The sequence below is a fragment of the Vicia villosa genome, linkage group LG3 (genome assembly GCF_029867415.1).
Source record: "Vicia villosa cultivar HV-30 ecotype Madison, WI linkage group LG3, Vvil1.0, whole genome shotgun sequence".
In the NCBI taxonomy this organism is placed as follows: Eukaryota; Viridiplantae; Streptophyta; class Magnoliopsida; order Fabales; family Fabaceae; genus Vicia; species Vicia villosa.
In genome coordinates this window covers 62,843,260-62,915,348 of record NC_081182.1, presented here as the reverse complement: position 1 = coordinate 62,915,348, position 72,089 = coordinate 62,843,260, and the positions used below count along the sequence as shown (strand labels likewise).

At 36.1% G+C, this 72,089-nt stretch overlaps 2 protein-coding genes and 1 long non-coding RNA gene across 18 annotated transcripts in view; all 3 read right to left on the bottom strand.

Moving 5' to 3' along the window:
• Nucleotides 1-1,434, bottom strand: part of LOC131655946 (endoglucanase 1-like) — a 2,957-nt gene extending 1,523 nt beyond the window's left edge. Inside the window, exons 1-6 of the mRNA XM_058925745.1 lie at nt 1,181-1,434; nt 885-1,094; nt 597-797; nt 403-495; nt 142-303; nt 1-48 (exon numbers count right to left, since the gene is read on the bottom strand). The exon at nt 1-48 is cut by the window's left edge and continues 64 nt beyond it. Coding sequence (XP_058781728.1) covers nt 1-48; nt 142-303; nt 403-495; nt 597-797; nt 885-1,094; nt 1,181-1,405 — 939 coding nt within the window. The 5' untranslated portion in view covers nt 1,406-1,434. The remainder of the gene's footprint in view (nt 49-141; nt 304-402; nt 496-596; nt 798-884; nt 1,095-1,180) is intronic.
• A 16,135-nt stretch (nt 1,435-17,569) lies between these two features.
• LOC131661660 (protein CANDIDATE G-PROTEIN COUPLED RECEPTOR 7-like) lies at nt 17,570-19,353 on the bottom strand. The gene has a single exon (XM_058931265.1). The coding sequence runs from the start codon at nt 19,176-19,178 to the stop codon at nt 17,865-17,867; it is 1,314 nt and encodes a 437-aa protein (XP_058787248.1). The 5' UTR covers nt 19,179-19,353; the 3' UTR covers nt 17,570-17,864.
• Nucleotides 19,354-38,048: 18,695 nt separating this feature from the next.
• On the bottom strand, nt 38,049-63,637 carry LOC131661658 (uncharacterized). 16 transcript variants are annotated; one of them, XR_009301206.1, is made up of 7 exons: nt 63,224-63,633; nt 56,523-56,716; nt 43,857-46,158; nt 43,382-43,419; nt 42,057-42,092; nt 38,667-38,866; nt 38,072-38,569 (listed from the first exon to the last, which is right to left on the bottom strand). It is a non-coding gene; the product is annotated as an uncharacterized LOC131661658 (long non-coding RNA). The 16 variants fall into 16 exon arrangements; XR_009301203.1 differs by having other exon boundaries at nt 38,049-38,569; nt 42,057-43,419; nt 63,224-63,637; XR_009301214.1 differs by lacking the exons at nt 38,072-38,569; nt 38,667-38,866 and having other exon boundaries at nt 38,896-43,419; nt 43,857-44,396; nt 44,483-44,596; nt 45,258-46,158; nt 63,224-63,632.
• Between the last annotated feature and the right edge of the window lie 8,452 nt (nt 63,638-72,089).

Here is a 72,089-nt window from a genome sequence, read left to right as displayed (position 1 = left end):
ATGTGCCTTGTATAGCTGAAACTCTTCAGAGTTTTTCTCCAAGAATTCCTATAAAAATACCCATAAGTTACTACAGTATTAATTATTAATGTTAATTTTATTTTTAAAGTCAAAGTAAACAGAATTTTAAGAAAAAGACACCTTTGAAAGTAAGATTTTAGTTCCTGGTCGTTTGTCATCCCAACTGAAAGTGTAACCGTCATCATCAGCGCCTAATATGTGACCGTTGGACTGTATGAACTCCATGTAGGAATTTATTCCAGAAGCTTTGTAAATCCATGATGCACCCCAAAGTAACTCATCCTATTTTATTATTTATTTATTTAAACAATTGAGATTAGTTTAATATATGATTTGTTTGGTTTCATAAAAAAAATTCAAAGATGGTTTAGGAGATTTTACATGGTATCCAGAGTAGGAGCAATAAAACGGACAGACAATAGAATTAAGAGAGTCACTGTAGGAGCCTCTGTAACGGTCTGCGAAATTGAATACCTGAAAAAGTAACACTAACTCATTAGTTAGAGCATGAAAAATTGAACATTGATAAAACAAAACGGAAATTGATTGTGTTAGATAAGTGAAACTGAACTGACATTGATGGCTGCTTGAAGCAATTTAGAGGAATAGGCTGGATCTGAATCTTTGAATACTAATGAAGAAGCTGCCAATGCAGCAGCGGTCTCGGCTGCAACATCGGACCCGGGGTTTTGAGGTGATACCTTATACACATTCCGTGGAGTGTCCATATCCTCTGGCCTTTCCCAACACCTGTGGTCTAAGTTAGGCTCTCCAACCTACATTAAACATATTGTTTGACGTGAGACTCTTAAAAGATCGAACACTATAAAGATGCTCGGTGTCCAGAGTTGCCACTAACTCACTTGGACATATAACGTGTCTGGTGTTGTAGTGGCGGCCTTAAGAAGATAATCCGCGCTCCATCGGATAGCTTCTCTAGCATTGTCAATCTGATCATGCATGGAGTTTCCAAATTCAATGACACTCCAAGCTAATAATGTTGTTGTAAATGCCATTGGAAGCCCAAACTTCACATTGTCACCAGCATCATAATAACCACCAACTAAGTCCACCTGAAACAATATTTAATACAATTAAATGCATGTTTTTAACTAACTACATTTTAATTAATGAGTTAAATTTGAGCATGTAATAGTACATGATAAGAAGAACCATCTGATAATCCAGAATCTCCTCTCCATGTTAGTCTCTGGTTAGATGGTAATCTTCCTGAACGTTGCCCTTCAAAGAAAAGAATAGATTTTTCAAGAGCTTCATGATACTCTTGTGAACTGAAACCAAAACTTAGTTGAAGATTGAATGAACAAAGCAGTAACATTAACAGAAAGTGTAAACATAACGTGTTGGTTGAAGTTGAAGCCATTTCTTCTTGGCAGTGTATGAAGTGTGATAAGATGGTTTATGACATAGGGAAAATACAACGTGGTGTGTGTTTATATAGATGAAGTTGGAAGTTGGAAGGTTAGTTGAAATGGACGTTAATGTTAACTGTTTAATCACGGGATCAACTGCGCCAACCAATCATCACGCTTCCTTCTCCTTATTATTTATTTATTGTATATACTAGTATTACTCTAGTCTCAAAAAATAAATAAATATTACAAAAGTTGAACAGCCCTATTACAAAAGTTGAACAGCCGTGACGGTGTAAATTAACTTTACACATACAACCAATCAAAATTCTTACACTTGCCGTATCATATTAGTTTTTTTAAATTAAAATCATGTTTTAATTGAATATATGGTTGTAATTGGTTGACAGTGTAAAATTATTTTAGATTGTCAGTGCATATTCTTTTTTCTCTTTTATTTATATTTAACATTGAATATACTTTTAAAGAAATGTTTTTTAAATTTAAGTTATAAAAGAAAATATTTTTTTGTTTGTAATTTCCTTTTTCAGTTTTATTCTATTTTAGAAATTAATAGAAATGCTTGATAATTAGAAGGGGGTAACGGTGATAAGTTAGGCTTGAATAATTCACCTCATTATTTGTTGTTTTGAAACACGTAACAACTGTTTTTCATATTTAATGTGTTTCTTTTCTTTTCTTGCAAATAATGAAAGAAGGCTTATTTTTGACAAATAAGTAAACCATCCAACTGAAACTTCTAATATAAGATATGATGGTTTTGTGCATCATCCTCCATATCCTATTATAAAAAATATATTTTTAAATTTATTATAATATCAATATATTTGTGGTAGGCAGTCGACAACCAACGTAAAAGTTTGTTGAATCTTTTGGACATGAATCAACTACGAAATAATGTGAATGTTAGGTCGTTGCCTATAAATAGCGTGTTGTATGATTCGAGTACAATGTCAAAAGAGCAGGGGCCGCTGCACCGCTGTCCAGATGTAGTGAAAAATAAAGGGTTAATAGTAGTTTACCCCCCCGTAATATGAGCGTGTTTTGGTTTACCCCCCTACTGTTGCAAAAGACAGGTTTTGGCAACGGTTTTTTTGAAAAAACCGTTGCCAAAGGGTAGGGAGGGGGCAAAAACAAAATTCGCTAACATTACAAGGGGGTGAATTATTATTAACCCAAAAATAAATCAGGGTTCCCACATTTTTGTGAACGGGTGAAGGTAAAGAACTTAGTTCATGAAAGTATGATTCATTTTGGATCATGGAATATAGGCACTATTTTACGAAAAAAATCTATGGAGATAGTGGACATTATGGCTAAGAGGAAGATTAATTTTATGTCCCTACAAAGAACTAAGTATACAGGTGAAAAAAAAAGAAAGAAATAGACAACTCAAAATTTAAATTTTGGTACACCGAAAAAGTTAGATCGAGAAATAGGGTGAGGATTATTGTAGACAAAGAGAGGAAGAAGGATGTTGAGGATGTGAAAAGAGTTAGAGATTGAATCATAGCCTTGAAATTGGCAGTGAAACAAGACACCTTTAATGTTATTAATGCTTTCGCATCTCCGGTTGGATCATCAGAACACCTTAATGTAAAATTTTGGGACAATTTAGAAGGCTTACTTCAAGATATACCCCAAGGAGAGAAGATTTTTCTAGGAGAGGGTCTTAATTGACATGTAGGTAGCGTATCAAGAGTTTTTTAGAGCGTACATGGAGGGTTTGGTCTAAGGGAGATTAGGGATGGCAAGAAGATCCAAACCCGCGGGGGCCACCCGCACCCGAACCCGAGTGAACGGGTAAAAACCCGAGTTGACTGGGTTTGGGTTCGGGTGCCACCCGATATTTCAGGTTTGGGTAGTGTGAAACCCGCACCCGAAATCACAGCCGCTTATATATATATATATATATATATATATATATATATATATATATATATATATATATATATATATATATATATATATATATATATATATATAGTGAAAAAACCCGAAACCCAGCGGGTGTGGGTGTGGGTGTGGGTGTTGTTTTTCCACCCGAACAGTATTTGGGTTTGGGTTTGGGTTCGGGTGCCAATTTCGGGTGCAGATTTGGGTAGTGTAAAACCCGCACCCGATCCGACCCTTTGCCATCCCTAAAGGAGATGAATGAAGAAGGTAACTCCATCTTGGACTTTTCGCCGGCTTTGGGCCTGACAATAGCAAATACATGGTTTAGGAAAAGAGATGAACATCTTATCACATATAAAAGTGGGTGACATATTCTCAAATAGGTTTCTTTCTTATCAGGAAGCCAGATAAGAAGATTTGTTTAGACTGTAAAGTTATTCTGGGAGAGAACTCTACTATCCAACATAGATTTTTTGTTATGGATGTAAGAAATAAGGAGAGAGCAAAGAGAAGAAGTCATATGGAAGGGTCACAGATAGAATGGTGGCATTTGAAGGTTGAAAACAAGGAAATTTCCAACGCAAGATCTTGGAGGGGGTTTGGAAAACCACAAGAAAGTGTAAATGATATGTGAAATAAGATGGTCTACTAGATTAGAAAAATGGCTAAAGAGACATTGGATGAATCGAGAGGTTTTGGACCTAGGGGTAAAGAATCATGGTGTTGGAATGCAAATGTCCACAATAATATCAGAGTTAAAAGGGATTGTTTTAAAGAATGCTCCAAGTGTAAAAATATTGAAACTTGGGGAAAGTACAAAAAAGTTAAGAGTGAGACCAAGAAGGTGGTGACTGAAGCAATAATCCAAACTTTTGACGGATTATACCAATCTCTAAGAACCAACAAGAAAAAAATTCTATATATATTCTTGCTAAGGGAAGAGAAAGAAAGACTAGATATTTGGATCAAGTGAAGTGTATTAAAGATGAAGAAGACGAAGTCTTGTTTTAAGAAAAATATATAAAGGATAAGCGAAAGATATATTTCTACAATTTATTTAAGAAAGGATATCATATTTCAACGGACTCTAGCAGATTCGACATTGGAGAAGAGAATCAGAACTATAATTACTACTGTCGGATTCAAAAACAAGAGGTGAAGGAATCATTGAAAAGAATGAGTAAGAGTAAGGCGGTTGGACCAAACAACATACTTAATGTAGTGTAGAAAATTTTAGGAGGTCGAGGTATTGAGTGACTCACCAAACTTTTTAATAAAATTAAGAGGTCAAAGCACATGTCGGATGAATGGAGAATAAGCACTTTAGTTTTAATGTATAAGAACAACAAAGAAATGCAAAATTGTGCCAATTATAGGGGAGTTAAGCTTATGAGTCATACAATAAAGTTGTAGAAAATAGTGATTGAACGAAGATTAAGAAAAGAGACTTAAGTCACTGGGAATCAATTTGATTTTGTGTCTAAAAGGTCGACCATTGAAGTAATCAATCTATTATAGCGTGTGATGAAGCAATATCAAATGGACCAACCAGACCTGCACTTAATTTTTATTGACTTGGAGAAGGCGTATGATAGAGTGCCTAGAGAGATTTTCTAGAAATCCCCAGAGAAGAAAGGGGTTAAAATGCATATATATACGAGTTATCAAAGATGTGTATGAAAGGATATTGACTAGTGTGCAGACACAGGTTGGAGAGACAAACGATTTTTCCATTACAATAGGTTCACATCAAGGTTCAACCCTAAGCCCTACCTTTTTACCTTAATTTTGGATGTACTCATGGAACACATCCAAGAGACTAGCACCAAGATTCATACTTTTTGCATATGATATAGTCCTTTTTAGGGAGTCGAAAAAGGATTTAAATGAGAGATTGTAGACGAGTTGTAGAAACGCATGACTTTCACCTAAGCAGAAGTAAGACAAATTATATGGAATGTAAGCACAACAAAAGAAGAAGTGTTTCTTACGTAAAGGTGAAAGTTGGAGATCATATCATCCCTCAAGTCACACGGTTTAAATATCTTGGGTCCGTAATGCAAAATGATGGAAAAATATAAGGGGTTGTAAACTATCAAATTCAAGTTGGGTGGCTGAAATGAAGAATGGTTCAAGTGTATTATTTGGCGCGAATGTACCGCTCAAACTGAAGGTAAAATTTTATTGGACTGTGGTAAAACCTGCGATGTTGTACGGACAGGATGTTGGGCAGTTAAGAATCAACACAAGAATAAAATTAGTGTCGACATGATAAGATTAGAAATGAAAATGTTAGAGGGAGTGTTGGAGTAGCGCCTATAATAGAGAATATGGTGGAAAATATACTTAGATGGTTTGAAAATGTAGAGAGAATACATGTAGATTATGTGGTAAGAAGGGTAAACCAAATAGAAAGATGTCAAACATCTAGAAAAGGAGAAAGACTAAAAAAATATTTGAGAAAAATCTTTAGATTAACGATCTGGATAGAAGTATGATTCTTAATAAAACGTTATAACAAAAGTTGATTCATGTAACGACGTCACCAATAAAATTTGGTTATTGTTTTAACCAAATCATTTACCGATTTTTTAATTTTTTTTCACTATATGCCAACTATTTGTGGAACCTCTTTATTGAAAAAAATTGTCATTTTATAATAGTTTAGAAATGTATATGATCTTACGCTCACAAATTTAAATCTCCATCTCTGTATAATCATTGACATATCTAAAATAGACATAGAGAAAGGGATACATATCTATACACTTTATATCAACCGATGTTCCATGTCTTATAGTAGCAACGGGATGATGTGATGTTAGAAGTAATCCCATCCATATCACCCCCTCAACTCACTCCTAGCCACAATTAATTTATTGTTTGGATTTTCAACGAATTTGATGATATCTATAGATATGTTACTAGTAGTTGTTGCAGTTTACGGTACCCAAAATCGTAACTAACTTATCTTCCCAAAAAAAATCTGGAATAGTGTTAAACATTTTCATTGACTACTGCATGATTTCTAGCAATGAAATGCACGTTTTCACTGTGACCAATTACCGTAATTTACGCCAAGAAATTGTACTCGTGAAACTTGTTAAAAATTGACCTATATGAGGTGCCAAAATTTAAGGCGAAAAGCTTGGTTTGAGAATTGTGAGGAGGAGTATGGAGAAGTGTAATTTGTCCGTAGCAACAATGTCACGGGAGCACAAGGAAGTCACATGAAGAGTCAATTAACCAAGTTGAAAGGCACGAGTGAGAAGCAAGAGGCAGCAAAACAAAAAGAACAGTGAAAGGAGTGACGTAAAATATTTGCAGGTCAAAATTTTCAATGGATTCTATAGGGTCATGCCATAGAGCCAATCAGAAAGAACTGTAGATATATCATGTGATAAGGATGTTCACGTGAATTCATGGATTTCTTTCGGTGGGAAATGGGAGAAGAGTAATGCATCTTGAAATTAATTTGCAATGCGTGGAAGAGAAGGGAATTTCTTTTGTGTGCCTTTATTTAGGGCTACCAATATCATATTTTGAACATTCTTTTTTCATAATCTATTTACATTTAGTTGAACTACATGTTAACAAGAATCATTCCTCTAGAAGTCATAGGATTAGTATCATGAGATTAGACTATTTTTTTTTGTAATTTTAGCAAACAAAAAATACAACGCAATTCAATGGATAAGCATGTGCACGCTCTTATGCGCTTCTTGTGTTACATTAAGGATACATGTCAGCATCAGATACAACTTTACCCTTCTTCTACTATATCGTCCATAGCTTACATTGGTGCACATTAGGACGGTTGTCTAGATACCAGGAGATTTACATCTAGTTAGTGACTCTTTTTTTGTGACAATTTGCTCTCATGGTCTTGCAAACGCTAGCCACGTTATTTCACTCTACTGTTTAAGTTGAATATTGAGGTGTTGCTAATAAAGTTTATGAGTCTTGTTGGCTACGTAATATACTTTTAAAGTTGCATTGTCTTATTCCCAACGATATCATAGTCTATTGTGATAATATTAGTGTGATATACCTCTTTGGGATTCCAATCCAACACCAGTGCACAGAGTATATCGAAATGGACATTCATTTTATTCATGAAAAAATGGCTTGGGGACACGTTCGTGTTCTACATGTCTCATCCATCTATGAAATTGGTGACATCTTCATCAAAAGCTACTCACAATTATGATTAATTATGTTATGAATACCTAAATTTCCATTGATTAAGGTTTCTTAGATGAATTTGTATAAATCTGTTGGATCATATGTTTGAGTTTTGTACTATTTGCATATTTTGATTAACCAGTATTTATTATTCAATTAATCTTGTGTTCATTGCTTTGTATGTGTTGGCGAGCTCATATATCGAACCTAGAATTGTAGGTATCATTGGCATTAATTATGTGATTTTGTAGTTAACTGTTCAACTTAGTAATTGATAATAAGAAATTACAAGTTCTCCAAGTTGTATGTTTTAACTTCGAAGAGATTAGGGAGTTGTAGTGTAGAATAGTAAGTTAAATATCAAGGGATTAGGTATAATGACTTTGTTAAACTATTTTCATTTCTGATAAATCAACTTAGGACAAATAGACGCCATCATCAAAATGATATATAGGAGATTTGAAACAAATCCTAATAGTCTTTAATCTAATAAATTTTACATCATTTTATTTACGCATTTTATATCAATTCAATCCTTGAAACACACCCCCCACCCCCAACCTCACCACCATTTTATTATCATAGAAAGTTAATTATTTTTTTAAAATAAAATAATCTCTGTAGATAAAACATTTTTTATTACTTCCAACAAGATTATATATATATATATATATATATATAGAGAGAGAGAGGCATATCTTAAGGTTGAAATAACTAAAGATATTTGATTAATCCTTTAAAATAATATTTATTAATATTATACTCATCAAATTAAAATATTTTCTAACCCATAAAGATGAGTATGTAAGTTTTTTTTAGCTAAGGGGTGCAAACAATGACAATTGGAAGTACTAAAAGAAGAAAAATCACCAAATTTGCACTAAGGAGACAAAATTACAAAAGTCCAATCGGTTAGCACATTATGATAACCGACTAAGAAGCTTGAAATGAGTATTTTCAGATCAAATCCAAGCTTACATTCCGCCTCAAGCAAATCAAATCCTACCATTAATGGAGATCTTGCAAAATCCTGGAAAAAAACACAAATCTAACCGATTAGATCCCTTAGCCAGTCGATTAGAAGGCCTAAAAACGAAAGATTATGATTTAATTTTCAATCGAAACAATCTACAATAAGCTCTTTCTTGGAATACACACTTAAATCCTCATATGGCACGCTATAAATAGGTATTACCCTCTCATTCTTTTGCATTGCATATTTTCCTTTTAAAACACATATGTGAGATTATTCTTGCAAAATCATCATGAATTCAAGAAGATTAAGTTACACCTCCAGCCCTCTCACTGGTGACTTCACCACAAAATAGCAAGAAATAAGATACTTTCAACACTTCGCCAATCGAGCCCTTTTGAGAATTCATACCCTAACTCCAAAAAAATTCAAAGAATGCAAATTCTTCAAAACCTTTGAAGCACTCAACCTTTCCACCTTTATATGTATGCCTACAAAAAAGATTTATATATCCTTTGTTAAGAAGTTCTTCTCAAACCTTCATCTCACTGATGGAATACTTCAAAGTGAAGTAAGAAATCATATGATAAATCTCTCGTTCGAAAAATTCAGAGAGATGTTAAATTTTCCTTGTGAAGATAGAGTCATTGAACTTTGAGACAAAGCCAACATATACAATCACATCATTGATGCATCCTCCCTTATGAAAGAACCATCCTCACACTTACCTTATCCTTTCGCTATCGGATACATCCACCCTGAAAGTCGGGTGACTCACTATGTGATGATTCACATCCTTTTTTTCAATAAGAGACAACTTCAGTCTCTTAACCCAAGTTGTTGTAGAAACAATATGGTTGATAGAAAACAAAGTAAATGTAAATTGGGCCCAACAAGTAATTGAATACATGATTGAGAACAAGGAAAAAGGTGAACATCTCCCATATGGAAATCTAGTTAGAAAGATTCTGAAAGAAACATGGTACGACTTTGGAGAAGAAGAATACAAAGAAGAAACAACCATAATAGAAAGCTTCGTCCTACCATCAATGAGGTACGAACTGATAAATGAAAGTATCACTAAAAGTCCTCCATTAAATGAGAAGAAAAGGAAGGCCTAGAGTCAGGAAATACCTATAGAAATAGAAAGCTCTGACAATTCCCCTCAAATACTCACAACCAAAGATCTCTATAAAATCATAAGCAAAAAAGTATATATAACAAATGACAAGATTGGGTTCATATATGTCGCATCATCCCTGACCAAACCAAACTAACACATGACCTATTCCTTGATGATGATGATCTTGATGAAGAATAAGCTTACTTATGTGTTTTACCTGTTTTATTTTTGAAGCTTTTACTTCCCTTATATATACTTTCTTTCAGCATTTTCCCTTACTTTTTACTTTCAATTATGAATTTTCCTTTCTTTTAATTTGAATTCCTTTTTAAAAATATAAATGTGTTGTTTTTCCTTTTTCTAAATGTCTTAATTGTCCTTACTGCATATTTATTTCTCGCAACGCATCTTAATCTGCCTTTTTGATTTCGACAAAAGGGGAGAAGTATATTCTCAAGGGGAGTAAGGTATACACTCTACCTAACTCAGAGAGAGTCCAAGCACTCCAAAAAAAATTGTATTATTTCCTTTTACCACCTCCCCTGAGAGATGTGTTGTCAGCATAAAAAATGGGAGAGAATGTGGAACCTTGTTTCACAAGTGATATGTTTTTAACAAGGACATTTACATTTAATAATGACAACTTATAATAAGTTAAGAATGAACAATCAAGCGGTTAAAGATGCAAACCTTGTCATGTGTCAAATAAATGGGAAAAAAACTAAAGCTTCATCTCAAGATACTCAAGCATGTGTCAACATAAAGAGAAATCATTTAGCTAAGGGGTGCAAACAATGACAATTGGGAGTACTAAAAGAAGAAAAATCAACAAAAGACCAAATTTGCACCAAGGAGGTAGAATTACAAAAGTCCAATCGGTTAGCATGTTATGATAATCGACTAAGAAGCTTGAAACGAGTATTTCCAGATTAAATCCAAGCTTACATTGCGCCTCAAGCAAATCAAATCCTACCATTAATGGAGATCTTGTAAAATCCTACAAAAAAAACACAAATCTAACTGATTAGATCCCTTTGCCAGTCGATTAGAAGACCTAAAAAGGAAAGATTATGATTTGATTTTGAATCAGCAAAATTTACAATAAAAGCTTTCTTGGAATACACAATTAAATCCTCATATGACACGCTATAAATAGGTATTCTCCTCTCATTCTTTTGCATTGCATATTTTCCATTTAAAACACATATGTGAGATTATTCTTGCAGAATCATCATGAATCCAAGAAGGTTAAGCTTCACCTCCAGCCTTCTCACTGATGACTTCACCACTAAACAACAAGAAGTAAGATACTTTCAACACTTCGCCAATCGAGCCCTCCTGAGAATTCATACCCTAACTCCAAAATATTTCAAAGAATGCAAATTCTTCAAAACCTTTGAAGCACTCAACCTCTCCACCTTTCTATGTATGCCTATAAAAAATATTTATGCATCCTTTGTTAAGATGTTCTTCTCAAACCTTCATCTCACTGATGGAATACTTCAAAGTGAAGTAAGAAAGCATAGGATAAATCTCTCGGTCAAAGAATTCAGAGAGATGTTAAATTTTCCTCATAAAGATAGAGTCATTGAGTTTTGAGACAAAGCCAACAGATACAATTACATCATTCATGCATTTTCCCTTATGAAAGAACCATCCTCACACATACCTAATCCTTTCACTGTCGGATACATTCACTTTGAAAGTCGGGTGACTCACTGTGTGAAGATTCACATCCTTTTTTCAAGAAGAGACAACTTTAGTCTCTTAACCCAAGTTGTTGTAGAAACAATATGGTTGATAGAAAACAAAGTCAATGTAAATTGGGCACAACAAGTAATTGAATACATGATTTAGAACAAGGAAAGAGGTGAACATCTCCCATATGGAAATCTAGTCAGAAAAATTCTGAAAGAAACAAGATACAACTTTGGAGAAGAAGAATACAAAGAAGAAACAACCATCATAGAAACCTTCGTCCTACCATCAATGAGGTACGAACTGATAAATGAAAGTATCACTAAAAAACCTCCATCAAATGAGAAGAAAAGGAAGGCCAAAAGTCGGAAAATAACTATAGAAATAGAAAGTTCTGACAATTCCTCTCAAATACTCACAACCAAATACTCTCGTGAGGAGTTTGTGCTCATGAATCCTCAAGGCAGTGTTAAAGCAACGGGAGATCATTAATCAAAATGTAGCTTGGTATAACTTGATCCAGCAGAATAAATTCAAACTGAAACTCTGCATCATTTGTTATTCAATTATTATGATGTTAAAGAGGTTCGAATTTTTGTGTTAAAGTGACTTCAAATCACTCATAACCCTTGGAGTGAATAGTTACCTTGGATAATTCAACATAGCAAGGCAAAGGTGCTAATGCGGTCATCATCAAGTGTGTCATTACTGCAACGATTTATGAAGTTTGGCGAATGAGAAATGAGTGTTGCTTTGGTAATACTGCTACAAACAAGAATATAGGTTCCAAGAACATTGACAATGTTGTTGTGTATAGATGTTGGTTAAAGCTAACTCTTAGGCATCATCTTAGTAGGCTCATGATGTAGTTGTTCTTTTTAGCTTTGGTTTGTTTGGTTGGTCGGATCTTTGATCGCGGTGGTTGTATTATAATAAAAAATAGGGTTAATGAACTTTTTGGTCCCTCTAAATATTGCAGATTTCGTTTTTAGTCCCTCTAAAATTTTCCTTTAAGAAATCGTCCCTTCAAAATTTTTTGTCTAAACTATTGGTCCCTAACGTCAAATTTGCTAGAGATTAGCTACGACTTTAGCCACCGATTAGCTACGAAATTTGACGTTAGGGACCAATAGTTCAGAAGAAAATTTTTGAAGGGACGATTTCTTGAAGGAAAATTTTGGAGGGACTAAAAACGAAATTTGAAATATTTAAAGGGACGAAAAAGTTCATTAACCCTAAAAAATATTATTATTATATGTCACTCCAAATCCTATATTTTTTCCAATATCAATATATCTAACCAAAAAAAAAAATTCCAATATCAATTTGCAATTATGGAGATAATTTTATTCAATTTAATTTTAATATCAATCAATTTATATTTCATTCGTTAAACATGAAGTTAATTTTTCATAATTCATTTTGTAATCATAATTTTTCATAATTCATTTTGTAATCATAATTTTTCAGATCCAGTAACGATGTATTTAACTGCAGCAGGAAGATTTTAAACAAACGTGAAATTTTATAATTTATTCGTTTATAAAGAACCAGTTTGCAATATAAAATCTACTTAAGTATGTGGTTGTATATGGGGTAGGTCAAAGTTATATGTTTTCCCATACACACCCAATGAAATATTAAACCTCTAATAAAATGGTACGTTTTGAAGTACTCCCTCTGGCCATAATTATAAGCAAATATTCTCTTTTTAGGTTCATTGAATAATGAATGTATCTGGTCTTTTATGTAGACCAGATACATTCATTACTCAATGAACCTAAAAAGAGAATATTTGCTTATAATTCAGGCCGGAGGGAGTATTAATTTTCTTAGAGCATCTCCATGCATGGTTGTTTGTTGATTGCTTAACCATAAGCTATGTTATTTATTTCAATTTGCCATTGGAGTTTGCTTAGTTGTCTCTCTAAATTGCTTAAAAATAAGAAATGTGACCCAAATAAGCAATCACAAGAATGCATTGCTTATCATTAAAATATTATTTGTCATGAAAAAGTGAATTAATCTTTACACATAAAAAATTATTTTTCTTTTAATACAAATAAAATAATATAAATTTGTGGGATCAATTTGAGATTGCTTATTTATAATCACCATTGGAGTAGTAGAATTGATAAAAATTACTTATGAATTTCTTAAATGCAATGTGGCACTTTGGACCTACAAAATATGACACAAGTAACCAAAAATATTTCTTGCATTGGAGATGCTCTAAGGATCCCCATAGATAACTATGATCTAAAATAGAAATGATAAACAATGAAGTACATACACCTCTAGAATTAAATGTCCATCAGCTCAGCACTTATACAACACAATCTTTAAAAACTTAGGAGAATCTCAAACTTTGTTTTTTCTTTGCTTTGACATTCATTAGACACATTTCCAACAAATTTATTAGACACATTCATTAGACACATTTCCAACAAATTTACGAGTTAAAGACATGTTGAACTAACGATAATCAATGAGACAACGTTCATGGCGCCTATGCTTCATAATGCCTAACACTATCTCCAGCATGGGTACAGACATTATTACAAAATTCTTTCAACTATACTTACAACCACGTACAGTACAGTAAATGCAGCAAGAAAAACAAACATAACCAAGTTAAGCAATGCCATTCAGCGTCATTAAACATAAAGACTCCTAACGTCAAATCAAAGTAGGCTTTAATAAAGGAAACTGAAAGAATCTTAACATCTCAAACATCAAGGTTCATCGCAGGAGAATCACACGATAAGTTTTATATCCGAAATAGTATTACTATGAAATTTAGGGATCCTGGGTGGTCTCAGATTCTGAGGATGAATCATGAGCACTTTGATCTCAGCTGCTTATCACTATTACTAGTCCAAAGTTTATGGAATTTGTGGAAAATAAGTCCTTGTCTAATGGGGTGAATCAAGATGGAGGTATGTAAATATTACTGACATTTGACAATTCATGGTGGCATGCTAAAATCTGCCATAAAAAATTGATACCTGGATTCTAGATCATGCCCCAGCCACCCTGTTCTCCTATTCAAGTTAATAACAGAGCTCAAATGATATCCCATTAACTTAGCTCCCCAATTCGTGTGGCTAGAGTTTTTACTCCTGTTGGAGCAAAAATAACCAGACATTTTTAATTTGTATAGACCCTAAACAGCCTTCCAAAAAGATACAGATACTTCTGTTGGATTGCAAGATCTAAATCCACGATCTGTTTCTCAGAAGCAAAGTTTGCCAGAATATGTTCGGATAAACCCTAAACAGAGTTCTGAGGTGGAGTACTTAAGTGAGTTGGTTCTTCCCCCTTGATTGCTAGCTTTTAAGGGAGAGTTCCCCAAGTGCTTGAGTACGAATCCAAATCTTGGCAGGACCCATTGAGGCTCCCTAACCAGAGATGACATATTGACATGACATGGATGATTAATCTTAAATCTTCCAAATGACATATTTAAATGTGAGTACGAAAGGTTGTCTCTTCTATATCTTCATCCATCCTTATCTAGCGATAGCACGATCGCTGATCTAGTTTTGAAAAAAAATAGGAACAATGTAGCTAATCAAACGATTCTTCTGCTATGGGAAAACTTCTTAGGGATGGTTACCTCGTTAAGGGTCTATTAGTCCACACATATTTTGTCGATAACATCCTTCTTTTTGACTAAGATAACTGGGCCTGAATAAGGACTGATACTAGGATGAATAATCCCCCAACACAACATTTCCTGTTTTCAAATTTCATTTTTGTGAAAATGAGGATATCAGAAGGGTGTCATGTTTGCAGGCTCTTGCTTCAACAATAAAGGAAAGTAATGATCAAAACCATTATTGGATGACAATGCCTGAGACTCCTTGAATACCTCTCTAAAGTCTTCTAGTAATTTCCCATCTCCTATTTGTAGCCTATGATAAGAAAAACAATGTCCCATCCCTAATGTGTGTTCTAGGTAATTCAGTTTTTTACCCACCCACAAGTTTAGTCCCCGCCAAGCTTCTTAGCAACCTTTTTAAACCACCTCTCACAACCATCCTTAAAACATTTCATGGTCGTGATCTCCCAATTACAAAAATTACACCATCTGAAGTCTATATAACCTAGCAATGTGTATGATATATGACTCACAACTAAATATCCACATTGTAGTGATTCTCTCCCATAGAAATTTAACCTCCACTGCGTTCCCCTTATGAAAGTTATCTACAACCATCACTTAATCAGATCCCTAGTGTCTCACAAAATTCTTGACATTAGAATATTACGAATACCAGCTCAGGTATAACAAGTTGTTAGTTGCTCAGTCGTTGGTCAAAATCAGATTTGTTGTTTCCCATATCTCATCCTCCCGATTCATTGTTTATAGAGAGCAGTGCAATCTGTTGATACTCAAACATCTCCATCATTTCACAAAAGGCCAACACACTACATTTCACTTCTTCCCCTTTAGAAAGTACTCTACAACCATCACTTAACCGGATCCCTAGTGTCTCACAGAATTCTTGACAATGGAATCCTATAGAATTACTAGCTCGGTGTGACAAGTTGTTAGTTAGTTGCTCAGTCCTTGACCAAAATAAGAATTGTTGCTCCCCGTATCTCATCCTCCCGATTCATTGTTTATAGAGAGCAGTGCAATATGTCGATACTCAAACATCTCCATCATTTCACAAAAGGCCAACCCACTACATTTCACTTTTTCTCCCCTTTCCTCTTCCCCAACTTTGAGTGCTAATCCTTCTTCATTCAGCACTTCATCCTCACCCAAGATTACAGAGTGGTTTGATTGATGTGAAAATACATCTATGCCTTAGTGAGCCACCCGCGGGCCTCCAAATGGACGTAGTTTCATGGTTATCTAAATCTTAAAATGTTACGATTTTACAATCTCACTCACCCTCAACGATTTAGATCTTAAGAAGAATTGTGTGTTGTAGTCAAATTATAAAAAATTAAAAACAAATGGTAAAACCATTGTTTATGTGCGATTGGCCACCATTACAGGTCGAGAAGGATCACAAGATACAAAGGCGCAACAATTTCGGTTTGGCGGCGTCCATTTTCCTACAAATACACTGCCTACGAAAATATCATGTAGAAACACTCCAAATATGTAGTATTATTTTCCGTTTTAGTAGTATGTTATGATTTTTGTTACGATCTTATGTTTTACAATTTTGCTACCTCCTCTCGATCTTATAAAAAAATTGAGTAGGACTTTCAATCTTAGTTGCGAACTAATGTTTTACGATCTTACTATCCCCTCCCGATCTTATGCAAGATCCCGATTTTGACAACCTTGGGTAGTTGCATTCTTTTAGCTACTAGGTTCTTTTAGCAACCTTGGGTAGTTTCATTCTTTTAGCAACTAGGTTCTTTTAGCAACCTTGCGTAGTTTCATTATTACTCTATGCTTTGGTCGTGGCCAGTGTGAGCTAGAAGATTTCATCCTCTCTCCTCCACCAGAAATTATCGATTCCCTTTCTCCTTCAAGTAATTTGACAAGTTGTGAAACTTATTGATATTGTTCTCCTTCTCCATTGTCTATTCTAGATACGCAAAAAATTGTAATAGATCCTAAACTTTGTTCATGGCAGTAACTAATTGAGACACATATGATGGAAAACAGGTTTCCAACATCTGATGAATCAACACACGATTTTTTTGGACATACAATTGTTATTTTAGGAAAGCAAACCAGTAATATGATTTCTAAAAGAAATACAAGAGAGAAAAAATAAATAAATTGTAGGCGTCTCTTAATCTCTTCCTCCAATCTCTTTCTTTCCACTGTTATAACCAACTTCTTTCTCATCTATGTGACCCTTGCTTCTTCATACTATAAACTTTCTACATTCTACATGCTTGCTTAACCAAGTAGCGCACATCTCTAACATAATCAACATGTCACAACAATCCTAGTCTATCAACAACAAGCATTAACTTTTTGGGTGGAACAGGGCTATGCCACAGATCCTGCTTGGGTCCAGTAATTTGTTTCAGACAATTCTCTCCCTGCTTCCCCATATGAAACTCAAGATATCCAAGATTTGAATTTCCCATTATTTGAAGAATCACAATCATTACCCTACAATTACTTCAGCATAGCAGCCGACATGGTATTCCTACATCTACCTCTAAATAAGCAGATCAATTATATGATTGGAAAGTTTACAATGACAGACTATTAATGCTTACTTCAAAATTACAACTCTAGAGCTAATGGTTGGAAAATTTAAATGCAAATTCATGAATTTGCAAATACAGAAGTACAAAGCTGAAAGATAATTAGAATAAAAGCAATTGTGGCAAGAAAAAAAGTGTTTGCAAAATATCAGTATGAATACTTAGACAGAATATATTGTTCACAGCACTACACAAGAGTCTAAAATATTTATAGCACAATGATTTATGAATACCAACTACTATACCCATAAAATGTAACATTAAAATTTGCAGTTGTCGTTGTGATGAAACCTGAACATTGCTGAGCAGCAACCAACGTCTTCAACCATCTATCTACTCTGGCAAAACCTTAATCTGTATCAATTTCTTTGCAGTGAAATTACAATTCAAATTCATCTTCAAGCTTCAACGCCTCAGCAGCAGCCTCTTCCTCTTCATCATCAATAACAAAGTAGGGATTGTGAGCCTCTGGCTTGAACTTATACCCCGTAAACATATAGAAAGCAAGCGTAGCCAACTCAGCAGCAACCACACTAGTCCAAGAGTATCGATACGAAGTAATAGTCTCCAACGCATAAACCACAACCCTCGTGAAGTAAATGTAAAAGATAACAACAACATAGTAATGCCTGAAGAGAGTCAACTTCATCAAATTAACAGCAGCTTTTCCATCAGTCCTAGCCGCCTCACGAAGATTCTTAATAGACCACACAATAGGAAACAGCACCGCACAGCAACAAACAACATCAACAAGGAGGAAAATCTGTTTCCATGTAACCCAATCATGACCATAAGGTCCACTCTCATCAATAACAACCTGGGCAATATTAGCAACAATCTGAAGCGGAATCACAATCATAAGAACCTTCTTCTCCTTATCCTGAAGGAAAGGTTTCAAAAAAGACCAACCAGTACCAATCAACACAATAAGAGTAAAAAGCGAAATCCCTTTCAGAAAACTAAACATGTAGAACAGTATATCCCAACCATGAGCACTTCCAGTTCGCTTAATATACGATTTATCTTCCGCCTCACACAAGAGATTAATAGCCTTCAAAATGATAACAGCAAGCATAAAATAATGAATCCGAAACGCTGTTAACCGTTTTTTGTAAAGAACACTAATCCAAACAGCAGCGAGAGTAAAATACAGCAAAGAGAATAGGAAATAAACCCTAGGAAGAATGGTTCTCCCAGCAGATAGATAATCACGGACGTTACTTTTTCCGTCAAGATTATACATCGCCGAATCAACATCCATAGTAACTCTAAGCTGCTGCGGATGACAATTAGCGAAAACGAGATTATACTGATCCGCATCGGTTTCATTGTAAAGCGTGTTGAACGAATCTTTACCGTTGAGAGAGTTAAACGTGTAAACCGATTTAACAAGATCCGATTGAAGAGCGCACCGAATTTCACCGTCTTCGAGCTGCTGAAGAACGTGGAGCCATGAATCGAGAGTGCAGAGGAAGAAACCGACTTTCGAGAGATCGAGATTTGAATTGGAGAGTGAGATTTTGGAGACGTTGAGTTCGAGACGGCCGTTGTGCGTGAATCCGAATTGATCGAACGGAACGATGGGACGGTCGTCGTTTCGGATCTCGGAGAAACGGATCTCGGAGAAAGAGGAAGGGAATATAGAAAGTAAGAGGAAAATTGAAAAGAGAAACTGAAAGGAAGAACGGTCCATCGATAAACCTTTCAGTTTCGGATCAGATCTGGGAATTGAGGGTGGAGTGTCGGTGAATGAAGGATGCAGCGAAGTAGTTAAGTTGGAATTGTCACCTGAACGACGCGGTTTGTTAATTTATTTGCTAGTTGTGTTGTTGTGAGGTCTATTTACAGACGAAAATTCTATGGAAAAGTTAAATTCTATGGAAGGTCATTAATTTAATCTTTTTGTCCATGCCCGTTCCGGCCCGCAACCATTACTTCGTCATTTCGTGGAAGTTATACATATTTCTTTTTTAATTTAATTTTGATTCAGAATATGAATGTTTAAATTTAAGAAAATAATATAAGTAATAAATTTGGAATAGAATTTCAAGAGACGATTTTAATAATTAAAAAAATCAATTTTTTTTAAATGATAATTTATTGTAGATTTTTTAATTTAGATTTCAAACTATGTATAATGTAGATATTTAAGATTTCAAAATGCTATAAAAATTATAAGATTTACAAAATTCAATAACTTTTTGTTAAAAAGTAGTAGGTAAAGAAATACTTTAATTTCTTTGCACGTTAGTCTAAAAAGTTCAACACACTCCATTCTTTACTACTACCATTCAATGTGTTACTTTAGGTGTAACTGAAATAAAAAAATTTTAATATTGACGTTAGGATTGGAATTAATTCATAAAATTATATTGTAAAATTTACAAATTAATTCTATAAATAAATTTTAAAATTAATACGAGTGTTAGTTTTAAATAATAAAACAATTTTTAAACAATGATATTAATTTCATATTTTATTGTAATGAAGCTTAATATTTTTTTAAATAACATTTCTTACCTATTTAAAGTTAGAAGTATTTTTCGGTTAGTTTCAACGGGGCTGCTTTAAATAACACATCTCTCCGCTTCTTTTCTGTTTGGTGGAAGATGTGTTCAGTAAAAGTATTTCTCAGTTAGTTTCTACGAGGCTGCTTGATTTGATTAAAGGTCCTAAAAATATTCTTGTTCCTTCACATACGTTATATGCAGACGACATATTCATTTTTTGCAAAGGCAAGATCTCTTACATTAAAGCTCTCACGAATCTTTTTTTGATTTATTTCGAGGCTTCGGGTCAAGTGGTTAGTTGCTCTAAATCATCGATTTTTGGAGGCTCAATGTCTTCTTCGAGGCTTAATATTTTAAAAGAGCTTACTGGTTTTAACTTTGGATCAGCCCCGTTTTCATACCTCGGAGTTCCTATCTTCAAAGGTAGACCCAAAGCGACTTATCTCCAACCAATTGCAGACAAGATCTTGTGTAAGCTTGCCTCTTGGAAAGGATCATTGTTGTCTTTGGCAGGGAGAGTTGAATTGGTTAAGTCCACAATCCAAGGTATGCTTATTCACTTTTTGTCTATTTACGCCTGGCTGGTTGCTCTGCTTAGAGATATTGAGAGGGCCTCTTGAAATTTCATTTGGAGCGGAGAAATTTCTAAATGTAAAATGGTTACTGTTGCTTGGAAAAATGTATGTAAGCCTTTGTCGGAAGGTGGTTTAGGTATTCGCTCGCTGGTTGCTCTCAACGAGGCCGCGAATCTTAAACTTTGTTGGGATATTTTCTCTCCAGACCAACCTTGGGCCCTTCTCCTGGTTTATAATTGGTGCGGCAGTCTGCAAGCGCAGGAAATGGGGGATACCATCTTAGACGACAATCTGCTTGTGAGCAATTTCATAAGGAACCAGCACTGGGATCATTGTGTTAGCTCTCTCTCGGCCTCATCACAGGTTTGAATTCTTAAAGTTCATATTACTTTTGATATCAGACCAGATAAGTGCATTTGGAAGTCTTCTGCGTCGGAAAATCTTAGTCTCAAAGGTGCTTATGATTTCAAAAGAAATTGGGGACGGAAGAACAGCTTAAGAGAAGAAACGCTTCTTTACGGTCAATGTGTGGTCTCTGTCGGCGTGAGGAAGAAACAAATATGCATTTGTTTTTCTGCTGCCATTATGCAGCTAGCTTATGGTCATGGCTGCGTTCGGCTTTCTCTATCCCTTTTGTCATCAAAGATTGGGACTATGTTTGGAAGATCTTCAATAAGTCTTGGTCTGAGCAGGGGCTGTTGGTTTTGAAGGTGGCAATTACATTCCTTTTAAATACTGTTTGGTATGTTTGTAACTGTTACAGATTTAATAACAAACTCCTCCCTGTTTCTTCTTCCATTACATCTATTTTGTTGGCTTGTTCAATGGCTGGCAATAATGTAAAGGCGGTCTCTCATCTTAACATGCATGATTTTTTACTTCTGAAATCCTTCAAAGTTGTTATTAAACTGCCTAAAGCTCCGAGGATCATTGAAGTTCTTTGGAAGCCTCCTCTGAGAAATTGGATCAAAATTAATTGTGACGGAGCTTCTCGTACCAATCCTGGTATTTCCGCTTGTGGCGGTATTATTAGAAATCATATTGGTAATTTTATGGGTGCGTTCGCTCAGTTTTTGGGTTTATCAAATTCTCTCATTGCCGAACTCTCTGATGCTATGTCGGCAATTGAGTTCGCCAATGAGAAGGGTTGGCATAACCTTTGGTTAGAGTCAGATTCAATGGCGGTGGTTAACGCGTTCAAGCCGCATTTTTCGGTCCCTTGGCAAATTCGCAATAGATGGATTAATTGTGTTAATATAACCTCGAAGATGTCGTTTATAGTTTCTCATATTTTTAAAGAAGGAAATAGTTGTGCAGATCCCCTCGCTAACTCAGGTCTTACGATTACAGACTCGATTAGATTTAACTTTATTCCCCTTTATTTGAGGGCAGATTTTGTGAAGAATAGACTAGGTTTTCCTTTCTTCAGGTTCAGTTCTGGTTGAGAGGGTTTTGGCCTAGTCCCCCCTCTCTTTTTGTACCACTTTTCTTTTATATATAACCTCATTCAAAAAAAATCCTCCATAACTTGACATATTCTTGTTCATTCTCTAGTGTTTGAACAATATATAATTGTTTTGATTTGGTTCGACGCACTATCCACCAAGGTTTAATATGAAAGATTGTGGACCTATGTTTTACATGTGTTGTTGTCTATAACAGTTAGATTATCATGATAATTTTGATGATGATAACACAGTATGTCAAACGATATTATGAGAAGTCTTTATATGTTAAGAAAAATTAATGATCAAGATATTCTATCAAGACTTAGGTGTTCTTCTTAAGATCAAGATATCAATCCAAATTCATTGATGACAACACCTAAGATCAAATAACATCTGGTAAAGTCCTTTGATTATCTCCTGTCCAACAATCACTGATGATGGCGTCTATCAGAGAAGTTATATAAAGTGTCATTGGTTAGAAGAATCAAGTCTTAGATAAAAATAAGAAATAAATGATGAAACAAGTAAGGGATCATGAAGCTTCAAAGTCATGAAATAGAAGAAGTGTGAAACCTCGCATAGTCCTTGTTTACTGGAAATTTTGGTAAACAAAGATAAGTTTGATTTCACTTAAGAGATTAAACTCGAAAAGATTCCAGGACGAATTGTACAAAAATCATAAGTTTGAAATATATTTGATAATGAATGTCAAAATTAAAAGAAAAGATTGAATGCAATAAATGAAACAAAATAAAGGAAAGTTGAATTTACAAATGGAACGCAAATGCATACATTGGTTCAAATTACTCGTTTTTCGCTAACACTTGGATACTTTGAGTATATAGACTTTGTGTAAAATTGTTGATCTCTAATCCTATAAACATGAAATACTTATATACTAGTTCTAGCGTAACCGTCATCAACAGACGATTAAACGACAATTGACACGTCTCCGTCTCCATGCAAATCTCACTCTTGACAAGCTTACATGTATCCGCTAATAATTGTTTAATATTATCTGTTTACATCTTGCTTCGGCAAAGCTTGCATCAAATAGTAATAGCATTAAACTAAAAGTTCTCTAAATTCCACTGTCTCAAAATTTGAAGACTATCTCGTCTTCGACTGACACCTTATTGAAATTCGCCTATCGACCAAAATTCCAGTTATATGATCGAATATGACCTGCTCGATTGGAGTTCAACTCAAGTCGATTTTATTATGGTTATAAGACTTTAACTCTTCTAACCATGTTGTATCGAAAAACACGAGGTAACAACCACGTGTCTGAATGGTTTGTTAAATGTAAAGGTATAAGAGTAATTATTGAATTACTAAGGCAACTCACACACATACAAACTTGAAAATATTTTAAACCTCTCCCAAACTTTCTAAAACACCTTAAAACATCTAGTAAATCTATCAAGGTTCATTTGAAATTGACCAAAAGTGTTCCTAAACATTTGGAGAACATTTGTACATTCCCTAATCAATTAAGGGATTAGTTTGGTATATTATAGTAATGAAAAAGTATCCTTAATTGATTAGAAATACTCTTAATCGGTTAAGTCACATAATTGTTGTAGGGTTTCTTTTTTAGGATGTGGGTTGTCGTTTTTCAAAGTTGTTAATCGATTAGACCATGGTAAATCAATTAAGTCATTAAAATTCTCATGGATCTTTTTTCATTTTAAGCCAATTTCTCTCCTATAAATATAGAACTTCTCCTCATTTATTTGACATACCAGAAATTAAATTTTTCATTTTTTTCTTTCTCATTTTTATTCTTTTCTACTTCAATTTTTTTTCTTTTTATCCTCTTAATTGGCTTAGTGCTTTGAGAGTGAAAAACATATGTGATAGTAGTTTTGGTGTTGTGGAATTATTGTAATTTATTAAAAAGGAATTTGATGTTTCGTTCTTGAGATTAACTAGTGGAAATATATGTTTGGTTTTTGAGATCATCTAGTTAAAATCTCTATTTGACTTATGAGTCCACCTTGTTAAAAGTTTTTTTTTGTTTGGAGATTAGCCTACTAAAATCTCTTGTTTGTTTCATGGAATTAACCAATTAAAAATCCTCATTTGGTTGTAAGAAATTTTTTGGGAATAACTTATGAAAAACTCACATCTTTAGTGGAACTCTCGAGAGAAAACTCTGGAAGACAAGAACAAGCTGAGTGGTTAAGTTGAACTATATATATCTTTGTTGCATGCTCTCTTTTCCTTATCTCCTTTTTTCCATTGCTTTATTTATTTTTCTTAATCTCTTCTTTCTTTGTTTCTTTATTCTATTTTGCTGCTCAAACTTTTTTTAATTAATAAAACTAATTTTAAAAAAATGTATAAATTTAATTTTTAAAACTGGACAGCTTTTTCCATCCAACACAATTAACGTCCCTTTTGTGTTTAGAGTCATCTAGTCAATAAGAATGACTCGGTCAAATAAAAAAAATCAAATTTCTCATGAGATTAGTCTGGCCCTTGGATAAGAGGAATCAAGATCAGTGAACATCCATTCTCTAGGACTTCGGTTTCTAAGAGAAGTTTTTAGGGGCTTAAGCTTTAGAACTATGGAATAAAAGACTAATGATAGACTCATATTCAGGGACACTTTATTCTAACCCAAAAACTTCTCACATACGATCGTTGGTGATTTGAAGGTCAGAGTGTTTGCAAGAACTTCAGACCTAAGCAGAAGGACGTTAAGGCATTCAGTTGAATTTACCTCAGACCTCAGTTAATTCCCTTTGTGTGAATAAGAAAAGTTATTACAGGATCAATAAGTAATGATTTTGTAATAGATAACGATAATGATTCATTAATAGATTCAACCTAAAATTTAACAAAACACAAGTCTCTACAAAGAAAACAACGAAATGTTGTTAATGTCAAAAATGCGTTACTTCTGTTTTAAACAAAATGGAGATGTTGGATTAAAAATTTGAATTAAACTTTAAAAATACAATAAAATTTTGTGGCAACTCTTACTTTTATGAGTTAAGTTAATCAATATTTTAAACTCTAATTTTTTCCGCCGCTACATAAAATTGGTGACTTCACTAGGGATACTACATTATCTTTAAGTGGGTTAAGCCTATTTTTGTTTATCTATGTATCTTGTATATGTATATATTATTGTGTGCTTTGTCTGTTTGTTTTTTCTTGTTGGTGCTTGGTGGTTCCTCTGTGATGAGATAAGTCTTAATCCAGACTTGAGAGCACAATGAGATATGAGGTGGTATGACCAATAGTTGCATGTCTGGAATAGTCCTAAACATGAGCAACATATGGTGGAACCCCAATCAGTGGAGGCCTTTGATAAGTGCCAAAATGTCGATATTTTGAGTATATATTTGTGGCACTTATCGATTCTGTTCTTATGGTTTTTGTAATAAAATCCTAACTTTTGTGTAAATATATGCATACTTGTGTTTTTGATTCATTTTTATACCAATTAATAGTTTTCCATTCATTTTATAGGTATTTATGCATATTTGGAGCATTGAGTAATAAAGACCAAAGGCTAAGCTTCAAGAATGCAAATTTTACCAGTTCATCAAAGAATAAGGTTCAAAATAAGGATGATAAAAATCATCAATTTGGTTACCATTTAGTCATTATTGGATAGAGCATTTAATAAGTTTTTCCAACGCTTCGAACTGGGCGCGAATCGGAGTTACGATTCTCGAGTTATGGCGAAAACAAAATCTGTTTTTTTCATGACAGCAGAGTCCGCTAAGCGGGTCTCTGTGCCGCTAAGCGAGCTGAAGATTTTCAGACTTGTTAAAAAGGGAAAAATCACATTTTTAGGTCATGGGTTGGATATTTTTGAGTCCCAACACCATTAACTTCATTCTTAGAGTAGGATTAACTTAGAAAACAACACTGAGTCATGCACTTGGAAGATCGGAGGTGGATTTCTCATCAAACGAAGCTGACAATCCGCGAGATGTTTGGTTTATCTCTTCTATTCTCTGTGTATTTATTTGTGTTGGGTTTGTTTGTATAGTTACTCGAATCTTATGTATATTTACCGATTAGAATGTTATATTTAACTTGCTTTATAAATATAACATTCTAATCGGTGTTAATGTTATTCTGGATTTTTGCTCTGTGTTGGGAATTTGGATCGCTTTAGAGATAAACTTCTTAAATATTTATCTAGGATGATAATCTGTTGGTTCTGAACTCTAGAGATAGATTTAGAGCTAGCATTCGGTGTTTGTTTCTGTACGTAATGCTTTCATGTTTGAGTGGCGTGCGAGAGATTGCCGACGCGAGAATACGGAGGTTCTCGCAGCTTCGCGTTAGAGATAGCCTTAGTTGTGAGATGATCTCGTTTGTGATCCAAAGATGGACGCTTATGTGAGAGATACGTGATAACATAGATGAGTATTGTAGGTTGAGTATAATGGGTCGGTAAGTTTACATTTGTGAAGAGTGAATAAATTTGCATGCCTGATAAGTTATTTCTCTTCTAAGAATGTGTCTATTCTTTTTATGTCCATATCTTTGTTTACTTTTCGTTCATTCAAACCCAAACTCGAAACCGTAGAAACTGTTGAATGGCATCTCTCCATCTATGAGGACGATAATTTTCGGATCAATATTTCCAAATCTTTTGTTGCTTGCCGCTATGCCTGCTTCAACAACCTTATGGAAGGTAGTACTTGTTTTTACGAGCAGTCGTAACAACGTTATTACTTTCAATTTTGAGTGTCCCGAGAAGCTGAATGGCCATTAGAATCCCTTAACCCATCTTAGCCTTTTAGGATGTAATGCAAAAATAGTTCAAGTGCAGACTTGAACCAGTTGTCATGTGATACTACACTCGGACGAGTTTCTCTTAAGAGTATTATTGATCTGTGAGCAGTCACTAAACCGGTAATATCCAAAAGATGGATCGTAGACTCTAGGAACTTTGTAGAACCCGTTGTATACGTACAATAATCCCTTAGTACATACCTTTGTGCGCGGTTCTGATCCTTGACTCCATGCTCATGGTTCCCCATGTGCCTTTGCACTCTTTACTTGTTGATCTTGTCATGCCGCATTGCATTAGACATTGCGTTTGCATTGCCTCATTTGCATACATCCAGCTGGTCCAGAAAACGTATTCCTATTTATCTTCATCTTCAGAGTTATCTTCCTATTGTCAAGCTGATTCCTTGACATTTATAGAAAATTCAAGGTAGCTCTCGGAGGATCATGGATCAGTTATAGCAAAACCAGACCATACAAGAGCATCTCTCCATCCATGATGGACATACCTAGTCTAATGACACTATTGAGTATCATCGATTTGCATATGCCAAATCCTCAAAGGGAAAGTCTGATGATGAATTTTGAGAAGCCAAAAGTTGTTGATGTTGAAATATATCGTATGCTTGATGAAAGGCTTAAAGTTGTAGAAGAGAAAAATACTTATGGGTTGGATGTTGTTAACATGTGTTTAGTTTCAGATGTGGTAATACCTCAGAAGTTCAAGATGCCTAACTTTGAGAAGTATAAAGGCCTCAGCTGCCCAATGGATCATTTGGTGATATTTTTCTGAAAATTGACCTCCCACATTCAAAATGACAAACTCATGATTCATTATTTTCAAGATAGTCTCTGTGGGGCATCGTCGAGTTGGTACATGAAGTTGGAAAAAAGTTGTATTCAGTCATGGAAAGACTTAACCAACGCCTTTTTAAAGCAATATGAGTACAACTTGGACATGGCTCCCGATCGCATACAATTACAAAACTTATCTCAAAAGAGCAATGAATCCTTGAAGGAATATGCACAACGGTGGATAGAATTGGCAGCCCGAGTACAACCACCACTCCTGGAAAAGGAACTGATCAATTTATTCATGGATACTCTGCATAACTCATTTTATGAGAAGATGATAGGTTGCGTGTCATCAAGCTTTTCTAACCTGATAATAGTTGGTGAACGCATTGAGAGTGGCCTCAGAAGTGAAAAATTCCAAGATGCTTCAAGTACTGATGAGAAGGAATCCCATAACAGTTCTCAAGGGGAAGAGGAGAGTGAAATTGATACAGCCTCAGAATATTACCAAGCTCCATCTCCAGTGCCTTACCCATATATAGTAGCAGTTCAACACCAACAACTACTTCATGGTCCTCAGGACAAGCATCCTTTACCTCGATGTCAGAATCAATAAGCTCGAAATCCAAACAATCAGCATAGGCATCAGAATCTGCATAAACCTCAGGGTAAACTGGAAAGAGAGATTCGCCAATTCGATCCCATTCCTATGACCTACAATAGGGATGACAAGCACACCCGCACCCGCGGAGCCCACCCGCACCCGAGCCCGAGTCAACGGGTGAAAACCCGAATTGATTGGGTTTGGGTTCGGGTGCCACCCAAAATTTCGGATGCGGGTTTGGGTAGTGTGAAACCCGCACCCAAAACCCGAAATCACACCCGCTTATATACATATATATATATATATATATATATATATATATATATATATATATATATATATATATATATATATATATATATATATATATATATATATATATATATATATATGAGGAGAGATATATTTACTCCAAGAGTAAGTTATTGTAACTTACTCCACATCTTGACCATTAATTCTTTTCAATTTAATGGTTAAAAATAATAAGGAATATTTTTCTCTCTCCACATTTAATTACTTATTATTTTTAACCATTAGATTGAAAAGAATTAATGGTCAAGATGTGGAGTGAGTTACAATAACTTACTCTTGGAGTAAATATATCCCTCCTCTCTCTCTCTCTCTCTCTCTCTATATATATATATATATATAATATTGTGGAAAGTTGTAAAAAAATTGTAGGAAAAATGTATTTTATGTATTTAGCTGTGGGTCCGGTTTGGGTGAAAAAACCTGAACCCAACGGGTGTGGGCGTGAGTGTTATTTTGCCACCCGAACAAGATTTGGGTTTGGGTTCGGGTTCGGGTGCCGATTTCGGGTACGGGTTTGGGTAGTGTGAAACCCGCATCCAACCCGACTCGTTGCCATCCCTAACCTACAATCAATTATGGTCTCATTTGGTCCAAACTTCGTTGATAACTCCCAAAAAGACTAGAATCATGAAGTCTTCATTTCCTGCTTGGATCTGCCTCGGGGTGTTGGGAGTATTGACTTTGTTGTTGGTATGAAGTTTGATAATCCACTTGGTAAGGGTATTGTTATTGGTATTTGGGTTGATGATGATATTGGTGTTATTCTTGGTACTGAGTTTGGTGTTGGCTTCGTTGGCGTGGTTGACGTTAACAGTGGTTGTCATGATACTTATTAATCAAACTATAGACTGTATTAACCAAATTTGTATACACTATTAACCAAAATTGATTTAGAGAGAGAGAGAGAGAGAGAGAGAGAGAGAGAGAGAAATATATAAAAAGTCAAAATTAAGTATGTCACTGTTCACCATATTTGTAAATAATAACATATAATGTAACGTAGAAATTGAGTGTCAGAAGTACCGGTGTTTAAAAATATGGTTAACTGAATTGCATTGGACCATAAAAAAATTGAACTATTTAAATGGTTAATGAACTGAACCATTTATTTTAAACAATTCAAATTCAATTTAAAACCGGTTTAGAACCAGTTTCTTTTTATAAAGTGGTTTAATTATATAAATTATTTTTTCATAAAAAAAAATTCAATAGAGAAAAAAGTTATGAACAAAAAAAAAAAAATTTTCAAAAATTTTAAAAAATAAATAAAATATTTGAAAAATAAATCTAAAATAAAAAAAATTCATTATCTCAACTGCTGCTGTATAGTCTATGTCTATGCTTATTGTGTTACTACAAAATATAACTAAACATATTATTTTTTCCCTTCTAATAAATCAAGTATTGAAAGTAGAATTTTAATTTAAAAATCAATTATTTTTATCCGATTGGAATTTTTTGTAACCCAATTATATTGCTGAACAAAACACTTCAGATAAATAATTCATGAAAGCCCAAACTATTCCCATACCAACAAAGTTTTCTATTTTGTATACTAAATATATAAAAATAATACACCTTTAAAATGGATAATATATAAAATAAAAAGTGGTAGAATGAAAGTGTCTAAGATGATTGATCTACTCATAAATCTTATCCAATTTATTTATTCCAAATCCATAATAGATTCTTTTTAAGATTTTAATAAAAGGATTTTCTTCTCTCTGATTTATGGCATGCTTTGTAATAGTTGAATAAAAAAGTAATCTTATTATAGAAATAAAGAATACTTTTCAAAAGAGATTCAAAGTTGTTTTCATTAGACCAAGCCAACTTATAGATATTTTGATTTTGATTGATGACATTTAATTTTACTTTGACTTTGGTTTTTAGAAAAAGGTTAAATAAAATTCTCATTATTTTTTTTACATGGTTGAATAATTCTTCTCACTTTATTTAAAAATTTTAAATTTTTTTAATAAAAATTAAGAAAAGTAAGAAATAATATCTTGAATAAAATAATATCAAATATTAATCATAATCTAACTTTAAAATTGTATACATAATATTATTTGACGATGTAATTGAAGAATAATTATTATTTAAACAATAAAATTGTCTTATAAGAATCGGAATTTAAATAGCCGCTATGAGAATTCCATAATATAGTGTGTGCTTATCAATTAAACATATGATATGTTATCAATTGTTAATAGGAAAAAGATATTTTTACAGTAGTTTTAAGAACTACTCTCTCCGTTTTTTTTTAAGTATAAGTCGTTTTAGACTTTTCACACAAATTAAGAAAAATAATAATTATTGTATGAAAATGAGAAATTATGAAGGTTTTTACAAAATTATCATTCATTAATGACATGTGGAAGATAAATTTATATAATTGAAAGGAGAGAGAATAATAAATATTTAAGGATATAATAAGAAAAATAACATTAATTATTCATTGGAATTGTAAAGCGACTTATATTAAAATACAATTTTTTTCCAAAACGACTTATAATAAAAAACGGAGGGAGTACACCGTATAAGTATACACAAAATATACTATTTTTAATTTTTTTATTAATTTATACTACTTTGGTTTTTGTGTAGCCAACACTTTTCTTTATTGTCACATACGGTGTGCATATGGTGTAAGAATATCACAACTCTTGTTAATAATGTGTTGTATTTTTTTTAAGGATAAATAAATGTCACCCCCTTTCATTTAAGCGAGTTTTTGGTTTCCCCCCTATTAAAATTTTGTTTAAGGTTACCCCCTTATAAAACTCAGATTACAAACCCACTAACCCCTAAACTCATGTTTCGCTGACTTGGCCCAGTATAATCCCTGTTGGCATTTTATTATTTGCTGACATGGAAATAATTTGTTTAGTTTTGTTGTCAAGTCATACAGATTTCAAAGTTTCCAATATACATTCAGATTCCACCCCCCCCCCCCCCCCCCCCCCCCCCCCCGTGAATGTTAGGGCTAATATTTTGTGGAAGAAGGCGATTTGGGTTCCGGTTTGCTGAAGACGATGCAGAAGAAGACAAAGACGATGCAGAAGAAGAAAACGAAGACGACGCAGAAGATGAAAATGAAGACGACGGACGAGAACGGCGGTGATGATGGGGAACACAGTCAGGTTAGTTTCAATATCTTGTTATACTGGATATTGATTAGTTTCGCATGTACAATATTTATTAGTTTCGCATTTTATTTCAGAATTTGCCAATGTTTAACGTTGTATTCCACCATGGAAGAGGGTTTGTAAGAACAGGTGATGGTGAAATCGTATACAGGGGTGGTTCCTCAACAACATTTTATAGGCAAGACATGAAAACGTGGAACATGAGTCAAATTCGTAATATGGTTAATGGGTGGGGATACTTAGATGGGTCCTACAAGTTGTGGACTAGAATCACTGCGATTGATAAAGATTTTTTTTCAAATCAAGAGTGATGATGATGCCTATTTGTCTGCTTATGTTGTTGGTGAGCAATTGGATGGGGTTATGTTTGTTCAACATGATGTAAGTGAGGTAACATCTAATGGGAGACCTATATGTGTGAATGAGTTTACTGAATTGAATGAAGATGTCAGTGATGAAGATGTTGTTGAAGGATTGAATGATAGTGAGGATGAAATGACTACTTCTCTTGTAGATGGTTTTGGTTTTGATGGACCTGATGTTACTATACCACTTAGGGAGGGCCCAATAATAGCTGGGTTGTTACCTTGTTCCAACAAGAAGAAATTGGAAGATAAGGATTATGTAAGTGAGGAGTTAGATAGCTCAGATCCAGATAATTCTGAGGATGAAAAAGGGCCTAAGTTTGAGAAGTTTAGAAAAGAGCAATTTAATAAGGAATTTAAATTTAAGTGGGGTATGCAGTTTAATTCCCTAGATGACTTTAGGGAGGAAATTCGTGAGTGTACAGTTTTAAATGGGAGGAGAATAAAATTTGTGAAGAATGAGGGGTACATGGTTAGGATAGAGTGCAAGGCTAATTGTGGGTTTTCCATGCTTTGCTCTAGAGTGGGCCAGAAAGAAACTTTTGCCATAAAGACTATAAATGACACCCATGCATGTGCTAGGGTTTTAGAAAATAGATCTGCAAAGTCTAGGTGGGTGGCCAAGTATGTAGTGAAGAAAATGCAAACAACAAACACAGTTAGGAACTCTGATATAATCCAAGACATGAGGCAAAATCACTCAGTGGGTATAACTATTGGAAGGGCTTGGAAAGCAAAGTTGATTGCTAAGAAGATAATTGAGGGAGATGTAGACAACCAATATGCTAACTTATGGAGGTATGGTGCTGAGCTTCAAAAGGTACATGCTGGGAATACAATGAAGATTAACATTGATAGACCAATCCCAATTATTCAGCCAAGGTATGGTTCATTTTATTTTTTGTTTTGATGGGTGTAAAAAAGGATTCATAAATGGTTGCAGACCATTTTTGGGGTGGATGGGTGCCATTTGAAGAACAAGTATGGAAGGCAATTGTTGATAGCTGTTGGCAGAGACCCCAATGACCAGTATTTTCCTTTGGCTTTTGGTGTTGTGGAAACAAAAACAAAGGAGAGCTGGAGATGGTTCATACAGTTGTTAATGGAAGATGTTGGTGTAGACAAAAGACATGTGTTTATTTCAGATCAGCAAAAGGTTAGTATGAACTTTATAAATCCTTAACTCTCTAATATTTTGTAGTTTTATAAGGTAACTGAATAGTATCATTATGACAGGGTTTGGTAGCTGTTTTCGAGGAGATGTCAAAAAAAATTGAGCATAGACTTTGCTTGAGGCATCTGTATGCAAACTTCAAGAAGAAGTTTGGAGGAGGTGCATTGATTAGAGACATCATGATGGTGTCATACCCCAAAATTTTCCCTCTTCATTTCATCTTCAATGATTCAAGGTTCAAGGGTTTATTCAAAGCAACATTCTCCTAATCGAGGACCTCCTAAATTAGGGTTTGCACTTTATCAAAAGAGTTTGAATCTCTAAGGCCTCAAATGGATCTCAAGGTGTCTCATATGTCTCAAAGCATCTCCACGTCAAAAGTCAAGCTTCAATTCCAAGGATTGCTCACTCAATGGCGCAGATGACCCACAGTCGACTACCTTGACCTAAAAGTCAACTATAGTCAAAATACAGTCAAACTTCAAGACTTTTGATCAACATCAAGTAGTGGAGGTTATATCCATAATTTGATCAAAGATTGATCATGATCCATTAATAAAAACTCAGAAATGAACAATTTCAAAAGGTTCAAATTAGGGTTTTCATAGGAGGAAGTCAATGCAACTTTGATTGGTCATAACTTTCACATGGAGTATCAAAAATTTCCCAACCAAAGCCTATTCTGAAGGAAATTGGATTCTCTATAACTTTGTCTCTCACAAGCCAAGGCCAGAAATGCTTCATTTGGGAGATATAGCGCAAAAGATTATAGGTCCTCCAAAAAGTCAACAAAAAAACACCTTTTGGGTCAAAGCTCATAACTTGAGAAGGGAAGCTTCAATTGAGATGAAACCAAAAGGGTCATTTAAAGGACTCTTTAAGCTTTCTAAAAAGTCCAAGAACACCTCAAAATGATAAAAATTGAGCGACATACAAGTCGCAGAAGTTGAACAATTTTGAAGAGGTGCATGAAGAGAAATGCTTGTCAAAATCAATTTCCCTCCAAATGGGCCCAAGTTCTTTTTACCTAAACTTATTCCTAAGCCCATCCATGGTCTCTAAACTCATTTGCACGCCCCTCCCTCTTTTATTTAATTTATTTTTGAATTAATTCGATTAAATTCAATTTTAATTAAAATAAAATGCAAAATCAAATCAACAAATGCAAGGCTTATTATTCAGCATTCTTGAGGTCCAAGATACTCATAAATAAAGGTTAAAATCAAAATATATGATTGGGAGAAGATTGATATAAAAGTGGAAGCTTTAAATGCAAATTTTGAAAGATTGAAAATCAAATATCTTCTACATTGAATGCAATATATTTGTACACAAGTTTTGACCTAATGGAGGTCCCTATATATAAAAAAATTCGTTCATGTTATTAGGGGATTTTTTTGGCCAAGAATAATAGGGTTTCAAGCTTCCAAAGAATTCTAAGAAACTAGGGCAAGCAAGAGTTCTTGTTACAGCCACGTTCATTCCATTCCAGTGGTAGCATCTCCTTCCTAAGCCTTCCATGAACTCATGCTAGCCGGTCTTGAAGTCTCAAAGTGCCCAGAATAGCGCGTCTGAGCTTGCACTGATTGTTTATGTGAGCTGTTGGATTGTTTCTGGGCGATTGAATCAGAGGTTTTACATGGGAATTGCAGTCCACCATTGTTGCACCGTATTGCATTGTGTTGCTCGTATCTCATTATCCAGGCCAAACCAGGACTAAAGGACTATGCCATTGGATTCAGAAGGTATTAAATCATTGATCTGGGTTTTTATTTCATGGAAAACGATGCGTTTTCGGGGGTTTTAGGGAGGCTGCAGGTCGGAGAAGACGACCGGAGTTCGTCTCTGGCAATTCTGTTTTCTTTTCAGGCGGCAGTGGCGTGTCGCATGATGATTCGTCCACTCCATATGGGGGACCCGTTGACTATACGTGGCGTGAGGCGTATGGACGGTCAACAATAAAGCTCTCTCTCTCCGCCAATGATTGGTAGTAGCGAAGCCAAGTAGGCCCGATTTGACCTTGTTGTTTGATTTTTCCATTTATTGCACAATATAATATTTATTTTTTCTGGGGGGATATAATTATCAGTTAAGACGCGCAGCATAGTTGGGAATTAACAAGCGGACGAAATTCCAAGGGCCTGGGTTCGAGCCAGCGCATAGCATCAACAGGGGACCATGGTGCAACCTCGCCTCACTACCACTTGATCTCCTACAATCCAAATCTAACGCTCCTCAACCTGCAGGCATACCATACTCCCTCAAAGGCTGCCACACAGGATTACTGTCTAGGTTTTTTTTTAATTCTTTTATTAGTTTTATAAACTTGTTTTATCTTTATTTTCTATTTTAGTTTTAGAATTGAATTTAGGGTTTCTTTTATAATTTTAATTTAGGATTTAAATGATAAAAATAAGATTAGGCTAATAATTGACATTAGGATTATTTCCCGATTGTTTTCCCGATTATTCAATTTATTTATTTTAATCAACCTTAATTATAAAAATCACATAAACCCTAGGAAAGTTCATTAGTGCATTAGGGTTTGCCCAATCCCACTGGCCACTTGGCCAAAGTATTAGGAGATTAATTTATTATTTGTTTCAACTAAATTAATCAGTTGCGATGGGTAATAATTGATTATTTAATCATTTAATTAAAAATAATTCAAATAAACTTATTTTGCTAAAAGGTTTTAACCAAATCTATTGGTTACGATGATCAGCATTTCCTCTGTATCAAATTCGTTATTAGTTGTAATCAAACCTATTGATTATGAGAGATAACGATGAAATTAATAAATTAAATTATTTAAAATACATTCATTTGCTATTCGTGATAATTGAATCTATCGATTAGAATGGTTAGCAATCCTTCATTCAATCCGTTAACTATGGTGATCAAACCTATTGATCATCACAACTAACAGTAACATATTAAACCAGGGTTGTACGCCATTTAAAACACTCAAACGCATCTCTTCAATACTGCGATTTTCAAAACTACGATAAGGTAATTCAAAATACCTTGCGAACTTCGCATTTCAAAACTACGATAGGGTAACTCAAAATACCTTCAAACCACCCTCATATTAAATTCTAAGGCGTACAACCCTGCCCCGAACTACGTAGACTCTGATCCTCCATAAGGAGGTACGTAGGCACTTGGTAACAAGGCGAGTCCCCTTCCTCAAAATCTCACTTTTCCCCTGTTCACTTCCTTAGCTATTAAACCTTAACTTCTAGCCATAAACCTTTACCTTAAAATGCAAACCTTAGGAAAGGGTTAAGGGTGCCTAACACCTTCCCTTGACCTGATTATAATAATCTTACCCAGATCTTTATACTGCGTAGGGTTTCCTATTTGCCCTGGTAGAATAGGTGGCGACTCTAAAAACCTTAATTTTTAGGGCAGGTTGCTACAGATGGGAGCAGCCAAAGCAACTTACTAACAAGGATGGCAGCAAAAGATGAATGAACTTAAGGGAGTAGATCCAAAGGCTTGGGTATGGTTAATGGGAGTGCCTACAAAATGTTGGTGTATGCATGCTTTTAGTTTTTACCCTAAGTGTGATGTACTAATGAATAACATTGCTGAGTCTTTCAATGCAACCATCTTAGTAGCTAGAGACAAACCCATACTAACTATGTGTGAATGGATCAGAAAATACTTGATGAATAGGTGTAGTAACTCTGCAATGAAACATGAAAAATGACCACACAATATAATGCCAATACCTAGGAAAAGATTGGATACTGAAGTGGCTATGAGTGGGCATTGGTTACCTACTTGGGCTATGGATGAAAAATTTCAAGTCACACACTCCTATAACAAACAACAGTTTATTGTAGATATAACTAGAAAGTCTTGTACTTGTAAGTTCTGGGAGTTAGTAGGCATACCTTGTAGGCATGCTGTTGCAGCACTAAGCTTTAGATAATAGAATCCAGAATTGTTTGTAGATGAATGCTACTCTAGGGATAAATATGCTCAATGTTATGGGTTTGCTGTGAGCCCTATTAATGGACAGGAAATGTGGCCTGAGGTTGATACTGAGGATCTTTTACCCCCAAACTACAAGAAAGGTCCAGGCAGACCTAGGAAGCCGAGGATTAGGGAAACCGGTGAGGAAGGGGCTAGAAGAAGATTGTCTGGTGTATCTTATAGATGCATTAAATGTGATAAGGTTGGACACAATGTGAAATCTTGCAAGAGCAAGAAACAGTATCCTAATGGTTTGAAGAGAAAGGTAATGTAAATGATGTCTGGTGATTATTATATTTCTGATGAGTTTAAATTGTTTCTAACGCTTAGTGTTTTCATTGCATGTAGCAGAAGTAGGTTAAGTCTGGTGTAAGTGCAGCTGAAACAAGTGCAAGTGTTGATGTCCCAAGTTAAACTGAAGCTGAAACTGGTGTAAGCGCAGCTGAAACAGGTGCAAGTGTTGAAGTCCCAAGTCAAACTGAACCTGTCCCAAGTCAAACTGAAGCTATCCCAAGTGAAAATCCTATAACACAGACTGCCTATTCTGCTGATGTATTTGGAGACATCACTGATGAGATGCTTTCAAGTATACCAGACATCAGTCAAAATGTGCAAACAAGCTCTGCCAAAAGTGTACCAATCAAGATCAAGAAGAGCAAAGCTAAGGTCAAGCAAGATTCCATCCCAAAGAGAGAGAGGCAAAGTGAGAGGGTCAAACTTTTCTGGTTTAAAAAACCAATCATTGGACCAGGTGCAGAGGATCAACCTATCACTTTAAGTGAAGAAGAGGATTGCAATGAAACTCAAGGTGCAAGGAAGGTTGCTAAGAAAGCTAAGAAGAAGTCTATTTATGATCTTTAGTGATTACTTGTAACTTGTTATTTATTGGCTGTTATTTTGGTGCACACTTTTGGTGCATTATTTTGTAATGACAATATCCAGCTTTTGGTGCAATATTTTGTAATGACAATTGCACACTTTTGGTGCACTAATTAATGAATATGTATAATCTTCAGCTTAATAGCAGTCATCAAATGTTTCATCAACTTTGGTTACAACATAAATCAACAATTTCATTCATCAAATTGTAACTAAACTCGTACATCAAATGTTTGACAGATGAAAGTAAATAAACTTCAACCTACATAAAATTGAGAATTACATCAACTTGTACATAAATGCAAAAAACAACCAAGAAAAAACAAGTGCCATCCTCAGCTTAACATCAGTCTTCCTCTCTACTTCAACCTTCAATTTTGCCTTTAATAACTTCTTCAAAACTGTTTATAACTCCTTTTCTGTTTTGTCACAGATTTTACAAACCCCTTGAATATTAGCATTCCATTTTAGTGAGTCTCCATATTCATCATCCCATATAAACAAATCGCAGCTATTCTCATTCTGCAAAAACAAAAAACCCAACACCCAGTGATTATCAACATTCGGGAGAAGAAAGAAACAGGTTAAAAAAAATCTGGAAATTCAAACTCAAACTTACCCCAGCATTGCGACACTTCCAAAACTTCCGATTTAGGTTTCGAGCTGTCGACGAAACCCACATCTTCATAGCTAGGTCATAGCCGCATCTGGCTGGACCCGTAAATGTATTGCTTGTGCTGCTTCCAATCAATTTTCTACAAGACATGATCCTTTGAACAACGATGGCTGCAGTTGGGACGATGGAGAAGAGCAAGAAAGCTGAAGTACAACAATGGAAGCACGCAAGAACGATGAAGAAGAAAATTTTGGGAAATCTATAACCTAATTTGCCAATTAACAAAGTTATATATTTAATTCCATGTCACCAAATAATTAAAATGCCAACAGGGATCATACTTGGCCAAGTCAGCGTAACATGAGTTTAGGGGTTAGTGATATTGAAATCTGAGTTTTATAAAGGGGCAACCTTAAAAAAAAAATTTAATAGGAGAAAATCCAAAACTCACCCAAATGGCAAGGGGTGACAACTATTTATCCTTTTTTTTATTACGTGATAGTAGTGTTAACAGTGCCAAATTGTTTTTTTTACACAAATTGTGTCCAAGGTCACACATGTTAATCGCGGCGATTAGTTTTGTTGTGGAGGATTGTATTAATTTACGTTTCTCTTTAAATTTTGTAGTTGTTAATTTTATTAGTCGTAACTTGAACTCTAATGCCCACAACTTAGTTGGGACAAAATGCTCGGGTCTAAAACCTGGCATGGGACGAATGTTGTTTCCCCTTCTTTTCGTTGAATGAATTTCTTTCCCATAAAAAAATGTTGATTGCTTTTCGTATGTTGTGAGTATTTGATAGCAAAATTATTTAGTAACCTACTTCTGTCAAACGCTAGGATTTGTCTTTAATTGTCCTATTCTCATAAACAACGTCACATATATATTAGCGGTACAGTGCCGACGAGCTATATAGTTTTGGGAAAAGCTAACATGTGCCCCAAGGGCACAAGTTAATGAGATATTTATAGAAATATTTTCTTGGAACGCGTGCATTCAATGTATCAAAACTTTAAATATGACCTTATTGCATTTAATTATATTTAACTTTTTCTAATTATAGTATCTTTAACATGTGCCCTTAGGGCACACGTTAGCATAACCCTTAATTTAAATTAAATGGAAAGATCTTAAAATTCACACAAATATTATCCACAATTATAATGTCAAAATTGTATGATTATATGGTCGCTTAATAACCAAATGATTGTTAAACTACCCTAATTATTTAAGAAAATACTCACATAATTAAAATTAAACAATAATTATGTTTATGTTATATACATATCAGTATAAAAAATTGATTGTACTTAAATATGTGAAAAAATTTAATTGCATGACATATAGGTAAAAAACTATAAGATCTTGCTAACGAGTGCCCTCAGGGCACTCTTTTAACATACTATATAAAAAAAATTCTTTATAAAAATTAATATTTCAATTTCCAATGCATTTTTAGTGCATTAAATACACATTTTTTTTTTTATAAAAAACTTACCACTTTAATCACTTAAAGAGTGCCCCAAGGGCACTGGTTAGCATTTCCCTTAAAAAAAGTCAAATGACTTTGATTTAGTTGGTTGAAGCAATAAGTTACAAAAGAAACCTCTGTTGTGTAAATATGATTAAATCATAATCACAAAAGATGTAGTGTGTAATTGTTCACGCTAATTGTTATGGTCGGTAAAAAAGAAGACATAATTTAGCCGAATAATTGCATACGTGCAACAATAAATATGTAGTCATTATAAGTTTATCCTTGTGGTTAATGATTGACGTCAAAGACGTCCTTTATCTCACAGAACTTATTACTAATATTTGATCACTGCGTGAAAGTACCACATACAGTTAATTCTTACAATTATAGATTGAGAAACAATTGTGTTTTTGGTATCTTGTTCGGATCTATAAAGAATATTGTGCATGTATATATAGTTATTTATATGCCTATTAATGTTGTTGTGTGTTTGTTGTTTTATTTCAATCGATCTAATTGTCGCTGCTACCGCTCTAAATTTTGTTGCTCAAATTAAATCTATCACTATGCTAAGTGAGGTGAACTTCATGTCTTGGAAAGAATATGTAGAGATCGTTCTTGGATGCATGGACTTATATTTATTCCTGACGAAAGAACGTCCCACCGCCACCGATGAGAACCCAAAATGAAAATAAAATACAAAAATGAGACTGCTCTAAGCGGATGTGCCTCATGGTGATCAAAAGATCCATATTTAAAATGATTAAGGGTTCCATTGCTGAGAGAGAAAGCACCAAGAGGTTCCTCGAAACTGTGGAGAAATATTTGCTAAAAATGATAAGGCTGTGGGAATTTTTTCTCAAAATAAGAACGTAAAGGAACAATCTAAGAGTCCACTTGCTTCTTTTGCAAGAAGGTTGGACACATGAAGAAGAAATGTTCCAAGTGCACCATGTGGCATAAAAGGATGGGTAATTTTCTCACACTTTTGTTTGTTCTAAAATTAATTTAATTTTTGTACGTAAGGATACTTAGTGGGTAGATTATGGTGTTACTACTCACATAATTATGTCTATGCATAGTTGCCTAGGGAGTCATCCGCCAAGTGATGCTGAAAGATTCATCTATTTGAGCGATGGCAATGAAATTGCAGTAAAGGCTGTAAGGGACTTTTAGATTATTATTAAAGACTGGTTTTCATTTAAATTTGGTTGAGATTTTTGTTGAACCATCTATTTGAAGGAATCTAATTTCTCTTTCTATTTTGGACAAATCAGGTTATGCTTGTTTGTGTAGAAATAATAAATTTAGTCTCATATGATTCAAATGTTGTTGGTTCCGGTTCTTTGAGGGTCTAGACCTCAGTATCTCAACATCTTTTGAACCACTCCCATTTGGCGATGGAAAGAGACTAGTTTGCTTATTGATTACTTTGTTTGAACTAAAAGGAAAATGAATTCCCTCAACGCCTGAAATAGATGGTTTATCACAAGCCGGACTTCCTACTATTGAAAAGCTAGGACCTAGGGAAAACGATTGACCAACAAATCTATGGTTTCTATGTAATTCTTTCATTTTTACTTCATCCATCAATTCTCTTTGTATTCAGTATTCTGTATAAGTTCAAACACCTGATGATAATACATAATTAAAATATATCAATAGTTTTACCAATTATAGGTAAACAAAAAAATTAAGTGAAACTATATCACCCATTCTAAAACTGATTAAAGTCAATATTGAACCGAACTCTTGTTGGTATCTCACTGCTAAGTATTTAAAAACTAGCTATTACATTTTTTCATATTTTGAGTCAAAACATGATAAATAATCATATCCTATATACTCGATCTTTAAGCACCCAAAACCTTTAATTTGCATAAGCCAAGAATGAAAATAAACTATAACTTCATACCTGATTGTTAAATATGGCCTCGTGCTCAAGCATCATCTGTTTCACAAAACAACATACATCTGTTGGCGCACTTAGAAGCTGGTTCTGATAATATTGTCCATTTACCAGTGCTTTATCACCATAATATTGTATACTTTTCTTCTCCTTATAAGGAGATGGAGGGTCAAACATTTTTATAAAACTCTTATTCTATTTACATCATCATTTTTATAGATACTAGTAATGTCCAATTTTTTATTCGTTTTGCTTATTTTATCTTGTTTTATTGTATAATGATTTTCAATAATAATATTATTAATTTCTTATACTATACACTAAATTTTATATATATATATATATATATATATATATATATATATATATATATATATATATATATATATATATATATATATATATATATATATATATATATATATGAGGAGGGATCAAATTACACCCGAAGAGTTACACCACGAGTTACACTCGTTCAATAACTACATCTCGAATTAATATTTTTTAAATTCAACCGTTGGATTGAAACATAATATCACATAGATCATACCTATAAAGTTTGAGCTTAATCTATAATGATTTACTAAAAATCGATGTTTTATATTTTCGTAAAAGATGTTTTTTTATCGGAAAATCGACTTGTATTTTCAACAAAAAATCAAATTTATTTATGGAAAAATCTATTTTTTATATTTTCGACAAATATCGATTTTTTTTCGAAAAAGTCAACTTTTTCGAAAAAAGCCAACTTTTTATATTGTCGACTAAAAAATTGTTTTCTTTTTCAGAAAAGTCGAGTTTTTATTGTTTCGAAAAAAATTGATTTTTTCCGGAATAGTCAACTTTTTTCCTTTTTGGAAAAAAATCGATTTTTCGATTAAAAAATCTTTTTCCAAAAAAATCATCTTTTTGTATTTTCGAAAAAAATCTATTTTTTTCCGGAAAAAGTCGACTTTTTTATTTTCGAAAATAACACGGTTATGTTTTTCGAAAAAGTCAATTTTTATATTTTCGATAAAAAATCTGTTCAAACTATTTAGTTTCAAACAAGTTATAATTTGGGGCTCTTACTTAGGCCCCATAAAAAACAAAAATACAAAGGGGCTTTGAAATATGGGGCCAAAAAATTATTTATTTAGTAAAGGGCCTAAAAAAGAGGGGCCTTATAAGGACCTAAATGATAGCACTTTACAATTTTGGGCTTTTTTGACCCCTCTAGTCCATACATTTACTGATGCTCATTTCATTTCACAATTGGAAAATATTTAATGTAAATGGATTTCAATTAATTTCAAGTTCAAGGGCAAGTAATGAGGAAATAAGAATGATACCTGAATATTCATTTATTCTCATAACTCCAATGATATCCCTGTAAATGGATATCAATTAGTTGACAATATTGAGTCATATTGCAATTGATCGCTTAATGGATCTTTAAAACTGAACACTCATATATTTGTGTGTTTCTAATAAATATCCTTCATATAGCAATGGTGAAGAATAATACCTTCTATAAGCTCCAAATTAACCACTTACCTCATCACTATATAATTAGGAAATATGATCACTCAACTAAAGGCATCCTAAAAATGTCACTGCCAGTTTTAATGAAGTCTAACCATAATTGGCCAATACTACCAAGCCTAGGGTTCCTCGATCCATGAAATAAACCATTCTCCTATAATTGATTTTACTTTGAATACTGTACTATGAAATCGTCAAAATTGAGTCCAATCCATCAAGTTTGAAGTGGAAATCATTTTCTACAACACTACAGGGATACAGTTGAATGAAGAATGAACCCACCTTATGAGATATCCAATTCAATGCATCGCGACAGTTGACCTCCATTTTGTGACTTCTAGCAGCTTCATCACGAAGTATCGAATAAAAATCAGACATAGCATCCAGACCTGATTTTGGTGACCCTGAGTTACCTTTGATCTTGCAGTGTGCATTGACACATCACTAATATTTGTGGTTAAAGAACAAAAAAAAATATAGAGTAACAGTTGTATTATAACATATAGAAGCATCACTTTTGTTATTGATATTTATAACAGAAGGGTTTATAAATTAACACATTCAATTCATGGAACATTAAAAACCGAGTAAATCGACGGTTTGTCCCGTTACACAGGTTTGACCATGTATAACATTTGAAATGGAAAAAGAAAACAATGTAATTTTCAAACTCACATGCATATCAATTTGAAAAATATTACCCGCACTTTTCATATAGATCGGCAAATTCACTAGATCAAAGTAGCCAAACTTTACGTCACTAGATCGACATAGAGATAGCACACAACACAATTGTACAGCACCTCGACTCCATTTTTTCAACTTCAACACCACAAGTTTAACAACAAAATCAATATAAACACTAACGATTGAATTAATAAAAAAACAACACATGTCATATCAATTACTTGATTGAAAGGGTTCTCGACGATTTATGGAAAGCATATAAATATATACTTTCCATATACCTCTGTAATTGCAACGTCAGCCAAGAAATAAAAGAAGTCTTCATCAATTTCAAGCTGCAGAACCAGGAGAAGATTGCTACTGTGACTAGGGGTGTTCATGGTACGGTTCATAAGAAAAACTGAACCGAACCGAACTAAACCATAATAAAAATTCACTCGAACTGAACCGAACCGTTTCAATTTACTATGAACCAAACTGAACCAAAATTATTGGTTTGATATACCATTTTGAAAATCCGAACCGTATAGAACCGTTAGAAGGCAATTTTTACCAAACCGAACTGTTTATCAAAGAACCAAACCGTTAAGCTATTTTTTATTTTTTATTTTAAAAAAATTTAAAATTATTTTAAGCATTTTTCCTTTTTAATTTTGGTTCGGTTCGGGTTTAGTTTCAATTCGGTTCGGTTTCAGTTACAGTTCGGTTTTAGAACTGTTTGTGCATAATGGTTTGGTTCACTAACCATACATAACGGTTCGGTTATTTTAATTTCAGTTCGGTTCAGTTCGGCGGTTCGGTTCAGTTCTTGGATTTTTTGAACAACCCTAACTGTGACGAGGTGTGTTGCTTTGCTTTAGACAAAATGGAAGAAATGCAAATCGCAATGAAGTGTGAGTAAATTAGAACCATGGAAGCAAGAGCGGGTCGGATTTTATTTGACATGACCCATTAAGTTCTGAAACGAGAAAGGTTTTAGAAATGCTGGAAATTTACCCAGTCCAGTCATAGTAAGGAAGCTTTGGAGTTTGACCCTGCCCTCTCTTCACGCAATATAGCCACCCTTCACCAAGTGAGTTCGAATTCTGTGTACCACCTGAAGATAGCTTTGCCTTCAGACGCACTGATTTGTGCGAACTCCATGAAGATTTAAAACATTCTTGGGAGCTGTTACAAGATATCAAAATGGATTCCAAATATATGAAAGAAAATAATACTGCGAGAAATAAAAGTTTGTGTGATTCAAATTCAACAGTTGTAAGTTGTAACAGTAAGTATTTAGTAGTAGTTCACAGTTCACTTGTTACGATATGCAACATTGCTCAATCTCACCTTCTATATTGTGCCCTTCGGAGCAACAATGTCATCCCTTTCACCATAATGCTAATCCCTAATAACTAAACCAATATGTTATAAATATTTAGTTAGATCAATCACTACTAACTTCTTTTTTTTTTACAATAACTAGAACAGTACTATTGGTCAGGATCATATCTATGTTGTATGTCGCAGATAGCAGAAAATAACGGTCTATTCGAATTCTACTATTCTACAATGTTATAGCCTCTATTTGGCAACACTTTACACTAAATTGTGTATCGCATAAAAAATAGAAGTTTTTTCATATCCGCTGTACCATAAAGCCACTACTATATCCACTATTTGACGACACTGGAGCAAATCAAGCATTATGCTGCAGTTCCAGCATACCAAACATTCCCTAAATATTCTAAAAGATCATATAGAATCTATTCTCATGGCTATTTCATTTCATAATTACCTATAAAGATTCAATAACCAAAATAACGGAACTTCAAACAACTAACAGTAGAACACAATCACATACCAGAATGCAGAACCTTCACGAGGAAGCTTCAATTCCATGCATTTCGGACACCTGACAAAACAAAAACAAAAACAAAAAACACGAAGTAAAAGTTAAAATCTATTTGATCAGAGCTATACCGTGTATTTCTAGTAGTGTGTACAGTGCTAGCAATTGCAAAGATAGTTTCCTATCGAAAAATTTAGTTTTTTCCCCATAATACATGAATTATTAAGGGAACTTAATAGAAAAAGGAAAAGAAAAGATGTGAATTAATCAGATTTCCACATCTTTTCAAATACATTTATCTTGAAGTATAATGAATGAAAGTAAATCTTAATATAAAATATTCATAACTCGAGTACAGTTGATGTGTCTTGAAGTAAACTAGTAAATTAATTTTTCCATGAGCAGATTAACATTTTAGTAGTCCATTTCAATAAGGAAAAAGCTATATAAATAAGTATTGAACCCTTGAACAAGGAGACCTACTACTTTTAGCAGTCAGCTTTACATAATGAAATAAGCATTCTAAAAGCCTTGCACTATAATGCCATTGAAAACCTTAACATATGGGTCTTCTTCACTTTTTACAAATCTTTGCACCTCAAAGTTACAAATTATAACCAAATATTTTATTCAACTTCCAAAGAAAAAATTAAGAAAACCTCACTACTAGAAAATCAATAATACTGTCATCATAACCTAGTTTTCAATTAGTCTCTCCAGCTCTTAACCCCTTTTTTAAAACAGATGCAACAAGATTTGAACAGATAAGGCTAATTCACCAGATAATAAAAAGGTGAAAGTCTTTACTGAAATGCTGAGCTAAAAGTGTATGCAAAAGAAAACAACATCCACGGAGAAGAAGAAAGAGGACGCAGCACCGAGCCCTGAGATCCTTAAAATAAGAGAGTCCTTTTGTAAAAGAACACATATCGACTACTTAGAGAAATTTTTAGCGCAACAATCAAGGGAGGGTAGAGCGAAGAACATTCTTACTTTTGCGAGACTTTCCTTTGAGTAGCGCAACAATCGGGGGAGGCTCAATCGGGAGAGGGTCGAGCGAGGAGCATTCTTACTTTTGTGGGACTTTCCTTTGAAGAACGCAACAATCGGGGGAGGGTCGAGAGAAGAGCATTCTTACTTTTGTGGAACTTTCGTTTGAGGAGCGCAACAATCGGGGGAGGGTCGAGTGAGGAGCATTCTTGTTTTTGTGGGACTTTCCTTTGAGGAGCGCAACAATCGGGGGAGGGTCGAGCAAGGAGCATTCTTACTCTTGTGGGACTTTTCTTTGAGGAGCGCAACAATCGTGGGAGGGTCGAGAGACGAGCATTATTAATTTTGTGGAACTTTCATTTGAGGAGCGCAGCAATCGGGGGAGGGTCAATCGAGGAGCATTCTTACTTTTGTGGGACTTTAACGCGAAAATCGAGGAAGGGTCAATCGGTGGTGGATCGAGCAAGGAGCATTCTTACTTTTGTGGGGCTTTCTTTTGAGGAGCGCAACAATAGAGGGAGGGTCGAGCGAGGAGCATTCTTACTTTCAATGGACTTTTTTTAAAGCATCGCAACAATCAGGAAAGGTTCGAGCGAGGAGCATTCTTACTTTTGTGGGACTTTCCTTTGAGAAGCGCAACAATCGGGTGAGGTGTCGAGCGAGAAGCATTCTTACTTTTGTAGGAATTTTCTTTGAGGAGCGCAACAATCGGGAGAGGAGCATTCTTACTTTTGTGGGGCTTTCCTTTGAGGAGCGCAACAATAGAGGGAGGGTCGAGCGAGGAGCATTCTTACTTGCGTGGGACTTTTCTTAAAGCATCGCAACAATCAAGAAAGGATCGAGCGAGGAGCATTCTTACTTTTGTGGGAATTTCCTTCGAGGAGCGCAACAATAGGGTGAGGTGTCGAGCGAGGAGCATTCTTACTTTCGTAGGAATTTTCTTGGAGGAGCGCAAGAATCGGGAGAGGGTGGAGCAAAGCACATGCTTACTTTTGTGGGACTTTCCTTTGAGGAGCACATCAATCGCGAGAGGGTCGAGCGAGAATATTCTTAATTTTGTGGGACTTCCCTTTGAGGAGCGCAACAATCGAGGAGGGGTTGAGCAAGGAGAATTTTTACTTTTGTGGGACTTTTTTTGAGGCGTGCAACAATCGGGAGAAGATTAATAAGGAGAGGGTCAATCGAGAAGCATTCATTTTTTGGTGGGATTTTCCTTTGAGGAGAGCAACAATCTGGGGAGGGTCATGTCAGCAGCATTCTTACTTTTGTGGGGCTTTCCTTTGAGCTGCGCAACAATCAATGGAGGGTCGAGCAAGGAGCATTCTTACTTTTCTGGGACTTTCCTTTAATGAAGGCAACAATCCGGAGAGGGGTCGAACGAGGAGCATTCTTAATTTGGTGGGACTTTCCTTTGAAGAGCGCAACAATTAGGGAAGGTCGAGCGAGGAGCATTCTTATTTTTGTGGGACTTTCTTTTGAAGAGCGCAATAATTGAGGGAGGGTCAATCGAAGAGGGTCGAGCGAGGAGCATTCTTACTTTTATGTGACTTTCCTTTGAGGAAACAGTTGGGGGAGGGTCAATCTGGGGAGGGTAGAGCAAGGTGCATTCTTACTTTTGTGGGACTTTTCTTTGAGGAGCGCAAAAATCGGGAGGGGGGGTGTCAAGCGGCAGGGGGTAAGGCCAGGAACATTCTTACTTTTTTGAGACTTTCTTTTGAGGAGCGCAAAAATCAGGGGAGGGTCGAGCGAATAACATTCTTACTTTTGTGGGATTTTCCTTGAAGGAGTGCAACAATCCGGGGAGGGTCGAGCGAGGTGCATGCTTACTGTTGTGGAACTTTCCTTTGAGGAGCACAACAATCGGGGGAGGGTCGAGCATGAACATTCTAACTTTTGTGGGACTTTCCTTTGAGGAGAACAACAATCTGGGGAGGGATCGAGCGAGGAGAATTCTTACTTTTGTGCACTTTCCTTTGAGGAGTGCAACAATCGGGAGAGGATTAATTAGGGTGGAGTCGATCGAGGAGCATTCTTACTTTTGTGGGATTTTCCTTTGAAGAGCGCAACAATCTGGGGAGGGTCAAGTTAGTAGCATTCTTACTTTTGTGGGACTTTCCTTTGAGCATATCAACAATCGAGGGAGGGTCGAGCCAGGAGCATTCTTACTTTTTTGGGACTTTCCTTTAATGAGCGCAACAATCCAGGGAAGGGTAAAGCGAGGAGCATTCTTAATTTTTTGGGACTTTCCTTTGAGGAGCACAACAAACAGGGAAGGACGGGCGAAATACATTTTTACTTTTGTGGGACTTTCCTTTGGAGAGCGCAATAATCGAGGGAGGGTTAATCGAAGAGGATCGAGCGAGGAGCATTCTTACTTTTATGGAATTTTACTTTGAGGAAACAATTGGGGGAGGGTCAATCAGGAGAAGGTCGACCAACGTGCATTCTTACTTTTATGGGACTTTATTTTGAGGAGCACAACAATCGGGGGAAGAGTCGATCGAGGTGCATTCTTACTCTTGTGGGACTTTCTTTTGAGTAGCACAATAATAGAGAGAGGGTTAATCGTGGGAGGGTAAAGCGAGGAGCATTATTACTTTTTGGTACTTTTCTTTGAGGAGCCCAACAATAGGGTGAGGGTCGAGTGAGAAGCATTCTTACTTTTGTGGGACATTTCATTGAGGGGCGCAATAATCTAGGGGCGGGGGGGTCCATCGGCAGAGGGTAAAGCGAGGAGCGTTTTTACTTTTCTGGGATTTTCTTTTGAGGAGCGCAACAATCATGGGAGGGTCCAGAGAAGAACATTCTTACTTTTGAGGAGCGCAACAATCGGGGGAGGGTCGAGCGAGGAGCATTTTTACTTTTGGGGGACTTCCCTTTGAGGAACGCAATAATCGGGGGAGGGTCAATCGGTGGTGGGTCAAGCGAGGAGCATTCTTACTTTTGTGGACTTTCCTTTGAGGAACGCAACAATAGAGGAAGGGTCGAGTGAGGAGCATTCTTACTTTCGTGGGACTTTTCTATGAGGAGCGCAACGATCTAAAATGGTCAAGCAAGGAGCATTCTTACTTTTGTGAGACTTTCCTTTAAGGAGCGCAACAATCGGAGGAGGGTCGAGCGAGACGCATGCTTACTTTTGTGGGACTTTCCTTTGAGGAGCACAACAGTCGAGGAGGGTCGAGCGAGAAGATTCTTATTTTTGTGGGACTTTCTTTGAGGAGCGCAACAATCGAGGGAGGGTTCGACTGAGGAGAATTCTTACTTTTGTGGGACTTTCCTTTGAGGAGGGCAACAATCGGGAGAGGATTAGTAAGGGGAGGGTCGAGCGAGGAGCATTATTACTTTTTGGGACTTTGACAAGCGCAACAATCGGGGGAAGGTCGAGCGAGGAGCATTCTTACTTTTGAGGGACTTTTCTTCGAGCAGCGCAACAATCGAGGGAGGATCGAGTGAGGAGCATTTTCTCTTTTCTAGGACATTCCTTCGATGAACGCAACAATCCGAGGAGGGGTCGAGTGAGGAGCATTCTTAATTTGGTGGGACTTTCCTTTGAGGAGCGCAACAATTAGGGAAGGTCGAGCGAGGAGCATTCTTACTTTTGTGGGACTTTCTTTGGAAGAGCGCAATAATCGAGGGAAGGTCAATCGAAGAGGGTCAAGCAAGGAGCATTCTTAATTTTATGGAAATTTCCTTTGAGGAAAGAATTTGGGAGGGTAAATCTGGGGAGGGTCGAGCAAGGTGCATTCTTACTTTTGTGGGACTTTTCTTTTAGGAGCGGAACAATCGGGGGAGAGTCGAGCGAGATACATTCTTACTCTTGTGGGACTTTCTTTTGATTAGCGCAACAATAGAAGGGGGGTTAATCATGAAGGGTCCAGCGAGGAGCATTATTATTTTTTGGGACTTTTCTTTGAGGAGCGCAACAATCGGAAGAGGGTTGAGCGAGGAGCATTCTTACTTTTGTGAGACTTTTCTTTTAAGGAGCGCAACAATCAAGGGGGGGGGGGGGGGGGGGGGGGGTCAATCGGTAAAGGGTCAAGCGAGGAACATTCTTACTTTTCTGGGACTTTCTTGTGAAGAGCGCAACAATCAGGGAAGGCTCTAGCGAAGAGCATTCTTACTTTTGCGGAACTTTCTTTTGAGGAGCGCAACAATCGGGGGAGGATCGATCGAGGAGCATTCTATCTTATGTGGGACTTTCCTTTGAGGAGCGCAACAATCGGGGGAGGGTCGAGCGAGGAGCATTTTTACTTTTGTGGGACGTTCCTTTGAGGAGCGCAACCATCGGGGGAGGATCGAGCGAAGAGCATTCTTACTTTTGTGGAACTTTCCTTTGAGGACCGCAACAATCGGGGAAGGGTCGAGCGAGGAGCATTCTTACTTTTGAGGGACATTTCTTTGAGGAGCGCAACAATCCGGTGGGGGGGGGGGGGAGGGGTCAATCGTTATAGGGTCAAGCGAGGAGCATTCATACTTTTATGGGACTTTCGTTTTAGGAGCGCAACAGTCAGGGGAGGATCGAGCGAAAAGCATTCTTGCTTTTATGGAACTTACCTTTAAAGAGCGCAACAATCGGGGGAGGGTCGACCGAGGACCATTCTCACTATTGTGGGACTTTGCATTGAACAGCGAAACAATCGGAGGAGGGCCGAGCGAGGATCATTCTTAGTTTTGTGGGAATTTTCTTTGAGGAGCGCAACAATCGGGGAAAGGGTCAAGCAAGGAGCATTCTTATTTTTAGGGTACTTCCCTTGGAGGAGTGCAACAATCGGGAGATGGTCAATCGGGGGAGGGTCGAGCGAAGAACATTCTTAGTTTTGTGGGACTTTCCTTTGAGGAGCGCAACAATCAGGGGAGAGTCTAGCGAAGAGCATTCTTACTTTTGTAAAACTTTCTTTTGAGCAGCGCAACAATCGGGAGAGGGTCGAGCGAGGAGCGTTCTTACTTTTATGGGACTTTCCTTTAAGGAGCGGAACAATCAAGGGAGGGTCGAGCGACGAGCATTCTTACTTTTGTGCGACTTTCCTTTGAGGAGCGCAACAATCGGGGGACGGTCGAGCGAAGAGCATTCTTACTTTTGTGGGACTTTCCTTTGAGGAGCGCAACAATCGAGGGAGGGTCGAGTGAGGTGCATTCTTACTTTTGTGGGACATTCCTTTGAGCAGCGCAACAATCGAGGGAGGGTCGAGCGAGGAGCTCTCTTACTTTTGTGGAACTTTCTTTTGATAAGCGCAACAATCGGGGGAGGGTCAATCGGGGGAGGGTCAGGCGAGGAGCATTCTTACTTTCGTGGGACTTTCCTTTGAGAAGTGCAACAATCGTGGGAGGATCGAGCGAGGAATATTCTTACTTTTGTTGGACCTTCCTTTTAGGAACGCAACGATTGGGGGAGGGACAATCGGGGGAGGGTCGAGCGACGAGCATTCTTACTATTGCGAACATTCCTTTGAGGAGTGCAACAATGGGGGAGGGTCGAGCGATATACTTACTTTGTGGGACTTTCCTTTGAGGAGCGCAACAATCGGAAGATGATCTATCGGGGAGGGTCGAGCGAGGAGCATTCTTACTTTTGTGGGATTTCCAATGTGGAAATATTTCCCCCACACTACTTACACTTGCTATATTCTTAACAGAAATCAATTCACTTACGTAGCTCCTAATATATGGCATATACTTTAGACTTGAAATCCATTACAATGTTTACCACTATTAGATGCATTAAGGGGTAGCTATACTAGTTGATATTGTAAGGATGACTGACACCTGTCTGTATCCCTAACCTGCTATAGCAGGTCATCTCTTTGTAATATAAAAACAAGTTAGTTATCTTTTGTAACTAACTTTTGATCAATTAGAAGTTGTTGAGACTCAATGAAGATCTCTTTCTCTCTTTCTATTATGGTATCAGTAGACTAAGTCGTAGCTTTATCGTTCTGTGGCCATGGCGTCGTCGCCTTCCACCGCTAGCTCCGCTTCCGATCGTGAAGATCCGTCACCGGCGAAGAGTGCACCGGTCGTTTCTGAGGATCTTCGCCGTTTCAATTTCGCTCTTAAGCTTTCGCAGAAGTTAGATGAGAAGAATTTCCATCTATGGAGGCAACAAGTTGAGCCATTCATCAACGCGCACGGACTCACTGAGTTCGTTGTTTGCACGCGTGTTCCGCCTCGTTTTCTCGATGATGAAGCTCGCAATTTTGGATCTGAGAATCCTACCTACTCCGCGTGGCTTCAGAAGGATCAAATGCTACTCTCGTGGTTACAATCCACGTTATCGAGTGAGATCCTTTCCCGCATGTTAGGTTGCACTCACGCACATGAACTTTGGGATCGTCTCTTTCAGTACTTTCAGAAGCAAACACGTGCTCGTGCACGTCAGTTACGAGTTGAACTTCGTGCGATGAAGCTTGAATCGCTTTCTGTTCAGGATTATCTTCTCAAGATTTGCATAATCGTTGATTCTCTTGCTTCGATTGAGAAGCATTGTTACTTTGGTCAACTATCCTTTGAGGAGAGCAATAAATCGGAGAGGGTCAATCAAGGGAGGGTCGAGCGAGGGACATTCTTACTTTTGTGGGACTTTTTTTTAGGAGCGCAACAATCGGGGGAGGGTCGAGCGAGTAGCATTCTTACTTTTTTGGGACTTTCCTTTTAGCAGTGCAACAATCAACGGAGGGTCGAGCGAGGAACATTTTGACTTTTGTGGAACTTTCCTTTGAGCAGTGCAACTATCAGGGGAGAATCAAGCGAGGAACATTCGTACTTTTGTTTTACTTTTCTTCGAGTTGCACAACAATCAGGTGAGTGTCGATCGAGGAACAATCTTATTTTTGTGTGACTTTTCTTTGCGGAGCAAAACAATCATGGGAGGGTCAATCGAGGGAGGGTCAAGCGAGGAACATTCTTACTCTTCTGGAACATTCCTTTGAGGAGCGCAACAATCGAGGGAGGGTCGGGCGAGGACCATTCTTAGTCTGTGGGACATTACATTGAGCAGCGCAACAATCGGGGGAGGGTCGAACAAGCAGTATTCTTACTTTTGTGGGACTTTCCTTTTATGAGCGCAACAATCGGGGGGATGGTCGATGGAGGAGAATTCTTACTTTTGTGGAGCTTTTCTTTTGAGGGTCGAGCGAGGAGCATTCTTACTTTTGTGGGACTTTCCTTTGGGCAGCTCAACAATCGAGGGAGGGTCGAGCGAGGAGCATTCTTACTTTTATGAGAAATTTCTTTGAGGAGTGCAACAATTGGGGGAGTGGTTGTGCGAGGAGCATTCTTACTTTTGTCGGACTTTCCTTTAAAGAGTGCAACAATCGGGAGAGGGTCGAGCTATGAACATTCTTACTTTTGTGGAACTTTCCTTTGAGGACCGCAACAATCGAGGGATGGTCAATTTGGGGAGGGTCGAGGGAGGAACATTCTTGCTTTAGTGGGACTTTCCTTAGAGGAGTTCAATAATCAGGGGAGGACCGAGCGAGGAGCATTCTTAATTTTGTGGGACTTTGCTTTGAGGAGTGCAACAATCGATGGAAGGGCAGAGCGAGGAGCATTCTTACTTTTGTGGAACTTTCCTTTGAGGAGCGCAACGATTAGGGGAGGGTCAATCGGGGGAGGGTCGAGCGAGGAACATTCTTACTTTTGTGGGACTTTCTTTTGAGAAGCGCAACAATCGGGAGAGGGTTGAGCGAGCAGCATTTTAACTTTTGTGGGACTTTCCTTTTAGAAGCGCAACAATCGAAAGAGGGTCCATCGGGAGAGGGTCGAGCGAAGAGCATTCTTAGTTTTGTGGGACTTCCAATGTGGGATTATTTCCCCCACACTACTCACACTTTCTATATTCTTAACAGAAATCAAATGCACTTATGTAGCTCCTAATATATGTCATATGCTTTAGACTTAAAATCCATTACAACGTTTTCAATTGATGAAAACTAACAACTCCTATGTTTAGAAGAATATGTGAATATTACAGTCATAATAGATGTTGCAATGTTTAGCAGTACCACAATCGAATGGGTACTACAGACTGCCAATAAGAAGAGAGTAAATCCCTAAATTAACCAAACTATAGGGTTGCAGAAGGGTTAGCTATGTAACAAGCATTTGTGATAATATGCATTCAGGTCCCAAAATACAAGCATTTATTAGTGTTCACCTACAAGTGTAATCTGACATGATTTATGTTTGCAAGAAGACAAACAAGTTTACTAGGACGAAAACCCAACCGTTCATTCACTACAATACCGTTCATTCACTACAATATAACTTGGATAACGACCATTTAACAGGAAAAAACTACTATAAATATGAAAAGCTTACACTAATGCAATGATCTGATGATACACCAATTAGGTGAAAATACTTCTGAACACCCAATATTGGAAAAAGGAAGCTTTAAAATCACTATATTCTAATCATTTTCAAGTAAGCCAATAACTCTAATCATGAATCAAATCTTGTCACATTTTCAAATTCACCCAATAAAATAGCGGCAACTATGCAAGAAAATTACCCACTCGAATTTTGGCTTAGTTGTCAAAAGTAATTTGATGGAGGACAAGGATTGGAAAAATACATCTTAATCCAACTTATCACGCCACAGGTTGAAACCACATTGCAATGTGACCACAGGTTTCAAATGCATCAAAAAAGATTCATTCTTCACCGATTAATCTCGGGCCAAGGAGTTTCAAAATCGCAGTGAAACAGTTACACATAAGCTCATAAGTGTAATGCAAAATCTACTAAAAATGTGGAGCAGCTTCAAATTTCATCCTTAGCTCCATAATTTCAAATTAAGCATCACACTTTCATCCTTAGCTCCACAATTTCATCCTTAGGAAAATACATCTGAATCCAACTTATCACACCACAGGTTGAAACCATATTACAAATTGACGACAGGTTTCAAATACATTAAAAACAATTCATTATCTACCGATTAATCTCGGGAGGAGAAATTTCAAAACCGCATTGAAATAGTTACACATAGGCTCATCAGTGTAATGAAAAATCTACTAAAAAAGTGGAGCAGCTTCAAATTAGGCATCACAATTTCATCCTTAGCTCCAAGTTTGAGTAAAAATGATCAAAAACAGAATAAAGTAACACAAAATCTTAAAAATGGTCAAGATCAGAATAAAGTAACACAAAATCTTAATCTATTCACACTGAACCAATTATATCAGTAGTTTTACCAATTATAGGTAAAAAAAGAAAATTAAGCGAAACTATATCACCCATTCTAAAACTGATTTAAGTCAATATTGAACCGAACTACTGTCGGTATCTCACTGTTAAGTACTTAAAAACCATCGATTGAAAATTTTTATATTGAGTCAAAACATGCTAAATAATCATAAACTTTATATTTGCTCTTTAAGCACCCAAAACCTTTAATGTGCATAAGCCAAGAATGAAAAGAAGCTAGAACTTCATACCTGATTCTTAAATATGGCCTCGTGCTCAAGCATCATCTGTTCCACAGCATCCTTATCATATGTTGAACATATATCTGGTGCAGCACTTGCAAGATGGTTTCGATAATATAGGTGCCAACCACAACTGCTGGATTCCTCGTTAAGATCTCTCATTGAGCAGTTTCCCGGAAGACTCTGAACTTTGGTTCCCATCCCTATAATTGATCGCAGATATATTTTAATAAGAAATTTCCTTCATAAATTAAGTAGTGATATATAGCTTCTCCTTCGACTCAATAATATCGCAATCCATGCAGTATCTTAATTTATTTCATACTCATTCCAAATACAACATGCCATCAAATAACTCAATCCTTGAAAAGTAGTCATACAATTAAATGACTCGTAACTAGATTTAATGATGTAAAGCCATATCCAAATAGTTACCCAAACGATGAAACAGTAACACTCCTATCAAAAAAATTAGTTTTTCTCCATAATACATGAATTATTAAGGAAACTTAATAGAAAAAGGAAAAGAATAGGTGTGAATTAATCAGATTTCCACATCTTTTCAAATACATTTATCTAGAAGTATAATGAATGAAAGTAAATCTTAATATAAAACAGTCATAACTCAAGTACAGTGAAGTAAACTAGTAAATTAATTTTTCCATTAGCAGATTAACATTTTAGCAGTCCTTTTCAATAAGGAAAAAGCTACATAAATAAGTATTGGACCCTTGAACAAGGAGACCTACTACTTTTAGCAGCCAGCCTTACATAATGAAATAAGCATTTTAAAAGCCTTGCACTATAATGCCATTGGAAACCTTAACATATGGGTCTTCTTCACTTTTTACAAGTCTTTGCACCTCACAGTCACAAATTAAAACCAAATATTGTATTCAACTTCCAAAGAAAAAAGTAATAAAACCTCACTAGAAAACCAATTATACTGCCATCATATCCTAGCTTTCACTAAGTCTCTCCGGCTCTTAACCCCTTATTTAAAACAGATGCAACAAGATTTGATAAGGCTAATTCACCAAAGAATAAAAAGGTGAAAGTCTTTACTGAAATGCTAAGCTAAGAGTGTATGTAAAAAAAACCAACATCCATGGAGAAGAAGAAAGAACGCGCAGAAGCACCGAGCTCGGAGACCCTTAAACTAAAAGACTCCTTATTGTAAAAGAACACATATTGACTGCTTATAGAAATTGTTAGAGCAACAATAAGGGGAGGGTCAAGCAAAGAGCATTCTAACTTTTGTGAGACTTTCCTTTAAGCAGCGCAACAATCGGGAGAGGGTCAAGCGAGGAACATTCTTACTTTGTGGGACTTTCCGTTAAGGAGCACAACAATCGGGGAAACATCGAGCGAAGTGCATTATTACATTTGTGGGACTTCCCTTTGAGGAGCGCAACAATCGGGGGAGGGGTCGAATGGGGAGCATTCTTACTTTTGTGGGACTTTCCTTTGAGGAGCGCAACAATCGGGGGAGGGTCGAGCAAAGGAGCATTGTTACTTTTGTGATACTTTCCTTTAAAGATCGTAACAATCCAGTGAAAGTCAATCGAAGAGGGTCGAGCGAGGAGCATTCTTACTTTTGTGGAATTTTCCTTTGAGGAGCGCAACAATCGAGGGAGGATCAATTGGGAGAGGGTCAATCGAGGAGCATTCTTACTTTTGGGGGACTTTTCTTTGAGGTACGCAAAAATCGGGAGTGGGACGAGTGAGGAGTATTCTTATTTTTGTTGAACTTTTTTTTAGGAGCGCAACAACCAGGACAAGGGTCGTGCAAGGAGCATTCTTACTTTTGGGACTTTTCTTAGAGGAGCGCAACAATCGGGGGAGGGTCGAGCGAGGAGCATTCTTACTATTGTGGAAATTTCCTTTGAGGAGCGTAAAAATCGGGGGAGGGTTGGGCAAGGAGCATTCTCACTTTTGTGGGACTTTATTTTGAGCACCGCAACAATCGGGGGAGGGTAGAGCGTGGAACATTCTTAATTTTGTGAGACTTTCCTTTGAGGAGCGCAATAATTAGGGGAAGGATAGAGCGAAGAACATTCTTATTTTTGTAGGACTTTCCTTTAAGGGACAACAATCGGGAGAGGGTCAATTCGGGGAGGTTCGAGGAAGGAGCATTCTTACTTTTGTGGGACTTTCCTTTGAAAGCGCAACAATCAAGGGAGGGTCGAGCGAGGAGAATTCTTACTTTTGTGGGACTTCCCTTTGAGCAACGCAACAATCGAGGAAGGTTCGAGCGAGGAGCAATCTTACTTTTTGGGTCTTTCCTTCAAGGAGTACAACAATCGAGGGAGGGTCAATCGGGGGAGGATCGAGGGAGGAGCATTTTTACATTTGTGGGACTTTCCATTGAGGTGCGCAGCAATCGTGGGAGGGTCGAGTGAGGAGCATTCTTATTTTTGTGGGACTTTCTTTTAAGGAGCGCAACAATCGTAGGAAAGGTTGAGCGAGGAACATTCTTATATTTGTGGGACTTTCCTTTTAAAATGTAACAATCGGGGATGGGTCGTGCAAGGAGAATTCTTACTTTGTGGAACTATCCTTTGAGGAGCGCAATAATCGGTGGAGGGTTGGGCGAGGAGCATTCTTACTTTTGTGGGACTTTCCTTTGAGGAGCGCAAAAATCGAGTGAAGGTCGAGTGAGTAGCATTCTTACTTTTATGGGACATTCTTTTGAGCAACGCAACAATCGAGGGAGTGTCGAGCGAGTAGCATTCTTACTTTTATAGGACTTTCTTTTGAGCAACGCAACAATCGAGGGAGGGTCGAGCGGGGAGCATTCTAACTTTTGTGGGACTTTACTTTGAGGAGTGCAACAATCGAGGGAGGGTCTAGCAAGGAGCATTCCTACTTTTGTGAGACTTTTCTTTGAGCAGCACAACAATCGAGGGAGGGTCTAGCGAGGAGAATTATTACTTTTGTGAGACTTTCATTTGAGGAGTACAACAATCGGGGGAGGGTCAAGCTAAGGAGCATTCTCACTTTTGTGGGACTTTCCTTTGAGGAACGCAACAAATGGGGGAGGATCTAGTGAGGTGTGGGACTTTTCTTAAAGCAACACAACAATCGAGGGAGGGTCGAGAGAGGAGCATTCTTACTTTTATGGAACTTTCCTTTGTGCAGCGCAACAATCGGTGGAGGGTCGAGCTAAGGAGCATTCTTACTTTTGTGGGACTTTCCTTTGAAGATCGTAACAATCCAAGGAAAGCTTGTCCTAGAGGCTTGGGCAAGGAGCATTCTTACTTTTGTGAGACTTTTCTTTGAGGAACGCAACAATCAAGGGAGGGTCAATCGGGGGAGGGTTGATCGAGGAGCATTCTTAGTTTTGGTGGACTTTCCTTTGAGGTGTGCAATAATTGAGAAAGGGTCGAGTGAGGAGCGTTTTTATTTTTGTGGGACTTTATTTTGAGAAGTGCAACAATTAGGAGAGAGTCTATCGGGGGAGGGTCGATCGAGGAGCATTCTTACTTTTGGAGGACTTTCCTTTCAGGTGTGCAACAATCGAGAGAGGGTCGAGTGAGGAGCATTCTAACTTTTGTGGGACTTTCCTTTGAAGAGCGCAAAAATTAGGGGAGAGTCAATCGTGGGAGGGTCGAGCGAGGAGCATTCTTACTTTTGTGGAAATTTTCTTTGAGGAGCGTAACAATCAGGGGAGTGTCAGGCAAGGAGCATTCTTATTTTTGTGGGACTTTACTTTGAGCACTACAACAATCGGGGGAGGGTCGAGCGAGGAACATTTTAACTTTTATGGGACTTTCTTTTGAGAAGCGCAATAATCGGAGGAAGGGTAGGGCGAGGAACATTCTTATTTTTGTTGGACTTTCTTTTGAGGGGAACAATCGAGAGAGGGTCAATTCAGGGAGGATCGAGAAAGGAGTATTCTTACTTTTGTGGGACTTTCCTTTTAGGGGTGCAAAAATCGAGGGAGGTTCAAACGAGGAGCATTTTTACTTTTGTGGACTTTCCTTTGACCAACGCAACAATCGAGGAAGGTTCGAGCGAGGAGCATTCTTACTTTTGTGGGACTTTCCTTCGAGGAGCGCAACTATCTAGGGAGGGTCAATCGGGGGATGTTCGAGCGAGGAGCATTCTTACAATTATGGTACTTTCGATTGAGGTGCGCAACAATCGGGGGAGGTTCGAGTGCTGAGCATTCTTATTTTTGGTGGACTTTCTTTTGATGAGCGCAATAATCGGGGGAAAGGTCGAGCGAGGAGCATTCTTACTTTTGTGGGACTTTTTTTTTAAAATGCAACAATTGGGGGAGGGTCGTGCGAGGAGCTTTCTTACTTTTGTGGAACTATCCTTTAAGGAGCACAACAATTGGGGGAGGGTCGGACAAGGAACATTCTTACTTTTGTGGGACTTTCCTTTGAGGAGCCCAACAATCCAGGGATAGTCGAGCGAGGAGCATTCTTACTTTTGTGGGACATTCCTTTGAGCAAAGGAACAATCGAGGGAGGGTCGAGCGACGAGCATTCTTACTTTTATGGGACTTTCCTTTGAGGAGTGCAACAATTAGGAGTGAGATTCAGCGAGGAGCATTCTTACTTTTGTGGGACTTTCCTTTGAGGAGAGCAACAATCAAGGGAGGGTCAATCAGGGGAGGGTCAAGCGAGGAACATTCTTACTTTTGTAGGACTTTCCTTTGAGGAGCGCAATAATCGGGAGAGGGTCGGGCGAGGAGTATTCTTACTTTTGTGGGTCATTACTTTGGGCAGAGCAACAATCGGGGGAGGATCGAGCGAGGAACGTTCTTAATTATGTGGGACTTTCCTTTGAGGAGCGCAATAATCGGGGGAGGGTCGAGCGAAGAACATTCTTACTTTTATGGAATTTCCTTTGAGCAGCGCAACAATCAAGGGAGGGTCGAGCGAGGAGCATTCTTACTTTTGTGGGACATTCCTTTGAGGAGCGCAACAATCGAGGGAGGGTCAATCGGGGGAGGGTCAAGGGAGGAGCATTCTTTCTTTAGTGGGACTTTCCTTTGAGGAGCGCAACAATCGGGGGAGGATCGAGCGAGTAGCATTCTTAATTTTGTGAGACTTTCCTTTAAGGAGTGCAACAATCGAGGGAGGGGCCGAGTGAGGAACATTCTTTCTTTTGTGGAACTTTCTTTTGAGGAGCGCAACGATTGGGGGAGGGTCAATCGGGGGAGGGTCGAGCGAGGAACATTCTTACTTTCGTGGAACTTTCCTTTGAGAAGCGCAACAATCGGGAGAGGGTCGAGCGAGCAACATTCTAACCTTTGTGGGACTTTCCTTTTAGAAGCGCAACAATCGAAAGAGGGTCCATCGAGAGAGGGTCGAGCGAAGAGCATTCTTACTTTTGTGGGACTTCCAATGTGGGATTATTTCCCCCACACTACTCACACTTTCTATATTCTTAACAGAAATCAAATGCACTTATGTAGCTCCTAATATATGTCATATGCTTTAGGCTTAAAATCCATTACAATGTTTTCAATTGATGAAAACTAACAACTCCTATGTTTAGAAGAATATGTGAATATTATAGTCATAATAGATGTTGCAATGTTTAGCAGTACCACAATCGAATGGGTACTACAGACTGCCAATAAGAAGAGAGTAAATCCCTAAATTAACCAAACTATAGGGTTGCAGAAGGGTTAGCTATGTAACAAGCATTTGTGATAATATGCATTCAAGTCCCAAAATACAAGCATTTATTAGTGTTCACCTACAAGTCTAATCTGACATGATGTATGTTTGCAAGAAGACAAACAAGTTTACTAAGAACGAAAACCCAACAGTTCATTCACTCCAATACAACTTGGATAAGGACCATTTAACAGGAAAAACTACTAAAGATATGAAAAGCTTACACTAATGCAATGATCTCATGATACACCAATTAGGTGAAAATACCTCTGAACACCCAATATTGAAAAATGAAAGCTTGAAAATCACCATATTCCAATGTTATTTTGTCTAACAGTTGAACAAGCAGTACACGTAAGCCAATAAGTCTAATCATGAATCAAAACTTGTCACATTTTCAAATTCACCCAATATATTAGTGGCAACTATGCAAGAAAATTACCCACTCGGATTTTGGCTTAGTTGTCAAAAGTAATTTGATGGAGGACAAGGATTGGGAAAATACATCTGAGCCCAACTTATCATGGACGCCACAAGTTGAAACCATATTGCAATGTGACCACGGGTTTCAAATGCATAAAAAAAAGATTCATTCTTCACCGGTTAATCTCGGGCCAAGGAATTTCAAAATCAAAGTGAAATTGTTACATATAAGCTCATCGGTATAATGAAAAATCTACTAAAAAAGTGGAGCAGCTTCAAATTAGGCATCACAATTTCATCCTTAGCTCCACAATTTCAAATTAGGCATTACAATTTCATCCTTAGCTCCAAGTTTGAGTAAAAATGATCAAGAACAGAATAAAGTAACACAAAATCTTTATCTATTCACACTGAACCATGCAAGTCTTCCATCAATTTAATTACACTACCCAATCACAACAATTTCTCGATCTTTCATACATAATAGCATAACAAGAGATTAAAAACCCAGCCACAAAAAGAGAGAAAAAACCTAAACGAATGACAAATTTGAATAAAGCAGATCCTATTCCACAATCACCAAACCAACGGTTTATTCATCACACAGAAAGAACAATTCAATTCAGAAAGTATAACTTAAAAAATTACCTCAAGCCCACTTCCTTGTATCAGTTCCTATTAAGAATCCGCCATGGATTCTACCACTGAAAACATAAGAAAAATTAAGTATATCGACTCCAAAAAAAAGTTTGGTTATTAAAAGAAAAAATTAAGAAACAACATTGAAAAAGCTTAGATGGTCATCTATTTGTTCTTTCTCTTTTCTCTGTTTTAGACATATACAACAAAGTGAAGAAAGAAAAATTAACTGAGGTTTTATTTTTTAGAGAGAGAAAGAAAAATAAAGTGAGGTTTTTTTAGAGACGGAAAAAGAGTATAGTTTAGAGAGAGATCCCAGAACAGTGACATGAAATTTGTCAATATCCGGTCTCTTTGTATTCTCTGCTTTTTCTTCTTCACTTCTTTTTCTCTCTCTCCCTTCTTTTTCTTTTCTTCTGTTTTTATATATAAATTAATATTGGTATTTATTTTAAACCCTTCGGTTCTTGAGATATAAAACAAATAGGAGTAGTTGTTTCTAGATTCTCTCAACTTTCCTTGATTTCTGGTTAAAATAAATATCAAATCAAGATTTTCTATTTCTGCATATAATTAGAGAATTTTTCTATATAGGTCGGAAATAACACTGTCAAAATTTAAGATATTAATTATTCTGTACATCTGAATTCATTTTAAAAAATTTAAGATATTAGTTAATTTGAATATTTAAATTAATCGAAAAAAATTTAGAATATTGATTAGTTTGACAAACATATTTAAATTAACCAATATCTTAAAAAACAATTGATTTTATTTTTAAAAATATATATTTATAATATAGTTTTAATAAAATTAAAGTGAATTATTATTAATAAATAATAACTTAAATACAAAGAGATTGAATAAAATCTTAATTTTGTAATAATTTATTTATTACAAATTTTTTAAATTATAAAAATAATTATTTTTTAAATAACTACAACATTATACATTATAATTAATAAAACTATCGTATTAAAAATATCCTCTTATTAGCATTATAATTTTTAATTTATACTAATTTTTTTAATTAATTTTATATAAAAAATAATGTGTTGATTTAAATATTTAATAAGTTGATATTATTATTATATGACATATATTTAATTATATATTTTAATTAATTAAATTAATTATACTATTAATACAATTAATTCACCTTGATTTTAATTTTTTATAAATATTGGAGTGAAGTCCCATTTTAGTCCCTCACAAAAACTATAGAGGTCAGATTAGTTCCTCAGAAATAAAAAGTCTTTATTAAATCCCTTACAAAATTTAACCGAGTCATGATAGTCCTTCTACTAATTTTTTTTTCAAATCGTTTTTTTTTTTACTTTTGAACCGCACTGGACCACCAGTGAAGACCCATTTTAGTCCCTCACAAAAAAGGGAGAGCCCAAATTAATCCCTGAGAAAAAAAAGATCTTTATTTAATCCCTTACAAAATTTAACTGAGTCATGTTAGCCCCTCTTTTAATATTTTTTTCAAACAATTTTTTTTTTGTATTTTTAAACTATGACTAAACTTGACAAGATAGACCTACTTTCAGAAATCGAGTACGGGTCAGAGGTTGAGTTCCTTTGCACATGGTCTTCAGAGTCTAAGTTTCCACCAGAAGTTGGGTTGCCTAGATGTGAGACATTAAAATCTTATCATTCATAATTTGAGTAATCGTATTCTGATCTTTCAGAATCTGAGTCTCAAGCTTCTCTTCATATGTTCCTATCGGAGTCAGAGTCCGGTAAATTCTTTGACTAATGATCCTGCATACTGAACATATGTTAGTGTACCTAATTGTTCCTTAAATACTTTGTTATCATCAAAACCTAAGTGATATGGTATAAACCAATTTTCTTCCAACATACCATGTGTATTATTTTTGCCACAAGTATTATTTACAAAAGAAAGAAATTATCCTAAATTATCTTAGTAACAAAACTAAACCTTCCTAAAAGATCATAAATAATTAAAACAATAACGACACCTAATACACAAGAATACATAACAACAAAAACCATAGTCACCCACCCATAAACCTGATAATAAACCAAACAAAGAAAAGAACGCCATGGTATCACGATGATTTATCTACAATCCCTTCATAAATGATTTCAATTCAATAGTCGTAAAATAGGAGTCCAGTCACAATTTAAAAAAAAAAATCGATTTGAAAAAAATACTAAAAGAGGGACTAACATGACTTGATTAAATTTTGTAAGGGATTAAAGATAGACTTATTTTTCTTAGGGACTAATTTAGACTCTTCCTTTTTTGTGAGGGACTAAAATGAGTCCGTATTAGCAGTTCAGTCACAGTTCAAAAGTAAGAAAAAATCGATTTTTAAAAAATGTTAGTTGAGGGACTAACATGGCTCGGTTAAATTTTGTAAGGGATTTAATATGGACTTTTTTTCTCAGGGACTAATCTGACCTCTACAGTTTTTGTGAGGGACTAAAATGGGACTTCACTCTAAATATTGGGTTATTTTGAAAATGCATCTCCGAATTCCAACTCAAAAAATTAGATTATTTCGAAAATGCATCTCTGAAAACACACAAAAAAAAATTATGAATTCGGTATGTTCTAGAAAAAAAAAAAGAATTTCGTCAATGATCCCTAGGAAGATATGACTGTATATAGAAATTTTCTATAATTATACCATGTAATCCTTCTTTTACCATGTATTTCTTGAACAAATTTTATTGTATTATATTATGAGTTAAGTTCTGCGAAGCATGAACACCCCTAAAACGACTCAGACATTAACACATCGACACCGTTAATAATTTGAAAAAAATGAATAAATTAAATGTAATTGCAACTATCGATGCAGGTGTCCGTCATCGACACGGACACTGACACGCCTGATTTCAGAGATGTCGGCATAGGTTAAGTTTAATATTATCAATAAATTACAGACAATTTCAACAAAATTCAAAGAAATTTTAACGTTTCAATCAATAATGTATTTGGTGACTGCAATTGAAGGCGTCTTGATGCCCTATCTGTTGGAGTCTTTACTCTTATAATCTTGCAACTACTCTATGGCAACTTAACTTCTAGTTACCACTCTGCTACTTGGATTTTAAGGCCTAGGGAAATTTTATTGGATTCACTATGGGCGTCAATGCTGTATGAACACAATGACTGAATAACTTAAGTCAGTGATGTGGAATACAAGTCGTTGAGTGGTTCTTCTTCATCTCTAGACAAAAAGTGTTGTACTAGCAAAGATACATTGATTCTGAAGTCAGATATGGTATGAACATATAGCAAATCAAATATTTATTTATAGTTAAATTTCTTAATTAACCAAAAAAAATACATGTATAAAGAAATTTAACACTCCTAGTACATATACAAATTCAATCCAAGTATACATGCCATATCTTAAAATGTATATTTCCCATATGTTTGTAATGTTGTTCTATATTTTTCCCTTTGACAACTATACTCCAGTGACAACAAAACCTCAAGTCGCAATCGCTAGAAGCTTATATAGTGTACACTGATTATGTCATTGAAAATTATCCAAAAGAAGTGTCTTTTCATGCTAGTAACTTTGGACATACACTAGAGTTGGGATTTGCTACAGAACCTGCAAGTTACTCCTTTGTTAGAATATAAAAAAATGTATTGTTTGATTGAATAAAAGAGAATGATCATACTTACATATATCAGCATAACAAGGTTGCTTGGAAACTGGGTCTTCTTCAAATGAAGGTGGGGTTTGGCCATACACCATATCACAACTCATGTCTTCAAAATCTGATATCAAATTCAGATGTGAATAAAAACTTAAATTGAACTTACAAATTTGTAAGTAAAAAATCCAATAAAATCGTGGTTAGTAAACAATGTCAAGAAAACATACTTGGAATCATTGTTAATGGAAGTCCAAATTCATTAGTGAAAAAATCTTGTGTAGGAATCTTGCACATATTGACACACATTCCAACACAACCAGTGTTCTCCAGGTACCTTAATTAGCAAGAATAAATATAAATCAATAAAAAACCAAAAAAGAAAATCATTACAAGGGCCATATAATCAATGGAAAGTTTAGTTATTTTCAGAAATTCGTCTAAATGCTAACTGTTCTGGTTGACCTCGAGTCCATGCCACTACGGTTAGGAGGTATTGTTTGCTTTGGATGTGAGAACCCTCAAGACTATGTCCTTTAGAAAAGGTACCTCGTTTGGTTGAGAAATAGAGGCCACGGGGCCCGTGAGAACTTCAAATTCTCATAGACGGCGTTAATGTTTAGGTTGACCTCAAGTCTGTGCCACTGTGGCTGCGAAGTATTGTCCACTTTAGGTGTGAGAATCTTCACGGCTTTGCCTTTTAGAAAAGACGTCTTGTTGGGTTGATAAGTGTGGATGGTGTAAATAAACTACCCTTAACCTCGATTCCCAAGCAATGTAAAGACTATTTTGATCAGCACAAAACACTAACTAACTCTAACAAACTAGCCAAATTTCTACCTGAATTATTTTCTGTAACATGATTCATTTTTACAAAAATGATTCTAAGATAAATCTACATGTTTACATAGACATGCATACGTATAGTATGTGCTTAAGTTAAATTACCAATCTCTACCTGCATTTCTTTATTCGGACACCACTCTTTTGCTTCACCCCATTTATCTCCACTTCTATAACCTAGTACATCTCAAGAATCAAAAGATAAATGACAGATAGATGACTACTCTGATATTTTATCCATTTTTTTCACCCATGAACTTTACATATAAATGGATCTTAATAGAACATAGAAGTTAATATAGAGTTAATTAACATTTAGTTAGTTAGTTAGAGTTTGCTAGTAGGTAGTCAGTGTCTCACAATCTCTATAATTACTATCTTTTTCAATATAATTCAATATGAATTCTTAGGTTTTTCTTTTGGATCAAACTCTCAATCTAATTGTCTGCAAATCCTAGCTCAACTGATAGAAGTCGATATTGTTAAGTTAGACGTCATTACCAGCATTCGAACCTTGATACTCATGGTTGTGTGTAGTGGTTATTATCACTTTGTCTACGAACCAAAAAAACTCTCATATGAGATAAATCTTCATCTCTTTTATCATATGCTTACTAACATCGTATCAGAGCGCTTTCACATGTGAAAGTGGCAATGAATTTGAAATGCAGAAACCTGGCAAACCTTTTTCTATGCAAACCAAAGCTCTTTCGAACTTAAACAAATTCTGAATCGATAGATAACATTAAACTGCACAAATTGACAGAAGGAATTTAGTAACAAAAATTACCTCAGAAGGGCCAACTAGCAAGTGAAAGAAAGGCACTGTCAATGCAGCATTAAACTCCGCAGCCCATCTTGTTGGTGGAAACAATTTCCTAATCTGCAATACAACAGTTCAAAAGATTCAAATCACATATACATATTTTAAACTAAATACTACATAGACACACATGCAATAATGCTAACAAACTCTTATATATCCACCTGAGCAGGCGCACCTGGAGGGAGCATAGAGAGAAGAACCTCCCGAACAACTTCCTGTTGCTGCAAACGAGACCTCCGCAACATTACTCTCTTAGAAACCTCCACAAAACTCTCATAATCATACCCCCAAAAATCCAACAAACCCTTCTTCTTATTCTCTTTAGCTTTCCCTATTACAGGGTCCGCAAATGGTTCCATTTTTCTAGCGAAGAGAGTGATAAAAGCCTTCTCAAAAAAGCTATGGTTGTAACGAGTCTTTTGTCCCAAAGGAGCAGGTTTACCAGATGGTTCAGCTATTCCACATCGAATGGTGGAACAACATGTTCTTTGAGTATGTTGTGGTGGAGTTGTTAGGTTAGGAAGAACCTGAAAACTCAGAACCACCATGGATTAATTCACACTTTTTACTTTCAGAGTGAAGATTTCATGTAGAAATATGTATAAAAACTCATACAACATTTGTATTTGATAATGTGATGATGATAAATAAATATGGAACAGACTCGTGGAAGGTAACATCGGCTGATACGAGGTATCGTTGTAGAGTATGTGAATAGCAACGATAACCCTTTTGGGATTGATGATAACCAAGAAAGATAGTGATCGAGTTGTAGTTTATCAAGACCAGGGGAGAGATTGTGTACAAAACACGTAGACCCGAAAACTCGAAGAGGAATTAGGTGAAGAGGAGAGTTTGGAAACAGGATTGAGTGAGGGATTTTATTATTAAGGATAGATGAGGGCATGCGATTAATGAGGTAACATGCCGTGAGCACCGCATCCCCCCAAACCGGAGAAGAACATTACCATGGAGAAGTAGAGTACGAGTGGTTTCCACGAGATGCCGATTTTTACGTTTGGCTACCCCGTTTTGTTGGGGTGTATGAGGACAAGATGTTTGGTGCAGAATACCATTGGATGACATAAAAATTTGAAATTGTTGGGATAAATATTCATGTGTATTGTCACTTCTTAAGGTACGGACAGACAAGCCAAATTGGGTTCTTATTTCTTGATAAAAATTTTCAAAAATAGAAAACAATTTTGATCTGCTCTTCATTAAAAATAACCACGTACAACATGAAAAATCATCAATAAAAGTGACAAAATACCTAGACCCAAAGGTAGACTCAGTACGCGAAGGACCCCAAACATCGGAGTGAACTAAAGCAAAAGGGGACGCATCCCGTTTATTGACTCGATTGGGAAAGTGACTACGAGTATGTTTCCCTAACTGACAAGACTCACAATGTAAACTAGATAATTTAGATAAACTGGACACCATCTTTTGGAGCTTGGGAAGACCTGGATGACCTAACTGCGCATGTATAGTGAGTGGAGAATCTGTGGCAGAGCATGTGGTGGATGACGCAGAGAAGTAGTGGAGGCCTTGAGACTCACATCCGACCCCAATCGTCTGTCCCGAACTCCGATCCTGCAAAGTAACAGTATTATTAGTAAAGGTGATAGAACAATTAAGGGCACGAGTTAAACAACTGACTGATAGTAAATTAAACGGACAATTAGGTACATATAAGACAGAAGTAATAGAGAGAGACGGTAGGATTTGAACAGTACCAAACCCTTGGGATTGGAATTGAGAACCATTTGCGGCAGTTATACTAGGTAAGAAACCAGAGGTAGAGAGGGAAGAGAAAAGACCTTTATTACCGGTAACATGATCAGACGCACCAGAATCGAGGACCCAAGGACCAAGAGGAGATGACAGAGAGAAGCAAACAGATGAATTACCAGTGTGTGCAACCGAAGTCGTGGAACCAGAGTTCTGATTAGTCTTACACCACCTGAGAAAACCGTCGTAGCTTGACGTAGGATTCTGAAGTGAAGGCGAAGTCTGCGTAGTATCTGGATAATCAATTTGAGTTGCATTTACCTGACGTGGAGGTCTGCCATGCAGCTTCCAGCAACGGTCGATAGTATGCCTAAGCCGATTACAATGGTCACACTTGGGACGAGGTTTGGAGTTGAATGACCCTCCTCGAAAGCGATTTTGATTGTTTCCAAGATATGCAAGGGCAGCAGTGTCACCTGGTGTTGGAGCAGCAATAGATGGAGGAGAAACCGGGCCAAACGCATGAGGTGTAGCCAAGCGCAACAGTTGTTCACTAACTGTATCATAGTTAGGAACAGTAGTACCTGATAAAATTTGATTACGAACGGATTCGAGTTCTGATGGTAGTCCTTTAAGTGCCATGACCATGAAATATTTACTCTGCTGTTCAGCATGAGCTGTTGCATCTTATGCGTAAGGCATGAGGGTTAGTAACTTATTTAAGTCAATATTAAATTGAACTACTGTTGGTATCTCACTGTTAGGAACTTAAAAACCAGCGATTAAAAATAATATAGACTATATACTTGATCTGTAAGTACCCAAAACCTTTAATGTGCATAAGCCAAGAATGAAAAGAAACTAGAACTTCATACCTGAATTTTAAATATGGGCTCGTGCTCAAGAATCACCTGTTTCAACATCCTTATCATATGCTGAACATACATCTGCTGCGACACTTGGAAGCTGATAATATATCCCATTTTCCAGTGCTTTATCTCCATAAAATAAGGGCTAGCCACAACTGTTGGATTCCTCATTAAGAACTCTCATCGAGTAGTTTCCCAGAAGACTCTAAACTTTGGTTCCCATTCCTGATAATTGATGATAGATATATTTTAATAAGAAATTTCCGTCATAAATTAAGTAGTGATATATAGCTTCTCTTTCGACTTAATAATATCGCAGTCCATGCAATATCTTAATTTATTTCACACTCATTCCAAATACAGCATGTCATCAAATAACTCAATCCTTGAAAAGTAGCCATACAATTAAATGACTCGTTCCAAGATTTAATGATGTAAAACCATATCCAAATAGTTGCCCAAACGATGAAACGGTAACACATCTACAGTGCTAGCAACTGCAAAGATAGTTTTCTATCGAAAAAGTTAATTTTTCCCCATAATACATGAATTATTAAGGGAACTTAATAGAAAAAGGAAAAGAAAAGGTGTAAATTAATCAGATTTCCACATCTTTTCAAATACATTTATCTAGAAGTATAATGAATGAAAGTAAATCTTAATATAAAATATTCAAAACTCAAGTACATTTGATGTATCTTGAAGTAAACTAGTAAATTAATTTTTTCATGAGCAGATTAACATTTTAGTTGTCCATTTCAATAAGGAAAATGCTATATAAATAAGTATTGAACCCATGAACATAATGAAATAAGCATTCTAAAAGCCTTGCACTATAATGCCATTGGAAACCTTAACATATGGGTCTTCCTCATAGTTACAAATTATAACCAAATATTGTATTCAACTTCCATAGAAAAAAATTAAGAAAACCTTACTAGATAACCATTAATAC

Coding starts and splice junctions, on each gene's coding strand:
- LOC131661660 (XM_058931265.1), bottom strand. CDS start 19,178: ATGGACCGTTCTTCCTTTCAGTTTCTCTTTTCAATTTTCCTCTTACTT.